The sequence below is a fragment of the Aulostomus chinensis genome, chromosome 3 (genome assembly GCF_037954235.1).
Source record: "Aulostomus chinensis isolate RoL2024-O1b breed Wild chromosome 3, RoL_Achi_v1.0, whole genome shotgun sequence".
NCBI classification, from domain to species: domain Eukaryota; kingdom Metazoa; phylum Chordata; class Actinopteri; order Syngnathiformes; family Aulostomidae; genus Aulostomus; species Aulostomus chinensis.
In genome coordinates, this window is record NC_141322.1 from 9,698,319 (window position 1) to 9,764,590 (window position 66,272).

General features: G+C 42.4%; 4 protein-coding genes and 3 pseudogenes across 6 annotated transcripts in view; 3 read left to right on the plus strand and 4 right to left on the minus strand.

Annotated features, from left to right (window-relative positions):
- The window catches only part of sack1d (scaffolding CK1 anchoring protein D), a 3,842-nt gene extending 1,817 nt beyond the window's left edge, over positions 1-2,025 (minus strand). The window contains exon 1 of the mRNA XM_086200611.1: positions 1,281-2,025. Coding sequence (XP_086056737.1) covers positions 1,281-1,760 — 480 coding nt within the window. The 5' untranslated portion in view covers positions 1,761-2,025. The remainder of the gene's footprint in view (positions 1-1,280) is intronic.
- A 3,830-nt stretch (positions 2,026-5,855) lies between these two features.
- On the plus strand, positions 5,856-18,860 carry zhx3a (zinc fingers and homeoboxes 3a). Of its 3 annotated transcripts, none has more exons than XM_086198532.1 (3): positions 5,856-6,187; positions 15,049-17,915; positions 18,353-18,860. In XM_086198532.1, exons 2-3 carry the CDS (start codon positions 15,244-15,246, stop codon positions 18,384-18,386), a joined length of 2,706 nt encoding a protein of 901 aa, XP_086054658.1. In that variant the 5' UTR covers positions 5,856-6,187; positions 15,049-15,243; the 3' UTR covers positions 18,387-18,860. The 3 variants fall into 3 exon arrangements, with proteins under 3 accessions (XP_086054658.1, XP_086054660.1, XP_086054659.1); XM_086198534.1 differs by having other exon boundaries at positions 5,857-5,998; XM_086198533.1 differs by lacking the exon at positions 5,856-6,187 and adding an exon at positions 6,563-6,721.
- Positions 18,861-25,084: 6,224 nt separating this feature from the next.
- Positions 25,085-28,837, plus strand: LOC147267603 (cleavage and polyadenylation specificity factor subunit 4-like). The gene is made up of 6 exons (XM_086196654.1): positions 25,085-25,154; positions 27,683-27,787; positions 27,882-27,932; positions 28,332-28,484; positions 28,570-28,664; positions 28,790-28,837. The coding sequence occupies exons 1-6, from the start codon at positions 25,085-25,087 to the stop codon at positions 28,817-28,819; spliced, it is 504 nt and encodes a 167-aa protein (XP_086052780.1). The 3' UTR covers positions 28,820-28,837.
- Positions 28,838-40,477: 11,640 nt separating this feature from the next.
- chchd4a (coiled-coil-helix-coiled-coil-helix domain containing 4a) lies at positions 40,478-45,930 on the plus strand. Its single transcript, XM_086198537.1, has 3 exons — positions 40,478-40,651; positions 41,044-41,142; positions 44,093-45,930. The coding sequence occupies exons 1-3, from the start codon at positions 40,630-40,632 to the stop codon at positions 44,407-44,409; spliced, it is 438 nt and encodes a 145-aa protein (XP_086054663.1). The 5' UTR covers positions 40,478-40,629; the 3' UTR covers positions 44,410-45,930.
- Positions 44,953-47,830, minus strand: LOC147267605 (netrin-4-like; annotated as a pseudogene).
- Positions 47,831-48,037: 207 nt separating this feature from the next.
- LOC147267606 (netrin-4-like) lies at positions 48,038-49,916 on the minus strand (annotated as a pseudogene).
- Positions 49,917-49,994: 78 nt separating this feature from the next.
- LOC147267607 (netrin-4-like) lies at positions 49,995-50,591 on the minus strand (annotated as a pseudogene).
- Between the last annotated feature and the right edge of the window lie 15,681 nt (positions 50,592-66,272).

The window sequence follows — 66,272 nt, forward strand, 5'->3', positions numbered from 1 at the left end:
CTTATTCAAACAGAATCTCTGTCAGACTCTCGCTGTAATGTGTGTGCTGATGAGCTCGCCATTGACTGCGGCCTGTTGCCATGACAATCTGCAGTAATGCTTGGTCAGCAAACAAATGACTTCTATAAAGGAGACAAGTAGGTGCACTGTAGGGCTTGTCTGGATATTTGGAGCATTTTGTTTCACCAGGAGGAAAGGAATTTCACATGCTGTTGCAGTTGTGTCGAGGATTCGATGAGGATGTTGAACACATGCAACTTCATCAGACTTATTTAGATGAAAGTTTACAGCTAGTTATTTCAAGGGGTGGATATATAAAAATAAAGATCTGTGTGTGTGTGTGTGTGTGATTATCGTCTGTGACCTCTTTGCACAATGAAAGCAGTGTGTGTTAACCATAACAAAAGATGGCAATTGAGAATACTTGGCTGGGTAGTGTTGAATAGAACACCACTTTTTAGTTTTGAATAGGGAATCCAGTGTTTATAGCACTCTTATGAAAGAGAGCATGCAAACTTTAATGGTGGGGAGCAAAGCAAGTTGAGGCACATCTGGTATGCAGGCCCTACACTGCTGCTGCAGACTCCCATCACGCTGGAATGTTTCTTGTCAAAACCATGGGCTGAACTGACAGCTCACATCAGGAATATCAATAGAACCATTTGTGGCCTTTGTTTTATCCTGGAAGTCATTTAGGATTCTTTTTTTCAGTTAATAAAGAGCTAAAAATAATGAGCTTCTAAAATTTGTGACTGATCTAATTAAGAATTTGGGGAGATATAATCCCACCCCAAAAAACAACAACAAAACTAACCAACTGGATATACACAATTTAACTTATTTTTAATTGACAATCTGATTGATTATATCTCAGTATGTTGAAAGTTTTATGCTTTGTTACAAACTGCTGACAGCCTGTTATATGGTAAAATATGCACGTTGTCCCAAATAACCTGAACCTGATAAAACAGAAAGCTTTATTTTTATACGTATTACTTCCTGCTGATCCAGAATTACGAGGAGAAATAAAAATGCATACCAAGCAATAGCTGTTGAGGGCTGATGAGACACAAAGAAGGTAGGCCCGGTAAAACAATAAAGACTAAAATATTACATTATATAGAATACTGGGGTTAGAAAATATAAAATTCGACCATGTATACACGTGCATTCATTCAAAGCTGGTTGATATAGGATAAGATACCAAAATACAAAGATTATAAAAAGGTAATAAACTAATTTTTACTGTACTTAAAAGTTGAACTTTTCCTTGTAGCTACCTCTCTGGAAGTCTTGATCATGCGCCTCGCCGCTTCCTTGCAGCTGTAGATGCACTCTCCGTAGCTAGGCTGGAAGTACGCCACGGCCCTTGTGACTCCACGGTAGGAGCCAGCGGTGAAGGCGGGCCAACCGATCTCCAGCAGCGGCGGCTCCACATCAGACACATCAGGGAAGTATGTGACGGAGGAGCAATCCAGTGAGCAGCCGAGAGTCTGCTCGGGCGCGGGGTCTTCACCGTGGACGGACACACACCGCGGGTGCACGGTGGAGCTCCGGATCTGCTGGATCTCATCGTCAGACAAAAAGTTGGGGATCTTCTCCTTCCTAAGGAATTCAAGAAATTTGTCAACCCCTCCGGATAGCAGCTCCTCCAGGGCCAGCCGGTGCCTCTCGTTGTAAACCTCCTGCAGGTTCAGACCAGAGGTGTGTTTGGAGTTTGGCCTCATAGGTGAGTCGTCCAGGCACTGAGACATGGCCATTGCCTCGTCTTACACTTTTGAACACCTTCGTCCGGCAGGTAGCAGGTACAGTTTTGACCTACCGGAAGACAAATTCGTATTTTCTACTTTCCCTCCGCTTGTCTCCGTCGTGGACTCGCATTGGTTGTTAAGAGTCACTGATCCCAAAATGTGTCTCCGGGTTCGTCGGGTCGAACTGTCAGTCTAATGGAAGCCGGGTGTCATTGGCTCGTTTGGATACAAACAGGCCTCCGGTTCGTCCCTCTACATTGTGCAGATCGCCCAACGTCGAGAGAGCAACATAGGAGGAGGAAGAGCCCTCTTTCTGACGCTACAATTAAACGGCCCTACCTCCATCGTCCTCCGACTCCGTCAAACTCTCGCGTGATTGTGCTGTTTACAAACAATCACAACTTCTGTTTCCTGGCAGGAGTTTCATCTTCATACCAGAATGAAAAACACGTTCTGTTTTTTGTTTTTTTTAAACAACATCTGACTCAGCAGACATATAGTATCGCTACCTCTTGCACGATGACACTGCACTTCTCCATCAGTGATTTTCTGTAAAATCAAACTGCTGACTCACTGGTCGAGACATTGATTCATTTTTAATTGTGAAACTCTTCCAGCCAAGAAATATTTCACAAATATATCACAAACATGCCACAAAACAGGCTCCAGTTTCAAAGTAATTTCTTGTGACTGCACTTGGACTTAGGCCGCGTGACTCTAAAGATGACAAGGACTAAGATAACAATGAAGGACTGATGTCCAAGGAGCAAAATGCTTGTTCAAAGGACAAAGGATGAATTTAATACAATAATAAATGGGTCATTACAGAGTTGGAAGACATTTCATCTCCCAAGGAGGAAATTTCAAATAATCTACGTACAAAATGCTAAAACATGTACTTGTTACATAAGTTATACATGCCCTTAGTCAAAATATAAATGTAGTTATAGCAAAGATATTCCAAAATATTAAATACAATGTCACATATCGCTTTCTTGGTGAGAAATTTGCATGTCAAATATAACAGTTAAAGATATATTTTACATATTATTTTGGGTTTGATTTTTTTTATATATGTTTCTTGTGATGGTTTTCAAAAATTTAAATCATCAAAATATCTCAATTAACATTAATTATGAACTGGAGTTGTGCACCCTGTTACCCTGTGCTTAAAGCGTTTCACAGCTAGATTTGTTTTGTCACCTGATTTACATTGCACCTGTGCAAATGGGGACGCTATCTCGGACAGCTAGCTACAGCAACTCTGATTGATCAAACAGGAAAAGAAAAGAAAGAGAAGCACAGCAACAATATATACAAAGGAGGTCACGCAAACTTTAATATCCACTCTACAAATGTATTTACTTATGTTTTGTTTTTTGTTTTTTTTAATCACGGAGAGCCGAGATGTTGTGTGTTCCATACAGCCTTCATTTCTGGACTGACTCAGTAATAAATATGTTGGTCTTAGAATATTGAATGATATTAAATTTCTAGGACTCAAAACCCAAATTTTAAGACTTGTAACTTGCCTGCCTTGACTCAAGACCTAATTGTACATAATTACTCCTGACTTGCAGAACAATTAATTTGTCCTACACCTGCAAATCTGTAAGATTTCTTCATTTTGTTTATTTGCTTGTTTTTATTTTGATTTGCTTGTAAATATCCAACAACCTGCCCTGAATATATTGTGCATATTCACTGTAATGCCATGACACTCATAATGTGTAAAGTAAAATCATAAACCAGAATATCTCCAGACACAGTCTTCTGGCATCATACTTTTTTTCTGCTGAAATAAAGCAAATAGGTCAAATTTGGAGTTAAACTCCAGAAAGACAAACTTTTCAAAAGGGGATTGTGTTTGGGGTGATTCATCTGTCAGCTGTCTGGTGAAAAAAAACAAAATATTAGAGGCTCTCTCAACTTTGACAGGACGTTGTATGTGGTTTTGATGCCATTTTTTATACCCTTTGGTAACAGAAGGGCATGTCAGGTTTTTGGCTTGAAGTTTCAGCTGAAAGATTATAATTATGTTGGAACATTAAAAGGGTTCAGACAGAAACCCTTACTTTACATATTCATAACATGTTGGTACACAGACTTACTGGGCCAGCTATCACAAAGATGTGCCCACACCAGAAGAAACTGAAGATGGCTCCAACCACACCCTCCTCTAACAGATAACACACAACATAAACACTTTATAGCCAAGCCTAACTGACACAACAAAAAATACCATGATTCCTGATTGCTTGTATCTTACCCATTATTTTATTAACATGCAAAGCAAACTAATTAAAAGTAAAAAAAAAAAAGTCCTGCCACAGAAAATCCACTCAAACACAAAAATAAGTTAGCATCAGTATTTGGATTGTGGGAAGAAGACGGAGTACCCAGAGAGAACCCACGCAGGTACAGGGAGAACATGCAAACTCCACACAGAAAGATCCTGAGCTTGAGCCGGGGCTCTTTCTTGCTGTGAGGTGACAGTGCTAACCACTGCATCCCGCGCCTCCCCTACCGTAACATAATTAAAAGTTTTCTTCTAAAGCATAAAATAAGCCAGTAAACACCACACTTGTAAATTCTGAAGCCCGTATGTGGTTGCTGACAAATGGCTAATTAGATCAAACAAAATTTTTGGTGGACATTAAACATCATCAACTGTCAACAACAGAAGAAGAAAGATTGAAGCTAGTTGTGGTCATATGTAACTTAATGTTTTTTGTTTTGTTTGTTTTCTTTTTATCCATATAGGTTGAAATAACAAAACAAAGCAAAAAATGAAATATATATGTATATATATGTATCTATATAATTTATTATTTCTATTATTTATTCCCTGATAGAATATATAGACAGGAAAGAAAGTGAAAAATGGAATCTATTAAAGCATAAAGAAATGCTGCCTATTCTAAAGGGTTGATGAAATAAAGAAACCAGTCCTGCCCCTCATGTTAGATTTGTACTTCTACTGATTGCATTTATAATTCAAAAATTATGAAATGTTTTTTTTAATTTGTGAAGTTTAACTTTCTATTTTTTGCAGCAGAGTATATTTTAAGCAATAACTCAAATCTATTGCAAAAATCCCATTGTTTTTTGATTGAGGGAACGCATGACAATGCTCATTGGCAAGTCAGCCTACAAAATGATATAATCCCTGACTCTGTTCAAGACAGTTAGCTTGTGCTGGTGTAATTTTACTGTTTAATTTGAGGGTAAACCCCTTGAGATGCAATTTTGTTTCCGATGGGGTCCAATCAAAAACATACAAAGAAAACAGTAAAGAAGAACAATACAATAATATGACATTCACTCACCCCTGACTTCCAAAGCCATGCCACTACCTCTCACTGGTTCCCCTAAGGTATATGCAGTAGATATACATTCAGTGAATTTAACCACATCCATATAGATCTGTCTACATGCATTATATGTGATGTACATAAGCAGGTTACTTCCATATTTCAATATAAAATCAGAAGCAAGATATGTTGTAAAGGCATTAATGGGGTAGCTTGTAGTTGTAACTAATCACATTAATTAATTTGTCTTTAGTGATAGTGAATTAGTAGACACATCCTCTACCAATTTCAGTGCTTATAAAGGAAACCCTGCTTGCATACACATCCCTAGATCATACATATGTAATTTTCTTTATGGTCATTCTAAAGAGACTGTTCAAAACATTAAATACAGAGTTTTGTAGGGGAGGGCGCTGCATAGACCCTGGCAGCCTGTAGCACCCCAGTCGACCCCTTGTAATGGCCCGGATCCATAATCGTGACTCCTCTTCTGTTCTTAGAAAAGCCATGTGATCCTCCTGGAGTACTGAAACGATTTCATCTATCTTTATTGCAGTTGGTGTACTTAGAGCACACCAGCTCCGAGCATCTGTGCTGTGGGGTTGATTAGAGAAGCTGCCTAGAAGCGCGCGCCGTTGTGATGACGCTGCACAGGAACCCGTCTATACGTATACCCCCCCCCCCCATTACACACACACACACACACACACACACACACACACACACACACACACACACACACACACATAAATCTCATCCCCGCCCCTTTCCAAAAATTTCAGATGAAAGGGCTTTTGGATTTTGGATGACGCTGGAGTCACGTGTTCATAGGAAATACACTGGCTATAATTTTTTGGAGCTGCCTGATCCTGCGCCGCCGACCACAGTTTAGACGTCTGCATACGGTGTGGCGGCGGGTGGAGGGGTGGAAAGGTACTGTCATGTAATGTACGTCGCCGTGGTCACTGACGGGTTCACACCAGTTCACCGGGTTCACTTGAGGAGAGCTCCCACCCCCAGCTCGCCTCCTCTTCTTCTCCAAGCTCAGCGATCGGGGCTAATCCAATATAATTCATTTATATATTAATGTCGGATTCCATTTTTCTACGCCGAGTGTTTGAGGTAAGGACACATTTACTGTTCGGGAATAACGTTCGGGGAACATGCGAGGCGCGATCTCCAAAGTTGTTTACCAAAAAATCATGTCTCGCATTTTAAAATCGGATCTGGTGCTGTAGTCAAAGCAGTTTATATGAAGTCGCCAATGTATAAAATGGCGACAGTAGGTGGAGGAGGGGGTGGAGGATTTTTGGGGGAATATCCATAAGGTTATAAAGATCGCTGTTGGCAAGTGAGGCGGTGTGTCGCCCCTCAGCCCAGTTGTGAATGGACTGTAACGGCTTTACTAGTCAGTTTTCTACAGTTACAACCTTCTCGCGCTATACCCTTCAATGTGGCGTATCTGATTATTTTATTGCACAACCCACTGAGCTGCGAGAGAGAGACAGATAGGTTTTAGTTGTGAGAGACTTGTGAACACAGCAGAGCAGGCTCATGGAGGGATATGATCGAGAAACTGTATCCATTTTCATATTGATCTCTGACTCTCTCTCTCTCACTCTCACACACATTTCTTCCTCTTGCCAGAGCAGAAAGGTAGGCCTGGATGCACTTTTTCTTTCATTTCCTCCTACCAACATGTGCTGTTGCCCTACACACACACACACACCCACACACTTACACACATGCACACTCTCTCCTTCTCTCTCTCTCTCTCTCTCTCTCTCTCTCTCACACACACACACACACACACACACACACACACACACACACATATGCAGTAAGTAGGACAGGCTGCCCATTTCTACATGTTTTGCAAACTGTGGATTAGCAGTGAGGCATGGTATTGAAAATAATTGTAAATAAACATCACCACCCAGCTTTGACTGCCATGTGTCTCCCTCTGCCTGAGGGGAGGGACCTCTGCTGACTAATGTTGCCTCTGTGGGTCATATTTGGGATCAGCGTCCATTCGCAAGAGCGTAGTCAAAATGAATCAGCCAGGACAACCAGAAAAGCGTGATTCATCGGCAATTTTTGGAATGCACTTTAATTATTTTACCATGTAAGCTTGTTAGATGTAATGTAGGTCATATTGATGATTGTGCAATGCTTCCACCTCTAAGATTTGGACTCTGGAGTCCCGTCTTCAGTTGACATTTATGATTCCACTGTACGCACACATACAATGGAATAATAAATGCTTCCACCTCTAAGATTTGGACTCTGGAGTCCCGTCTTGTGTTGAAATTTATTATTCCACTGTATGTGTGTGTACTGAGCATGAAAACAAAGGTAAAACGAGCTCTTGCTGAGCAGCTCAGGCATACTGGGTCCAGCTTGGTGTGGCAAGATTTTCGCTCCAGCAGGACGTTTACTCCAGGGGAATGTCACTTCCCTTTGTGGACCCTGGGAACGGTCTTCCATCTCCCTTCTCGGAACTTCTTTAATGAGGCCAGGCGTACTGGCTTTCATCCCTGACTCTCTGCAATTAGGCACAGCTCGCAGTTTTCATTATGGTTACAGCAAAGTGTCTGTATACACATGCAAAGAGGAGTTGGCTGAGCATGCTCCCACACACACACACCAGCCTTATTTACCTGGTGTACTGTACTGCTCTAGATTTGGCATTCTGTGTTGTAACAGTAGGTTGTGTGTGTGTGTGTGTGTGTGTGTGTGTGTGTGTGTGTGTGTGTGTGTGTGTGTGTGTGTGTATGTGTGTGTGTTCCTCACAGCTCCAAATGAATCCCCTGCCAGTGAATACAGAGGAAGGTCATATGGTCATGATTTGCAGATTTAGCTGTATAACATTCCCTGAGTTCAAAGAAGAAAATCAAGTATCTAATGCCAACCAGATCTAATTTCCTGCCGTTTTTATACAAACAAGCATTCATGATGGCAGCGTACCTCATGATCCTCACAGTAAATTCTCTGGAACACAATGCTGAGTCCTCTTTATTCCCACCGGAGAGGACGGCATCCTATGCAGGTTTATTTGGGTCTTTCATCCTTTTTGGTATTGCTTTTGTTGTCGGACCAATGCCACTGCAATATCGAAGATTAGACCACTCAAAAGACCCTCTGAAACAGCATGTTTGCACAGTCCCAACCAAAAGAACGGCTTGTGCGCTGGCGGCAGGGGAAACCTTTGGATGGGTGGGGAGTGAGCCCCTGCCACTTTCTCTGTCCCATGCAAGAAAGGTTTGGTCAGCAGGAGCCGGCGTTTGCCAGATTTTTGGCAGTTAGAAGAAGCTGTGATGTCAGCCATTTTAGGACGGACAGTACAATGTGTGGTGCGCCGCCATCTTTCTTCCTTTTCTTCTTAAGTCTCCAAATGAATGCCTGTAGTCTTGGCTACAGAACTGAAGAAGTTATTCATCCAAAGTGTTGTAAAAGGATGCATGACTCAGAATTCTTCTCTCTGTGCACCATGGTTTATTTGTCTGTCATTCATCTGGGCCGCAGATAGAAGGTTTCGGAGAACAATGTACAGTTTCAACAGAGAGCACTCGCCGTAATGCAAAACAGGAGTGTACAGCAGAGATGCACAGACGGTATGTGACTGTCGGCTGCGGGCCTCTGCATGCGTTTAGCCAGACACAAACACTGAGGTCATGTCCAGAGTTGATCAGGATGTGGGGTAAACACACGACCAGAGAGAGTGTGAGGTTTGTGTTGCGATGACCTGACTGAGACAAAGTTGTGGCGACAGACCTTATTCTGAGTCTCTTTCAGGTGACTCGGGGAGCTTCCAGGTCTTTAGATTAAGTTTGTCCTGTGCCGGATACTGTCCAAGGAATTCACCGTGTTTGTGTGTGTCTCGAGTTTGGTGGGTGTGGGAGAGTGAGTTCGCTGTGTGTGTGGCATGGTGGGCAAAGGGAAGAGAGGGGTTGCCATGGTGATGTTAACACATGAGTGGCACCACCGACTGGTCTCCCAGTGGACGAGTCTGCAGTTATGGAGGTAAGGGGGGTTATACGCGTATGAGGAGGAGGAGGAGGAGGAGGAGGAGGAGAAGATGGCTGGCAACACCTGCGTCTCAGATATTCAGACACTAATATGCACTTAAACACCCATGTTGGAGAAAAGGGAGGCTGCAGAGGAGACGTCTTAAGCTGGACGGACGGTGAGGACGTCATGGACCTGTCTGCGCTAATGACCCTGATAAGTCTGAATTGTTTTTCAGCACACGTAACACTACAGCCTGGCACTTCTTCATTCTTATTAGTCCAAGCTGGCAGTGTGATGGACACAGGAGACAAGCAGGAAAAAGAACAATTGGACAGTCAGCCATCTAAAAGCTCCCAGTGCTGGATTACGCTTCTTTTATAAATGAGCCGCCATTGTTCCCAATCTCTCTTCTGTGCAAGACAATAATTGCTCCCTGTCTCTGACTTATATTGAGGGGTCCAGCCCCACAAGATGTTAATCTATTTAATGGACATTTGGCAGAAAATCTAAAAAAGATTTTTTGATCATTCATACGTATCTGTCAGGGGATCCCCCCTCTCTGCCCCAACCTCCTGGTCATTTTTTTTGTGTGGCTTTTTTTTTAAGCAGACTGAAGCGAGTCGTGAAACACCATCAGAGCAAATTACACGTCAAACAAACATTGTCATAAGTGAGAAAATTTATTCCTAGCTTGTTTGCATCTGTCGCATCAAGAGACTTGTCACCACTTTTTCAGTACAAAGAAAAATATTTCAGAGCGATGCAGGTGCTAAATGTTGTGGAGGTGAGGAGGGAGTGTGTGAGGAGTGTGTGTAGATGCCTGCCTACAAAGTGTCAGCAGGGAGGAATATTGAAACAGCGCAGCCTGTCATCATTACCATCAGTCATCCTCACTTTATTCCCTGAATGTCTGAGGTTCATCTTCTTTTGTCCTTCTTCCTCCTCCTCCTCCTCTAGCCTTCATTCATGTGACAGGCACCGCAGCAAAACACCAGCCTGGGATTGTTAATGTCAACTGTAGGTGACCCAACAATCAGGGAGTGTCTGAATGCGTTGACTGTTTTGAATTAAATTTTAATGTCTCGTAACCACTTTGCAGCAGTGCCTCTCTTTCCGCTTGTAGCAGCTCGCCGTAGATCGACTATGTTTCTCGTGTTCTAATAATGTAATTACTGCTGCAGTTTATGAGGTGATGAAAGCGAGAACATGCTGCTTTCTTCAGCTGGTTAGCTGAGGTGGTAGCAGCGCTCAGCAACAAAAAAGTATTGAGAGTATGATTACATATTAATGAGATGTAAATATAATATTGTTATGGAAATCGCAGCGTAAGAGTGCACAAGGGAGGCCCTCCTTTAAATCATAAAGCTGCTATTAAATCAGGCGGAACATATAAACCCCATCAGAATTTAAACCTGCTTTAATCCCATTTGTTTTGAAACGCTTGTTTTTGAATGGTTCAAGCAGGGTTTAGCTCAGCCAACACGGTCCTGTGCTTGTGCCAAGTGTGGGTGTTCAGAGAGAAGCGCACCTAAGGCGTTTGCCACTCTCCCCTGACTTCATATCGCCCTGGCCTTCTGAGATGAGTGTCCACCTCCTGTGCCATAGAACCAGTGCGAGGACATATGACACACTGGGGACAGGGTTCATCTGAGTGTTGTCTACCTCGCTGCTGCAATACAAGGCTCAGCTTTTCAGAAGGAACAGCCTCCCTGTCTGGGAAGCCCTTGTTGTGTGTCTGATCGCACGTCCCACTTGCCAGATAAAGCAGCCCATTCTTTTGATAGGTGACCTGATTCTTTATGTAACCTTCCCTAACTTTTGGCTTTTCTTGAGTTTTCTCAAGGAGGAAGTGGAGTGTTTTTTTCCGGGGAGGGGCACTTCTTGTGCTCGGCCGGCATCTGTCTCGTCTCCACCTGGCGTCCTGTCTGGGGGCTGCAATACCAAATCACCTTCTCCATCACTTTGTTTCTATTAAAGCAAATGAATCCCTTCAGCTCAGCCAAACATAGTTCTATAGCTTCATACAGATGTGCATGACTTCATCTGTCTGTGGTGTGAGCACTGACTTCTAAATGACCTCAGCGGAACAAATTCGGTGAACACGGTGTCCTCACCAGGGGTTAATCGAGTGGGCCGTCAGAGGATATCATGACCTGTCTGGCGACACAACATACAGCACATGCTCGCGCCTGAATGCAGTGAACCAGGATTACTGCATAAGATGCTGGTGACCCACTTTTTGTTGTTTTGTTTTCTGTTAGTGAGCAGAAACCATCAGCAACAAGGAGCACACTGCTGTCTGGGATCAGTGAATGCTGCTGGGCGGTCATTTGAGGGTTTTCATTCTGGAACAGGTTCATCTTTTATTTACCTTCCAGCCGGCCATGCTGAACACACACACACAAACACACACGAACACACACACACACACACACACACACACACACACACACACACAGATGTAGTCTGTAAAAGAGCTGCTCAAAGTGTACAAAAGTCCTGTGAAAACCAAAATGTCTGTTAAAAATTTGTGAAAAATAATCTGTGTAACCAGCCCAATGCTGTACGCGATGAGGTGTGCATGAAGAGAAGCAAAGTTGATGTTCGCTTCCTGGATGAGAAGACCGAGTGATGTGGTTGGATGATGATATAAGGTTTTCAGGAGTGTGTCAAACAAATGCTACTCCAGTCTCAGAGAGGAAGAATAGATATGAAAAGAGTGTGTGTGCGTGTGTGTGTACGTGCCTCACAAGTTCACACAGAGCAGAAGGTGAAAAATGGTATCTTAGTGTTACACTGACTATGAAAACTGTCTCTACAAACCAGGCAGGGTATCCATCCTCTCATCGTACAAATGTTAAGATTTGTGGCTTTGTGACACAGCCAGGGCAATCTGTTTTTATAACTGGACTGTTTTGGGAAAGAAATGCTTGTGTGGTAAGAGTTTTGCTAATGGATTAGTGTATTCAGGTGGCATGCAGTGGAGTGGAGTGCAGTGGTCAGCACTGTCGCCTCACAGCAAGAAGGTTCCAGGTTCGAGTCACGGCTCGGGCATGGGATCTTTCTGTGTGGAGTCTCCATGTTCTCCCTGTGCGTGTGTGGGTTCTCTCTGGTACTCCAGCTTCTTTCCACCATCCAAAGACATCAAGAGGGGACGAGGCTGATTGATACTCTAAATTGACCGACGGTATGACAGTGAGTGTGAATGGTTGTCTGTCTATATGTGTTGGCCCTGTGATGGACTGGTGACCTGTCCAGGGTGAACCCTGCCTCTCGCCTGTAGCCGCTGGGATAGGCTCCAGCCCCCCTGCGACCCTTAACAGGAATAAGTGGAAGAAAATGGATGGATTAGTGTATTCATTGATACCTCTAGTATGTTTTTAAGCATTGCATATGACCCCACACTGTTGATTGAGCATAAACATGGTGATTTGAGCCTACAGCTCCTAAGTCATTTGAAAAAAATTCTTTGTTTTTTATTTTAAAGGGATATTGCACACAAGTATTTAAAAAATGCAAGATGTCAGCAAACCGGAGTCAGCAATTTACATACGAAGTCCCACAATTTTACAAAAAATATGTAATTGTCATCATTACTGATGTTTCCTTTGCAATATGATTTGTTATATTAGAGAGAATGCTGTTTTATTGCCCCATTCACTGGCAGGCAACAAGAAAGAATAAAAAAAATATACAATAAAAGTAGCTAATAAAAATCTATACATAATATGTGGCTTTTACAGATATACTAATCACAAGTGTAGTTAACCATGGCCACATGTCTGGTTTGCCATGAATTATTCTTGGACACGGATAAATGGCAAAATTGGACATATAATGATGCTTGAGAAACTGAGCCAAAGATGGATCGTCCTTCCAAAATAAAACAATACAGAAAATTGTACCTGTGTGCATAATTTTGTATATGCAGACAGTGTAAAAAGGGCTGGAAAGGTGACACATGCAGTACCATCAATATGGAGAGGTAAAGTACACCCCAATCAGTAGGTTCACAGTCTCTGAGGTAGTTTTATGATAATATTTATTCACCAATAATAAGTCTTTCCTTGAGAGAGGCAGGTGGCATCAGGCAGCAATGAGATTCCAAATCATGTGTCCATGGTACCCACATTAGCTTTAGTCTGAGCGCCAACCTACACTTTCATTACACTTCTTTCTTTATTCAATATGAAGCTTTACTAAAAATAATTCTGTGGACACAAGCCATCAGTAATTAGCAGAGCCAAACCTATGGCAGTATTGGAGGAAAACGAGAAATATCACCAAGATCAGACTGTCACTTCTGGCTGCGTTGATTGTTGTCTTCATTGTCTCTTTTTTGAGTTTATAATAAATTGACAACTAGACAGAAGTCTGAAAATCCAAATAAATAATCAGAACAGTGACAGGCTGCCCAGATTATTGTGTGTGTGTGTGTGTGTGTGTGTGTGTGTGTGTGTGTGTGTGTGTGTGTGTGTGTGTGTGTGCGCGCGCGCACGCGCTGGGGGCATTGAAATACCATCTGCTTTCAAGATTGCCTTGATATATTTAAGGGAAAAAAAATCATACTATAACATTTTTAGAATTTAGTCTTGTGAACAACATCTACTCTATCTACTCTACTCTTGAATCATATAATTAATTGGATTTGAATAGCATTATTTGAAATTGAATTAATTATCTGGAACTGCGTTGCAATAAACTTGAAAATTGATTTAATATTATGAAACTGAATTCATTTGCTTTGAAATTGCATTCTGCCTTAACAGTCCGTTTTCTGTATACTTACACATTCTATTCTCACAATTCAATTTCAGTTCCTACAATTCAATTTCAGTTTACTGAGTTAGATTTCCGGTCTGTGAGAACAAGTAATCAAGCACATATTGACAAAGCTTGTATTCACATCTGTGACGGTTCCTTTACATCAGTGGGGTGGATATATATCATCCTGAGATGAGCTGGCACCAAAAATACATTTTTCAGGATGTCCAAGGACCAGCGGCTTAACTCCCAGGTTTATATTAATATGATACCATTAAAAAGACACAATGTAAACTGAAAAAGCTACAAGAAGTGCAAGTCCAAGTCTACAATTGTCCCGGGTTACCGTAACTACTATTCCTGATGAAAAGGGGGGGGAAAGATGGAAAAAACATTGCTTTTATAAAAGAGGGCTTTTGAGAAATAATGTAAATTCATGAATATTGCACACATTTCATATATATTTCAGAATTTTTTGGATTATGGATTATGTCATGGAAAAACCAAAAGCTCACAAACAGAATGTGCAATTTGATGTGGAACTGGAAACAATTTTAGATTTCTGCAACTAAAATGAGTTAATGGGGTCATTTTTTCCTCTGCAAAGGAGATCATGTGATCACTGGCACTGGTTTGTCTGTTTGCAGGATAACTGAAAGTTGTGGGTGAGTTTTGAAGAAATTTGGTTGGACTAGAGAATCCAGGTTGAGAAATAATCCATTTGTTTTGGAGTTTTAGTTGAAAATGATTTGGATCTGATGATGTCATATCACCTTGGCAGAGGTACATGCTCTCTGAGTACCCTTTAGCTTTAGATAACTTTTGTTATGATTTGGCGTTATACAAATAAAATTGACTTGACTTGACTAGCTTCAAATTTTTTTTTATTACAAGCATAAAACAAGCTTTTGCATCAGTGTTGTAATTGCTTAGAAACACTCTCACCCTGATATTTCCATGTACACCTTTTACATTGCTTGTGGCTAATAGCTCTTCTGTACAATGCTACTGTAGTATGCTATGTATAAATACCTTTCTGCAAACATAAATAATGAACCCACCCATATGGTCAAGTTGGACACTTTCTTTTCTTGCGTTGTCCCCTCATGTTTATCTTTTGTACCAAAATGTTTTAAGTTTTCTTTTAATAAAATTAAGTATGGGCTGATCAAGTCACACATCTCTTTTTGTGCTCTTTTTTGTCACAGGTTTGCTGGGAGCATATATTTATTCATGTGACGAGTGTCCAACAGTGGCAGAAGGTATGAAGCAACACTGTGATAGTATAGTGACTGGTTCATGACACAAAACTCCATTCAACCCTCTCTGCTATCCACCGGCCCTCTGTTGTCATCTCACCGGACAAGTAATCAACCACTCTCCCATCTACGCAAAGCTACACCATGGCTAGCAAGAGGAAATCCACAGTACCCTGCATGATACCATCCAAATCTAAACATGTGAGAGAGGAAATCATACTTGGCTCGTTACCAGAGCTCCTACCAACAATCCCAGAAGACAGTATACTCAGCATCTCTGGAGTACAGTCTGGCTATTCTTCTCACAGCTACTCCGAATCAAAAAGTGGCAGTGAAATGCAGAAAGGAGGTACATACAGCTGTCCAACGTGCTCGTTTGAGTCCAGAGATCTAAATTACTTTTTGGATCATATGCATAACTGCCACTTAGACTTCAGGGCCCAGCCCACCTTCTACTGCCTGAACTGTGGGGTGTCAGTTGTTCGCTTTGAAGCTCTGGCTCTGCATAATGCTAATGCCCACCCAAAGATAATGGAGGGCTTGATCATTGCCTCTCTAACTGTCAATAAGAGGGATGGAGTAACAACTGTGGAGCAAAGCCTCTTTACAGACAGTGGAGAAGACTACAAGGAATCTGGAATCTCCCTCACCAAAACACCCATTGCCAAGATGATGAAGGCCAAGGGAGAGCACAAAAAGATTGTGGTATCTCACACTGTGGAGGTACGGAAGATAGACACTGGAAAGGATGTAGACCCCAACATGCTGACAAATGTGCCTGAACTCCAAAACGGAGCTTTCAGTGTTTCTGGCGCCCAAGCTATGCCGAGGACCACTGTCACTCATGTGATTACTACAGCAGCGTCCAACCAAGTCTTTCACCAGCACACTCCCTCCCTTTATTCTCACTCCTCCTCTGATTCCAGTAAAGACCTTCCAAAAGTGATGATCCCTCTTAGCAGCATCCCCACCTATGATGCTGCCATGGACACCAGCAGCTTTCTTAAGACATCCTTTGGCAAGTTTCCCTACCCGACCAAAGCTGAACTTTGCTACCTAACAGTGGTCTCAGAGTTCCCAGAAGAACAGATAAAACTGTGGTTTACTGCCCAAAGACTCAAGCAGGGCATAAGCTGGTCTCCTGAAGAAATTGAAGAGGCAAGGAGGAAGATGTTCAACACCGTGTTTCAGGGTGGAGCACCTCAAAAGCAACCTGCTACACATCGGCATGTCAACCACATTGTAACCCACCACACTGTCACAGCCCATCCAGGCTCTAAAGGACCAAACTTTCAGATGGCTAAGGGTGGAATAAAAACACGGCCTGTTGGCGTTATAGCCACACAAGGCAGCATGTCAACTAACCCCCATGTCACAAGGGTCTCATACTCCACTCCCATTCTCCCCCAGAAGTTTCCATCTGTAGTCAGAACAACACAGGTACTGACCAAGAATATTCAACCGACTACGGAACTGGACAAGAGCATTGACCTCAGTCTGGATGTGGCCAGAGGCAGCGGTTGTGCCAGTAACACCAGCAGCAGTAGCAGCAGTAGTTGCAGTAGTAGCAGCAGCAGCACCAGCTATTCTAGTAGTAGTAACGGTGGTGAGACTGTCACCAGGAAACCCGTGAATAATAGCAGCCCTACCAACTGCATCAACAGCAATGCCACTTGCTCTACCGACTTAAGCAATAATGATCAGCACTGTGTTGCTGACATCGACGGCAAACTGCCAGATATCAACAGTTCACCAACAGGACTGGAAGGTTCGAACACTAGCAAGAGTCAAGTGATCATCAATAATACCAGCAACTCCAATACCACCTGTAACAATCATAGCAGTGGTGTCACCAGTCCAAAAGAGCAGGCCGATGACGAAGGCAATGCCTCCTTTCACAAGACCAACAACACAAGTATTGGCAGTGAACCCCCTGGTACTACCTGTAAAGACAGTGTCCTGAACCTGAACCATGCCAGCAAACCCATAACTGAAAGCACCAGCACCACTGTCATTACAAAAAGCAGCTCATCTGTGTTAGATGAAGGTAAATGCAACAAGGAGTTTCCCACAAAAGGCCTGTCAATCTTACATCAACTCATCAAGGAGGACGACCCCTTTACAGGGGACAGAAGGTGCCCAGAGCTGAAAATCGACCCCATCAAGATCAACTTCAAGAGACTGAAGATGAATGAAGCAGAGACATGTGAGAATGTACTTCAAGAACACAAGTCTGAGATAGCTGAAGTGTCTGCTTGTCAGCCATCATTCTCACCACCCTGGGGCAACAAGAACCCGCAGCAGCTGCACATCCTCCGACAGGTTTTCTCCGGCACACGCTGGCCCAGTAGTCAGCAGTATGAGGAATTAAGCATCCAGACAGGCCTGCCCAAGTCTGAGGTGGTGCGCTGGTTCAGTGATAGCCGGTACAGCCACAAGAACGGACAACTGAAGTGGCTGGAGACCTATCAGCGACCAGCCTTGGAGATGGAGGACACAAGGGGTCATGGCGAAGCTGAAGTAGAATCACAGAGGGACTCCCCAGCTGCCAAGAAGAAACTTGTTGAGCAAGACATGAACAAACACCTTGAAGGACAAGCAAGACTGAACTCAGGACAGCATGTCGTATGGCAGGATTCATACTCACCGCTGCTGAGTCTGATGGGGTCCGAGGGGAGCGGCGAGCAAAGCAAAGCTGAAGAATTGGCGCAAGAGGGAGGTTTGCAGGATCCCTGGTCTGCCAGAGCAGAGGATCACCAGCAGCCTGTGGCCAGCCAGTCCCTCATCGAACAACAGACGGATGCCAATCAAGCCAGGTATGTTAGTCATAAAGTAGTTACAAAACTTCTAAAATATGACACACTTCTTGTTCTGTGTCTTTCCAATCTCTCCACTGTGTGACAACCAAGAAAACAAAAACAACATAAGCCAGGTGGAATGATGAAAGCATGACAGCTTGTTTGTAGTGGATGCTGTGTGATGTACAGTAAAAGGGTGGCAGGAGAAGTGTGTACAGATACTCCTGCTGAGTAGCTGATTCAGGCGATCAAAGGTCTTTGTTTAAACAGCTATTTTTAGATAAGATGGAGTCTAGCCTGTTAAATTATAGATTTAGAGCGCATGCTAATATATGTGAATAAATCATCACATTGTCTTTGGTGATTTAACCCTGCGTATACTTTTCACTGTGCTCCAAAAGTACCCCACCTGCAGTTGAGCATCTTGTGACTGTGTATGTATGTGTTCATATTAGGGATCGCTTGCGAATGGAGCTGCTGGAGGTGTGATGAAGCAGCCAGCCCATCCTGCCAGAGGGCCGTGCTTACACTCTAATCACTCCCTGGCCATGGTCTTGAGAAGAGTGTTCATAATGACAGCAAATGTGATTGTAGCTGGACCGTTGGACTCTGACTGTAACTGTGAATACCCCCCCACCCCTCCTACTCCTTCATCTCTCATCACTTCCTGCCATCGTCAAAAGAAAGAACTTCTCACCTTTTGAGTCCTGTGATGTTAAAGCCTTTCATGCTTCTTTGTGGTTGTGTGGGGAGGGTGCACAATAAGGTCAGTATGAGGGATCAAAGGAAAGAATGAGAAAAGACGCACACTGTCTGGAAAAGTGACTTGAATGAGCAATGATAGGATAGGATAGGGCCGAGAGACATTGTTTTTGGGTGAGCGGGAGAAATAAATATATATGTGTATGTGTGTGTGTATGTGCGCATATATATATATATATATATATATATATATATATATATATATATATATATATATATATGTATATATATGTATGTATGTATATGTATATATGTGTATATATACACACACATACATATATACATACATATGTGTGTATATATACACACGTATATACACATATATACACACATATATGTATATATATACATATATATGTATGTATATATATACATATACACACACACACACACATATATATATATATATATATATATACATATACATATACATATATATATGATTGAAACTGCACTATAAAAAGGGTTTGTACTGACTGAAAAGTTGTGTAAAAGAAATGCTATTGTTGGCTTTGTGATATTTTTTACTTTTTTAGCAACCAGTACTTCAGCACTGCCTTGAATTTTACTTTTTCCGTTACTTGTTTTATCAATTCTATTTACTCTTCTATAGTCACTGTAAGTCCAGATGCAATCAGTTTTATTTAGATCTGTATAAATGTTGGTGATCACTTTGCAGTTCAGCTTCACACACGTCTATATTCAGTGCACTAATGAAGAGAGTGGAATCACACTGCCCCACAGTAACGGTATTGACAGCTCAGTCAAGATCAATACACTACACTGCCCTGCAAACTGAACAGAGACAAGCCTGTCACGCTAACGTTGCCTTACTCAGCTCTGTCCATGTGTTTATATGACCTGTCTGTCCATCACCTTGCTTTCAAGCTACTGTGCTGTTGTCAAGAAAAAAGAAAAGATTAAAAAAACATGCCAGTGCATTGATGGTCACTGTTGGTCTATATCTGTGAAAAAAAAATCTTGTGCTGCTTTCTGTACACTTGGAGATGTTTAACTTAAAGCTGTAATTGTATCAAATATTGTTACTGGCAAAAATGTTGTTGAAAGCAAAATTATAAATTCGACCCGTAGACACTGACAGAGTGAGATATTGTGCTAGCTAGAGAGCCAAATGAGGAGATCTTTGCGCTCCTCAGAATTTTCTTGTGTTTATATAAACATATTCATTACAAGAATCCTATTAAGCTGCATCTTTGTCAAGCTGCTAATAGCTAAGAACGGTGCTATACCATCCAAAGTGAAATTGGAGGTCGATCTCCTACCAGCAGTGTATGCACTTGTGTCGAATGTTACAAATTTATTTTGGTTTGAGATAAATGGAATCTGGACTTACGGTGTTATGATCACTTAAAAAAAAACTTTTATGAAATAGTCTGATCATGAAGCACTGTTGTATCATCCTTTCTACACTTCTAAATCTTTACAGAATAAACGGAATACTCACCAAGTACCAGCATCCCTTTATTTGCTCAGGACATTACACATCATGTACCAGGACATTATTACATGGACACAGGGAACATTATTCAGCTTGAAGAATGTGAAGGAAACATGTAGTGCAAATAGCCTCACCTCCTGGTGAGCAACTGACAATGCAGCCAAGACTGATCAGTGGAGATGCACGTTTTCCATCTGTTTTCACTGCAGAATTATTTGTCTTTAATCTACGATGAAAGTTATTTGGTCTCAGACATGTACACATATTGTGAGCAGAGCTGCTTTGCCAAGCTTGACCTGAAAATGACCACAGGCCTGCTAAATGACACCTTGAGGCTCCTCAATATAGTCAGTTTTCCTCACTGGAACAATCCAGAATCTATTCATGTGCAACACAGTTTCACATCACGCATGTAAATCACATACTGGACACAGATTGGCCTTCAAACTAGTTTTGATTTCTCAGATAATCTTGCCATATAATGACAGATAATTCAGGCACCTAAAACTTTCCCACTTTCAGCACATGAAGGTAAAAGTCAGCTGTCAGTTCCCTGCAGCTTCATACATCATGTTTGGTAACAAGTAAAACACATTTTTGAGTAGGAGGAGACCTCACAATCATTTAACTGTACAGATGATACTATAAAGACAACTAGAAATACATTGTTTACCACCATGATGTGAAACTGTCACAGTGACGCTGACCTTTCAACACCAACATTTTTTGGATGTTTGAGCCAAATTTGAAGAAATTCCCCAAGGATATTCTGCAAACAAAAGTGGGACGGATGGATTACCCAAACCAAAATGTCTCTTCCCTACAGCTTTTGCTGGTTTCAAAGCAAAACAATAAATCACACAAGTCAACCTTTTGTTCACTTTTTTAACTTTCTCCGTTAAAAAGTACCTTTCTTAAACTGACATTGACAGCTTCCTCGCCATGTGTTGTGCTGTAGTATTTCCGGGTCTATACAGTACTGCAGTGCCATCTGCTGGCCAAGATTTGAACTGGTGATCTCGAACCCAGCAGTGTCCCACTTTGCCTGTTCCTTAATCCTATCCATCCATCCATTTTCTTCCGCTTAGCTTATCCTGTAAGGGGTTGCGGGGGTTGGTCTGGAGTCTATACCAGCGGCTTTCGGGCGAGAGGCGGGGTTCACCCTGGACGGGTCGCCAGTCCATCGCAGGGCCAACAGATAGAGACGGACAACCATTCACACTCACAGTCACACCTATTCAATTCAAGTTTTTATTTGTCACATGCCTAAATGTACAGGTACAGTGGCAGTGAAAAACACAGTCAATTTAGAGTATCAATCAGCCTAGTCCCCATTTGCATGTCTTTGGACTGTGGGAGGAACCCCGAGTACCCGGAGAGAACCCACACAGGTATAGGGAAAACATGGAAACTCCACACAGAAAGTTCCCATGCCCGAGCTGGGACTCAAACCCGGAATCTTCTTGCTGTGAGGTGACAGTGCTAACCACTGCACCACCGTGCCGCCGACAAACATTTAATTCCTTTATATTCATTTTGTTACAAACCGTTCTGTGGAGTATTAGAGTCCACAAGTAACAGTAACAGGTCCACAAATACATGCTGCTTTTAGGAATTCAACAAAAATTGGAACATCTGGGTTTCTTTTCATCTATGTGTTTTTTTGACCAACCCAAGAATCAGAAGTTGGTCTAGAAATATGTCAGGGGCTTACTAACTGCTTGTCTAATTCAGCGTGTGTTGTTGAGTCAGGAGGGAGCAGCTTAAATTAAAGCAGCAAGCAGCGTTGTTAGGGCCTGAGACTCCACGCACCCGCGGCCAGGTAGCATATATTGTCCCAAATCGAACGGTGTATTTGGTAAATCAGAGGAACTTGTAGTTTAGGAGACAGAAGCATCAGTGTGATGCAAAGTGTGAGAGCAGAGCTGAGAGCTGTGCCTTTAAAGGTGTGTTCACACCAAACGTGCCGCGAATTTTTGCGTCACTTTATTTGCGTGAATTTGATCGCTGGATCATATGTTTTTATTTGCGTCATTCCTGCGAACTTTTACCTTGCGAGAAAAATTTATTTCCATTTCCATTTCTTTCCATCATCAACCATGGCTGACCTAACAACTGTTGCTTGGCTTGTATCTGTTGTCGAAGATACGGTGGAAAACCAAACATCGCCTTATCTGGATCCGTGACACAATCCGGAGGAGCACACAGCTGGGTGAATTTCTCCTCTTTCTCCGGGAACTGCGCCTGGACAACAGCCGTCTCCAGTGGTACCTCAGGCTCATGAGGGCTGATGACCTGTTGGCGAGAATTGGTGCCAGGATATCACGGTCGGACACCCAAGTACAGGCGCCAGCACCGTTGACATGACTTCACTGATGCCAGGGAAATCTCATTGCTGAGAGGCTCTCTCGAGACAACGTGATGCAAATTTGTTGCACAAGTTGAATATTCTCAACTTGGGCGTAGACGCAAATACGCAAAATTTGCGTTGCGTTATTTGTGTCACTCGGAGAGTATACTCGCATATTCGTGTCTAATCGCCTCTCCATAGGGAGCCGTTTGTGAAGCAGCCCATTGTATAAAAAAACAAAACAACAGTAAGATTTGGTCACATTTAGCTTAAAACAACATTTTAAAAAGTGATGTGAATTTTTGGAAGTCATTTTTTTCCACATTTACAACAACATTTGTAAACTTACAAAAATCTTACATTGATAAATCTAAATATTAAATGTTAAATGTTAAATGTTAAATCTAAATGTTAAAAGTTAAATCTAAATGTTAAATCTAAATGTTAAATCTAAATCTTCCAGCGGGAGCGCGAGCGATACGGTGGAGTGCATAGGTGCAGTGTACCACTCAGCCAAAGTGAGCCCCCTGATGGCTGGCTGGAGTCAGTACAGAATATACAGTATCCGCGCCACACAGAGAAGGGACATTGAAAACTCAGAATCCTTCAAATGAAGTTTCTGCCAACACTTTTTTTTTGAAATTTTAGGTAGTTTTTTTTTTATTTTAGGTAGTTATTGTCATTGATAATGTCACCCTAAGTCCCCCCCCAAAAAATTAGTTTTAATCCGTTTTTTTTGTATCCTAGCATAAACGATCCAACCTTCTCGAGCTTTTATTTTGCTACTTCCAGTTTCCAGCAGTGTGAATTTGCATGTTAGCTAAGTTTTTAGTTTCACACAGAAGATTGAGATTTAACATTTAACACTTAGATTAAGATTTAACATTTAGATTTAACATTTAACATTTAGATTTAACATTTAACATTTAGATTTATCAATATAAGATTTTTCTAAATTTAGAAATGTTGTTGTAAATGTGGAAAAAAAATGACTTCCAAAAATTCACATCACTTTTTAAAATGTTGTTTTAACCTAAATGTGAACAAATCCTACTGAGGTTTTTTACAATGGGCTGCTTTACAAACGGCACCCCATAACAAATGGCACCCCATACCTCTCTACATAGACTTTACATGTAAACTTGTCGCACGAAAAATTTGTGTCGCATGTGGCGTGAACACGCCTTAAGAGCCCCTCCCCCGCTGTTGTCTGACACCTGTGTGAGAGTGGAGAGCAGAGGAGGATTTTTTTGACAGTTTTAAGTGTGAATAAGTGTCCTAATTCCCCAGATTTTGTCCAAAAGTGGAATGTAATGTCATATTTTGTAGGGGTTTTTGTCAGGAATTCAGTGGTGTGTTTGTGAAGGTGTTAGAGTTGTAGTTTAGACGTGACAAGCCTGTGTTTGAGAATATGTACCAGAAAGGTAGACAGGGTCCCCATTGGTTTCCATTGTATGTGAAAAAAGTGTCCCCAAATTTGAGGGCTTCTAAAATCCAAACCATGAGAGTTATATAAAAACTTTTTTCTAACTTTTTATCCTTGAAGTGTCCTGAGTGATGTATGAAATTTTTGGAAGCGATACCATTAATGCCCTATTTTGTGGACTTCCTGTTGGTTTTAGGTTAGGGGTGTCAGTGATTGTGCGTCTTGATGAGATGAATAAATCGGTGTTGGTCCCATGTGTGTACAACATTCCTATGGGCATTTATGGGTAGAAATGTGTTTCCATCTCCCTAGGTAGCGCTCTTGAGTTTTTTTGAAATTTTTTGGTTGATTATCGATTTTTCTGCCAGACTGGATGTGTGTGAAAAATTGGGTGAGTTTTCGAGCGTGTTTAGGGGGTTAATTTTAGTGTTAGTGTTTTGAGTGAGTCAAGCAAACTCAATAAGGTCTTCAGCCGAAGTACCTTCAGGCTCAGGCCCTAATAAAGCTGAAGTACCTTCGGGCGAAGACCCTAAAAGTCAACAACAACAATGATGTACCTGGCAACCAGGTGCTCCGTCACAGCCCTGCCCATCCCGAAATGAGTTGATGTATATAAATCAAAGTTGTCGGAGAAGACAGTTTTTCTGGCTGCTGCTCACGGTGAGAATAGTGTAAGAGGGTAACGTCTGTGAGGGAGCCGAGACCCTCAGAGACAAATTTACCGCTAGTTAGCTTTGAACAGAGATGAGAGTTTGCACGTTCCTTTAAATTAAACCCCAGCCTGAGCGATAATCAAATAATGATTTGATAATAATTAATAATAAATAAATAAATAATTTAATAATAATCAAAGATTTAAAGCAAAGAATCACTTTTGAGGATTATAAACACAGGTTTATAAGATGCATGGAATTCCAAAGTTTTGCTTAAAATATTAAGATTGGGAGACAGCTACATGGATGGATAACCTTTATTTCTATTTATTGTCATTGGCGCATCTGGATAGGCTGGGGTATGTTGCCCCTTCCTAACATGTGTGTTAGGATGGGGTGTGTCAAGTGTTTTGAGAGGCTCATCCTGAAACATAGTGAGGAGAGTCTCTCCCCAGGAAAGCCACCAGTTTGCTAGTTGTAGTCCCCACCTGCCTCAAATCATCCACTGTGCCCAAAACGTCAGCTTTCACCTGCCCCATGGATTACCATCCAGATGCACTGACCCCGGTTATCATCAAGTGTTTTGAGAGGCTCATCCTGAAACATAGTGAGGAGAGTCTCTCCCCAGGAAAGCCACCAGTTTGCCATTCCACATAGGATGTGGCCCACACAGCCCTGTCTCATCAGGAGCATCCTTAGGATGCGTTTTGGGCATAGTGGATGATTTGAGGCAGGTGGGGACTACAACTAGCTGCAGGGACAGGTTGACGCTCTGCAGCTAGACAGGGTGTCACTCTTCCTCAGCGTGGATTTCATCTGATGACACTGTAGGAAGAGAGTCTGCTGCTGCACTTCACCCTGGGGCAGCGGGACACGCACAGGGGTGAAAGTGAGCCGGAACGCAGTTCGGGTAAAATATTCACGGCCGGAAAGGAGTTCCGTTAAAAAAAAGAGGTGTAGGGAGCTGTCAAAATCCCATATTGAGTAAAGAAAACGACGTCTGAAGGCGGTTTCACACTGAATGCGGCCGAAACAGCGCGCTGCGCGGGGTGGGGCGCAAGCACGCGCAGCGCTACCGAGTTGCTGGGCTTGGTTTGCGCTCATGTGACGTCACAGCGCGCCCACATACACAATGAATGGACTTCCCCCGCGCAGCCTGCGCCTTGCGGGTCTGTGTGAAAACGCCTTGACACGGAGTCGTGCCCATGAGCGCATCTTCGCGTGCGAAGCGTTTTTGGTTGGCTGACAGACGGACACGTGGGTCACGTTACCAGCATTGTTAGTTTTGAGAAAAACCACAGGCGTTCTCCTTTGACGGAATGAAAAAAAGAGAAAGAAAATAAAACAGGGCAAAATCAAAGAACTCGGCTGCTGGCTACCTCTTGTGGCACAATGCAACGTAAAATAAGTGACATGTTTAAGCGAAAATGTGACAGAGTTGAAGAAGCAGGAGAAAAAGTTAGCAAAATTAGACCCATGGAGGATTCAGACTCAGAGCAACTCATTGATGAGAGTGAGTTCCAGGGAGAGACTGTCTCTGTGCAGTCTGCCGGTGAGAGCCTACAAGAAGAATAAATCATTGAGAGATATTGATGATCTGTTTTTTTCATGTATGCATGTCTGTCTGTTCCCTGTTGTTGGCACTGTAGTGGGCAGTTACTGTAAAAAGAAGTTTTTAAAGCATTTCCAGGGGTAGCGCGGGAAGGGTGGGGCTATGGGGGCTTCAGTTATGTGGGGAATAGACACCCGAAAACTGTAATAAAAATCCCCCAAAACCGATTTAAAAACTGTAAAACTTTGTCGGCGGCGTGCGCCCTTTGGGCGTGCCTACAGTTCTGGCAAGACTTTTAAGCCACTTTCACCCCTGGACACACAACACACACAGTAAATGTGTCATGTGTTGTACAGGTTACCATCAATCAGCTCTCCATGGTAAAATCCACAGGCAAGAAACATTAAGCAGATTTATTCATTTATTGAAATCCACTGAATTATTAATTTACTCGAACACACTTCACATATTCATATATTATTGCTTTAATTATTCATTTCATGAATATAGCCAGATGACAATATTTATATAGACATATTTACATTATTTATTGATATTGAAATAAACAGCAGTTCAGAGAGGGGGAGATTTAAAAATCATCAACAATGACGCACCTAGCAACCAGGTTCTCCGTCACAGCCCCGCCCATCCCGAAATGAGCTGACGAATATATACTGAAGCAGCGCGTCATCAACGGTCATTTCACCTCGAGCTGCTCAGAAAAGCACAAACTGTAGAGAGACTCCTACACACTTCCAGAGAGCAAATTTGATTGATTTCCACTGAGTTTGGTCAGAGTTTCATCTTCCTATGAGCGGTAAGACCACATCCACCTGCTTCTTATCAGACTAGTTAAAACCATAGTCGGCTCGCACCTTCCTGCCCAGCGAGGGAAGTTGAGAATTAGTCCAGATTTTTATTTACAGAAATGTTCCTTAGTTTTCGCTGTCCCCGTAACTTTAAATCACATAAGTAAATTAATTTGCTAAACTCGTTGGCCAAGAATTAGCATTTTGAATTGACATCTAACGTTTGACAAAGGCTGTTTTTTTCCTAGATGATAAAGATGCATGCGTTTGCCATTTGTCAAATGCATTTACCAAAATTAAGGGGATTTACTGTCGAAGCTGAGTGACATAAATCTGTTTATTAATCGTAACTCTTAACTGACACTCCTGTGGCGTTGCTCTCTCCATACCTGAGTGGAGGAGGCTGCCTATGGCTCAGACCGTAAGCTCCTGCTGCTCCTCCACTCGCTCACTGCTGATGTGAGCTGCTTTTAACTCCCCAGAGCGGACATTGGTATGTGAATTAAAAGTCTCCTTAACCTCAGCCAAGCACCCGTGTTAGTATTGTGGATACTTGCTGTGATGGAGTTGTTAAGGAATGAGTCCTTGGAAGGATTCCTGGAAGGTTGAGGAGGCATTTATACTGTTGCTCATGTGTTTGTAGAGGTCAGGTTTCTCCAAGGTCAAGGTCGTCCATGTATTGTTGTTAGTGAAGCTCCAGGATGTTTATTTCCTGTCATGTTAGATAGATCTATTGTTGCTTTAACGCTGTATTAAAGTTTCCATCTTGACCAGTCATTCAGGATATTGTTGCTCCAGTGGACCACATCAAGTTCTACCTGGTGGTGGCTGTGGAGCAGCAGCTGGGGATCCGGCCTCTACCCTTCCCCAGCATGGACAGTAAGTAATGCTCAGATGCTAGCTGCTGCTTAGCCGCTGCAGGTAACAGCCCCTTAATGAGACTCTGGTTAATGCTGAGTGTGTTTCCCCACAGAATCTGCAGCTGCTGTGTGTGACCTCTTCCTGAGATCCACCTGTCAGAGAGGTAAAAACATGACAATATGTTGGCTGTCATGTCCCCTCACTGCTTCAGTATTGAAGGACGTTCTAATGTCTTCAGGGTTTTTTTTGGGTGTGGGGGTTGTTTTTGTAAATAAGTTGATAATGGTGAATTGGATCTTTGTATACAAACACAACCAATTGTTCATTCTCAGACTAACAGAATGAACAGTCATGAGTCTCCCTCACAGGCACAGTAAAATCCTGGAGTTATTGATCCGTGTGTGTGTCCTGCGTTTGGCTGATCTAACGATGGTGCTGCTTGCTATCAGCATCATCCTGAAGCTGTCTGGATTGTTCAGTTCTGGACTCACCAAGTGGGAGACATGACTGCTGTAAGGAAGTTCTGATGGATTGAATTGAATGTGTTGCCTTGTTGTGGCAGGTGAGATGTGTCTGTTCCGTCACATCATGGGAGAGAAGAAAGTGGTGTGCAAGCACTGGCTGAGCGGGCTTTGCAGGAAAGCAGACCAGTGCGAGTTCCTCCATGAGTACAACGCCACTAAAATGCCCGAATGCGCCTTCTACTCAAAGTTTGGTGAGTTGACTTGACAAAATCCCACAGTTGAGTTCGGGGACTGTTTTTGTTTAAACAAATGTTCATTTTCATGTTGTGTTTGCAGGTGAATGCAACAACAAAGAATGTCAGTTTCTGCACATTGACCCAAGTCAAAGATGGAGCAGCATCCCTGCAAAGACCAAAGCTTCGGCACACACAGTACGCACCACTCACTGTGGGACACACATCTCCATTGTGACACGAACACCTGCTAAATGTGCTTTTACACCAAAAATCTGCTGGTTTAAACTTCATGTGCGTTTGTTTGCATTTCTGCACCTCAGGTCCTGACCAGCAGCCACAGGACAACATAGCAACTTCTGGCCCTCAGCAAAACATGGCTTCCAACCAAAGGGTTCGACCTCTGGACCAGGTCACCTGCTTCAAGGTGATTCAGCTGCATGTTTGTCTGATAATCACTGAGTCAGTTTGTCACAACCCAAGTTTACATCCACTGCTGATATGTGAATATCAGGTGGATTTGCCACTGGCGTCCATCCATCCATTGTCTTCCGGTGATTCCTACATTAAGGGGGGCTGGAGCCTATCGCAGCGTCAACAGGCGAGAGGCAGGGTTCACTCTGGACAGGCTGCCAGTCCATGACAGGGCCAACATGCAAAGACAAACAACCATTCACACTCACATTCATACCTACGGTCCATTTTAGAGTATTCAGTTGTCTTAGTCCCCAATTGCATGTCTTTGGATGGTGGGAGGAAGCCGGAGTACCTGGAGAGAACCCACGCAGGCATGGGGAGAACATGCAAACTGCCACTGGTGTCCTCTCTCATAAATGTGAATATTTGACAGTTATTTCACACTCAGCTGTTGTAATTTTGAAGGAAAAACCCAAACCGGTTTGTGCTCCTGGTTCTCCAAATGAATCTCAAATATTCCAATGACAGCTGAGTGACAATGTTTAACTTTGACTATTGGGGCATTAATGTTGTGTTCTCTCATCTCCAGTGTTGGGAAACGGGCCACTATGCCAACAAATGCCCTCAAGGAAGGAAGCGGCTCCGCTAAGCTGCTCCCAGGACTGGAACGTGTGTGTGGGGTGGGGGGCTCATTCTCTTCTGTCCTTCAACAGGAAGACATGGATGTGGCTCACATCAGTGGACTGGTGATTGCAGTGGTGGTGTCACCCTTTGGGTACTGTGACTTTTCCATGACTACTATAAAGGTGCTGTGTGGTTGCTGGGCTGGACTGATCTTCTTCAGGAAAGGTAGGGCTGGACTTGGACCCTGGCCATGTCTCTCCTGTCTCAGAAGGATCAGTTTCACTTTGTCCCTCCTCCAGGTGTGTGGACATGAAGGGGGAGGAGACATGTACAACCAGGAGTCTCTGATCTGTCAGGCAATGTGTTGGGGCTGCCGCGTCCTCCACTCAACCATGCCATCACAGGTACGGCGCTCTTCTCTCCTTTGGAACTCCCAAACACAAACTATTACATTTAGAGTTTGGTGGGACTGTGACCAGCTAGGAGGAACATAAAATGCTATAATTGTTTGTTTGCTGAAATGAGGATTATTTTGGATTATTGAGCAGATGACAGGATTAATAAAATGTGGATTATACAGATGGACTTGATAGTTTGTAACTGTTTGTGGACAGGAGTTGGGGGGGGGGGCTGTGTTGGGGGTAGACTAGACAGTAGCAGGTGAGGGAGGAAGTTGGAAGGGGGTGGGTGTGTTGGGGGGGGGGGGTACAAGGTTTCTTTTTCCTGCATTTAGAAGTAGAAGATAAATTGGCTCCAATAATCAGACCTGCAGTCTTCAGCTGTATACCACAGGACCAGTATGACCAGTAGTACTGCTGGTGTTTCCAGTAAGAGTGGTATTACCTGAACTCTGGTCATTTGAATCATTGCTGAGTTTGTTTATAATCTGAAACATTTGGATAAATCTCACTCTCATGCTGGTGGAATGCAGGTTTTGCTTTTCCTTTCATGTAGCATCAAAAAGTAAAAGATGCTGGTAATGGTACTCCTGGTTTACTGGGACAGGGTTCGATTCCCTGCGGTGTCATGCTGATTTGACTTTTACATGAGAGGTCAGATTGGGGGGTAAGATGGGAGGTTGACATGGTGTTCAGCCCTCACAGGAATATTAACACTTTTGTGTTTTGAGAGATGTATCACTTATGTGCTTTACCCAACTGTTTCCTTTGCATTCAGCAACATTCATGTCTGGAATATAGTTTTTCATGGTAGCATGAAGGTCTAAAAGAACTGGCTCTGTTCCTGAGCTGGTACAAGTCCAGTACTCCTTCTCTTCCTTCACCACCACCACAGCTGTGCATCTGTTAGCAGAGGCAGCCCCGCCTCTCCTAAACCTCATGATTCTTGGACTGAATAACCTGAAGTTACAAGACGAAACATTTAGTTTTTTACCTGAAGTAGTTTACACAAGTACTAACAGCCTTTATTACCTTAACAAGCATATTAGCTCAACTAGGGGTGGATGAGACTCAAGGAGGCTTCACGCTGTAAAAAAACAAACTTGTTTTGTTCTGGTTCAATCTTAGATTCCTCAAATGAAACTGACGAACTAACCTCTTAAAGGGTTTTAGGAGTGTCTTCTCACTTTGTCAATCATCTTTAGAGGATAATTATTTGTGGAAATCCAATAAATCGGTTTCAGGTAACATATTCTGACATTACGATCAACCTAAAAACTATTAGTGTTCAGAAAAACCAAGGAGGGCAGCTCGACTGGGACTGAGCCAGATGTTTGACAACCTAGTAGTGGATGGGAAATGTTGGCATACCTCTGGTAAAAGTTCTCAAATACACTTTTGTTCTAAACAGTCTTTGCCTGCATCAACCCTCAGAGGTCTAAGACCCTTTTCCTGGGTTTTGTCTCAGCTGGTCTCCTTGTCTTAAGATGCTGGTCAAACTTCAACCCTGTAATGAACAGTCAAGTTGGATGCGTCTTTTTTTCAGGACGACCTGGGAAAACGGAGGATGTGAGCTAATGTGGTCACCAATTAATCATGAATATACCGGTAGTTGTTAAAGGAAAAACCAAGGTTCGCATTATTTGAGATTTTCATGTAACATTTTTATGTCAACGTATAAACTTATCATGTTATGTGAACTTTTACTGTAACATTCATATTATAAAAATGTGAACCATCACATGACAATGTGACTTATTATTCCAGTAAATGTGAAGTAAATGCATCATGTTAAAATGTGACACTCATGTCATAAAATGGTCATTTATATTGTGATAATGTGAAGCTCATGTTTGAACAGATAAGTGGTGTAGCGAAGGATTATCGGAAGATGGAGCCCTTCATGCTTGGGTTGAGACATGGAGAGTCTGCAGTTATTGAACAGTTGATGATATAAGTATGATACACTGAGATAAATTAAAAAAACACACACACACACACACACACACACACACACACACACACACACACACACACACACACACACACACACACACACACACACACACACACACACACACACACACACACACACAGGGGGCGGCATGGCTCAAGTTTAGAGTGGCCGTCTAGCAACCAAAGGGTCGTTGGTTCGATCCCCAACCCCGGTGACCATGTCAAAGTGTCCTTGAGCAAGATACTGAACCCATAATTGCTCCTGATGAGTAGGTTGGCGCCTTGCATGGCAGCCTCCACCATCAGTGTGTGAGTATGGGTGAATGAGATGACACTGTAAAGCGCTTTGAGTACCGCAAAGGTAGAAAAGCGCTATATAAAATTGAGTCCATTTACCATTCCATTTTACAGAAGGAAGAGTTGTTCTGACCCTCTGGAAGAGCCTCATTTTTCATTGATCAGCTGGAGGGTCACGGAAGGCTTCATGGATACAAGCTGCACCATCTGAACTGGGTATGTTGTGACCCAAGGGGAGAGAGACACACACACACACACACACACACAAATGTATGCCAGTTCACATGGCAACACACTCCGACATCACTAAAAACACTAAGACCATTTTGCTTGAAATAATTTTCATCTGGTCAGCAGCAGCATGTTGAGTCGATGACCCTCGGTACCAACCAGCCTCTCATTGAAACCAATGGGAAAATAGACAACTGCGCCATCTGGTGGATTTTTTTAACAACGTTTAACTTGTGTGATCATGGAAACCAGTTTAATCGGTGGCAAAAAAAATGTTTTTGTGATGATTGTCAAGGGGGTTAAAGGGTGTGGTTTTGATGGAAGTCTACGGGACAAAGTGGTCACAAGGGAAACATTTTTTCACACAGATAATAAAACACTTCTACAGAGGCTGAAGCTGAAATTCGGGGAGCTTCAGAGCGGTGAGATCAGACCCTCCTGCTTCTTCCCGTGCTAAGGTTCCACCATGCTAGACTATGCTGAATTAGGCTTCCTGCCCCTGTTGAAAATTAGCCAGGATTGCTAATTTACACAAGTGCACAGAAAATTCTGGTGGTTTAAAAGACTTTAAGCTCCATCAATAAATAATTTAATATTTTCATATATCTTTAATCTTACATAAGATATTATATATTTGTAATATATTTTTTCCAATATTAATATGATTCATTAGCTAGTTTATTTTATTTGGAAATAAATTATGAATGTGACAGATCAATAAGTGAGAAACCTGCCAAACAGCAAATTTATATTCAACAGTTTAGGACATTAGTAGGAATAGTGAAATAAACTCCAGCCAACCTCTCGTGTTAGTTTGGTGGAGACTTGGTGTGATGGATATGTTAAGGAATCGGTCCATGGTAGGATTCCTGGAAGGTTTAGGAGGAAGTTTGTACTGTTACTAATGTGTTTGTAGAGGTCAGGTTTGTCCAAGGTCAAGGTCGTCCATGTTTTGTTGTGTTAGTGAAGCTCCAGGATGTTTATTTCCTGTCATGTCAGATGACGATGTTCTTCTGATTAAAACTGAATTCATTAGAATGGTTTCAGATTTGTGCATGTGTGAAATTGTTCTAGAAGCATGATTCAGCAAAAAGAGAGAACCATTGCGAAAGTGTTGCGTGCTTTGTTAAAGTTTTGGGATTCCAAACCTAAATGATAAGCGATAATAATAAGATTTGATTGTTATCTAGGAGGGCGGCACCGTGGTGCAGTGGTCAGCACTGTCGCCTCACAGCAAGAAGGTTCGGGGTTTGAGCCCCGGCTCAGGCATGGGATCTTTCTGTGTGGAGTTTGCATGTTCTCCCTGTGCCTGCATGGTTTTCTCCAGGTACTCCGGCTTCCTCCCACAGTCCAAAGACATCAAGAGGGGACTGGGTTGATTGATACTCTAAATTGACCGTAGGTGTGACTGTGAGTGTGAATGGTTGTCTGTCTTTATGTGTTGGCCCTGTGATGGACTGGTGACCTGTCCAGGGTGAACCCCACCTCTTTCCTGACGGCTGCTGGGATAGGCTAGGATTAAAGAAAAAAACATATAAAGAGAAAAAAAAGAGTACGACATCTATCGGTGTATTTGGTCAACACAGGTTGACATTTTTTTCCGTATCACCCAGCCGTGCTCTGTATAGCAGACTTTATTTATGTCCAACCCCTGATCTTGGACTCATGTGTTTTTCAGGTGATTTGTTGGAATCAGTCCTGAAAGGGGGACCAAGACCGGCCATGGCACGACCACCACCAAGAGGACAGTTGAAGTTGTTCAAAAAAGGTTTGCCGCAGTGAATCCCTGGGTAGCCACTCTGCTCAAGACGCTGATGGGTTTAGATTGGAATTTCATTTAGGTGAGTACCAGCGGCCATCTTGTTCCTGATGAATACAATGTCACTTCTCATGAGTCTTTTCACATGAGGTAACTTGAATACAAACTGAATCCAAAAATCAAATTTCAGTGCCACAGACTGTGTTGTCAAACGTCAAAATATTTTCACTTGAAAATCTCCTTCACCTCTGTGTTTTCCTTGTGGCCTTCAGTGGTGACACGCTTCCCTCCACCTTTAGCTAAAAGATGCACAAGTTGTAAAACACAACTCCTGCTGGATTGCTGTTACCAGTCGTTCCAATTAATAAAGTTGGGTTTCTTCAATTATAATTCAGGGTGTAAGAGTTCATCTAATCCAAGGTTTGGTTCTAACTTCTGTTTTTGAATCACGGGTCGGTTCTAAACTCGCTTTTCAAAGCTACTAAAGAAATGTTTCCAATATTTCCAGAAAAAAATGTGTGGATTTTATTCACAAATTGTTGCATTTCAATAAAGAACAAGCTATACTTCTATACTATAACACTTTTCTAACCCATTCACAATAAAAAGAACTTCTGTTCATACAAACAATAGAGTTGTCAATCAATTAAAAAATTTTAACCTGATTAATCAGTTTTACTCTGATTAATCAGGTTAATCACATTTTAAAAATCCAACAAACTCATGAAAACAAGGTAATTCACTAAAAAGTTGTTGAATTACTGTATCCTGTACTTCACGTAAGTGATTATTACTTAAAAAAAAAAAACTTTTGCCTCACTTAAAGTATTTTCTTTAATTTTATAATTCATGGGCACATACACAGCTAGGCTGGATTATTTTGTAGCTACAATTTATTTTTCTAGAATTGCATATGAACACATCATGACAACATGGTGATTGACAAACACCTCTCAGGACCGTCATCTCAGTTATGATGCTTTGCAAATTATGCAGATTGCAGAACACGGAACAAGAGGCGTGATTGCGGTTTTCATAATGTTTCCTGAAAGCCTCAGCCTAGAGAGAAGTAATAGTTTTTTTTATTGGCACAGAGCATGGCATTCTGTCCTGAGTCATTTGTCCCTCAATACAGAGGCAGAGGTTCAACATAGTTAAAATGGTATTTGAACACTGACTTGCGACGCTGATCTGTATGCAAAATGTTGTAGCCTTTTTTTAATACGTCATTGTTGCGGCGATCTGCCTGGAGGTGTGGCTATGTGTGCGCTGCGTGCGACTGTGTCTGTGCTGCTGCATTCGCACACAGCAAGCGCTACTCTGCGGCGCACCTCAGCAGGTGAACGAAATCAGCCGAGCGCGCGATGAACAAACAAAAGGGAGCGACTTTGGGCTTTGGGCTGGCATGCAACAAACTGACAACAGCAGAAGCAGTTGCTGGAGAACTTCAGGAAGCGCTAAACGCATGGGAACAAGGGCGAAGAGCAACAAAGTCAACAAATGAGGACAGACACTTCTCAGGACTGTCTCATCAGTGATGATGACAGACACCTCTCAGGACTGTCATGTCAGTGATGATGACAGACACCTCTCAGGACCGTCATGTCAGTGATGATGACAGACACCTCTCAGGACCGTCATGTCAGTGATGATGACAGACACCTCTCAGGATTGTGATGTCAGTGATGATGACAGACACCTCTCAGGACCGTCATTTCAGTGATGATGACAGACACCTCTCAGGACCGTCATGTCAGTGATGATGACAGACACCTCTCAGGACCGTCATGTCACTGATGATGACAGACACCTCTCAGGACCGTCATGTCAGTGATGATGACAGACACCTCTCAGGATTGTGATGTCAGTGATGATGACAGACACCTCTCAGGACCGTCATTTCAGTGATGATGACAGACACCTCTCAGGACCGTCATGTCAGTGATGATGACAGACACCTCTCAGGACCGTCATGTCACTGATGATGACAGACACCTCTCAGGACCGTCATGTCAGTGATGATGACAGACACCTCTCAGGATTGTGATGTCAGTGATGATGACAGACACCTCTCAGGACCGTCATTTCAGTGATGATGACAGACACCTCTCAGGACCGTCATGTCAGTGATGATGACAGACACCTCTCAGGACCGTCATGTCAGTGATGATGACAGACACCTCTCAGGATTGTGATGTCAGTGATGATGACAGACACCTCTCAGGACCGTCATTTCAGTGATGATGACAGACACCTCTCAGGACCGTCATGTCAGCGATGATAACAGACACCTCTCAGGATTGTGATGTCAGTGATGATGACAGACACCTCTCAGGACCGGCATGTCAGTGATGATGACAGACACCTCTCAGGACCGTCATGTCAGTGATGATGACAGACACCTCTCAGGATTGTGATGTCAGTGATGATGACAGACACCTCTCAGGACCGGCATGTCAGTGATGATGACAGACACCTCTCAGGACCGTCATGTCAGTGATGATGACAGACACCTCTCAGGACCATCACATCGTGATGATGAGTGCCACCAGTCTGATACTGTCACTACACATCTATGGGATGCCAGTTGTTGATGCTTTAGAATCTGGCTGTTCACACTGCTTATCTCCTCTTTGTGGGCAGGGATTTGAATATTGCTCTGAATGCTTTTTTAGATCGACGGCCCCCAAATACTAACAATTCTTCTGCTTCTAATCCAACTACTTTCATACAGAAATGGAAGTTGGTAGACATATGGAGACAAAAATCCGAACTCTAAACTTTATACATGGAATAATAGGGCTCGCACTACAATGTCTAGCATATATTAGTGGTTACTTTCCAATTGCTTGGATGAGAACAATATTACTGCTAATAGAATAACAACCCCATCAACAGATCACGGGGCAGGCCACTAAATGTCTCCTTTGATTCTGACACCACTCACACGTTTAGATGCCCTTATTGAAAACTTAACAACTCTTTTCTGGAAAACAAATCATTCACGAAAAAAGTCCATATATTTATAAACGATTACTGGAACAGGGCTTTAATTGACAAATGTTTTTTCAGAAATTGGGAACTTTTAATATTTGAGGTAACAAAATAATTAAGAGAGTTTGGGGCCTCATTGTCTAAATCTGGGAAAATTGTAGAAACAACTGTCACCTGAAAATTTATCTGAACTGACTTATAAGATTTAATTGTACAGCAGAATGAATTAAATGACTTACATAGAATGAAAGCAGAGGGAGCTTTTGTGAGGTCAAGGAGTAAATGGTTGGAGGAAGGGGAACAAAACACCGCATATTTCTTTCAACTAGAAAAGGCTCGTGGTAAAACAAATTCTATTCAGAAACTCAGTATTAACCATGTTATTACTAATGATCCCTGCCAAAAAGCTAATTATTTCTCCTCATTTTGCAAAAATTTGTATGAATCACAATAAAATAAAACAGAAACTGATCATTTCTTTGCACCTCTCACTGATACAAAATCAATCACTGAAGGCCAGAAGATTATTTGTGATAAACCTTTAACTTCTAACAAAGTCCTGTTTGCTATTAAACACTTAAAACTCCATAAATCTCCTGGAATTGACGGCCTCACGTCTGAATTCTACATCGTTTTTGCAGAGCAGCTGGCCCCCTTCCTCCATGGTGTGTTTGTAGAGAGCACTGAAGAAACTCTTCCTCCCACTTTATGTCAAGGACTTTTAACTTTAATTCCAAAGCCAAAGAAAGACACGCTTTTGATTGATAATTGGCAGCCAATCCGCCTTCTTAACAATGACTACAAACAAACAAAATTAGCTTGAATTTTTGCCTTTAGAATGAAAGCTGTTCTAGAGCACATTATTGATGAAACACAAAGTGGTTTTACGAACCGTAGACATTTGGTTAATAACGTCAGGCTTTTGCTAGACCTTACTGATTATGCTGATCTTTGCGATGATAACAGCTTAATTTTTGTTCTTAGATTTTCACAAGGCCTTTGACACCATTGAACATAACCTGATGTTTCAAGCCTTGGGAAAATTTGGTTTTGGCCCTTACTTTTGTGCAGCCATCAAGACCAGTGTCTAAAAATGCGAACTGTTCAGTTAAACTGACCTGAGAAAACTTCCCTCCAGACCTGAACTGGAAGAAAGTCTGGTGACTTCCCTCTAAATATCTGATTATAAGTAAGACTAAAGAAGTGTCTCTTAAAATGATTCAGTGGTTTTATCCCTGCAGGTTATTTCTACAAAGACACAAAAAGGACACTGATGTGGACTGCTCATTCTGCAACCATCTGAGGAAGATTGATATCATTTATTCTGGTCCTGCCCTGTTTCTTGTGTGTTTTGGTAAGATGTCTGTTCATTCATTTCCCAAAACATTCTCTGGTTTTTCTCTGAAACTGATTGACAAACTAACCTTTTCAAGGGTTTGAGGAGTCTCTAGTCACTTTCCCCCAAATCAGCCCCAAAAGTAGGGATGATTGTGAATGAGATGCTTGTGAACCTTATAAAAAGATGTATCTTTCTAGCTGTGCTATATGCTCTGAGGAAGGCCTTTTGGCCAAAACACGTCAGCATCTTAAATCTCATGAAGACCTGCTTTCTTCAGGACACTCTGCAACATCTCTCTTCCCCAACATTCCCTCCTGATATATCTTAAAGTCCTGTACTTGACTGTTATTGGTTATTTATTGAAAATCCTCCTTCCTCCATCATCTTCTGAGGGTCGGGAATTTGCCTCCAACTACCAGGCAACACCTGAGCTGCAAAGCTCTTCCTCTCCCTCATCTGCTGCAGCATGTGCCTCTCATTTCCAGGTGACTGTACTTGGTCCGTTACTTGAGCACGTTGCGAAAATTTGTTACAGTTATTATTGTTTATTTATGGTAGTAAAAAACAGTCATGTTTTTTTATACTTACCTATATTTAGAATGTTTTTACACAACATTTCTCAATTTCTACTTAGCTGAGAAGAATATAAAAAGAGAAATAATACTTTTATAGCAAAAATAGCAATTTAGGAAGTGAGGTCTTAAGGAGCATATTTGAACGCTTTTTAAATCCTGACCAAGATATAGCATGAGGCAGCATGGCTTGGAGGTAGAGTGGCTGTCTCATGACAGAAAGGTCACTGGGTCGATCCTCACTTCCCCCAGTGGCCATGTTGAAGTATCCTTGTGCAAGATCTTAAACCCCTAATTTCTCCTGATGGCCCTGCGATGGACAAGCGGCCGCCCATCCAGGGTGTATCCTGCCTCTGGCTCAGTGTCAGCTGGGATAGGCTCCAGCCCCCGTGACCCTTAATGGATAAGCCATATAGAAAATGGATGGATGGATGTCTCGTTGCAGTTGTTTGCATTTATAATATCTGCCTGTCACACTGACCTTGACCCCCCATGACTGTGACCCTAAAAAGATAAGCCATATAGAAAATGGCTGGATGGATATAGCATGGGTGACACGGTGGTGCAGTGGTTAGCACTGTCGCCTCGCAGCAAGAAGGTTCTAGGTTTGAGTCCTGGCTCGGGCACGAGATCTTTCTGTGTGGAGTTTGCATGTTCTCCCCGTGCCTGCGTGGGTTCCCTTCAGGTACTCCAGCTTCTTTCCACCGTCCAAAGACATCAAGAGAGGACGAGGCTGATTGAATACTTTAAATTGACCGTAGGTATGAATGTGAGTGTGAATGGTTGTTTGTCTTGTTGGCCCTGCAATGGACTGGCGACCTGTCCAGGGTGAACCCCGCCTCCCGCCCGTAGCCGCTGGGATAGATCACCAGCCCCCCCACGACCCTTAAAAGGAATAAGTGGAAGAAAATGGATGGATGGATTTAGCATGAAACAGTTATTAAAAAGGGTGATCTATCAGAAATGAACACTTGTCATAAGGGCTAATTGCATGAACACAAACAAATTAAAAAAAAGGCAATTACCCATGTAATGTGGAGAGTTACTTCATGATGTTTCTTTATTGCCAAATACAAGCAGGCTTTAGGCAGGTAAGTGTGAGATGTAAATATCAATAATAATGATGTGATAAATGACCAAATCATATGCAGTCAGGTGATATTGTAGTTGGCCAGTTTTCTAATTTATTTTATAAACCAATAAAGCAAGCTGGAAAAATTGGAATCGCAATTGACATGACTGTACAATGTGCTCTAACAATCACAGCTCTGGTTTGTTTACCTGAGATGAAAGGTTGAAGATCATAAAGATTTTTATTCTCTAATTTGTTTAGTTTGTCTCACGGGCTGAGTACATTTAGCCGGACATCGTCCTTTCTCTGATTGAGAGAAGCAAAATCCTCTATCGTAGTTTAAATTGAGTGACGTCATCATCACGCGTCCACATGAGGACAGGTCAGGGGGTGTAATGGGGCTGCTTGTCTAATGAAACCGCAGCAGTTGTTGGGTATTTTCTCTCACGGTGGCCATCTGTCACCACAGGGGACGAGGTGCGACGGACAGACACACCGGCAGACATGTCGTACTGCAGGCAGGAGGGTAAAATTGCTCGTCTTTCATTCATTTCCAGTTCATGTCTGGTCAATGTCATCGCGCAAGGCACCGCCATGCTAAGCTAACTTTCTAGAAACAGCGTCAACTCGTTGGTTATCTAACTGGCTAACCAATTAGCCGAGCTCAGTCTCCGGCAGTAGTAAGCTAGGTTTAAAATTTGTTTGGTACAGTTGTGATTGAATGTGCTTGTAGATTCGTTAATTTGACATTTAAGTTCCAAATCGCTAAAGCTACTAGGCAGCTGAGTTATCGTTATCTCTGACTCAGTGCGATGGTTACAGTTGGGTGGAATTATGGTCGGACATAATTTAGGAAAATGGAATCATTTTTACCTCAGAGTAATGTAATTTCCCTGTTTGTGTCGTGTGCTATTCTAGGTAAAGATCGCATCATCTTCGTGACCAAAGAAGACCACGAGACCCCTAGCAATGCTGAGCTGATAGCAGATGACCCCAATGATCCTTATGAAGAGCAAGGTTTGTTATTTAGTTCATGCAGAAATGCTGCACCTCATCTCCAAACATAATGACTTAAAAGACCACTCCTGAAATGTAGTGTTAACTAATGAGACAAATTTACCTACATGTACAACTACAAAGAAAAGAAAAAAACAAAACAGTGAATACCTTAAAACAATTATTGTTGTACAGGATGATGGATTGTTTGTTTTCATCATTATCAGTGAAAGTTTCTAATGATGGACTGTCGTTTCTCTTAACTCAACTGATTGGTTCTTATCATAATATGAATTCTAACAGTTGTCTAATAGGGCTGTCAGCTGTGTACCAACCTGATTTTCTTAACCACAGCAGATACGAAGTATGATACTCACTAGCTGAGTATTGCACATGATACGTAAGCTGATATATATTTCTAAATTTATAGATTGTTGACAAATATAGGAAAAATGCCCCATGTATTGTGCACAAGGGGTTACTGAATGGTTTTATAAACATCGTAATGACCAGTTACCCATAGAAGCTGTATGTAACATAAGTTAGGTGTTAATTCTCATTGAAGACTAAGCTGAATCGCATTAGTTTGATGGTAAATTTTTGTGGGTGTTTGGTTGCACGTCAACAATGACAAAGCTTTCAGTGTTTAGGCGGTGGAGTGAAGTGTTGCTTGTTTAAAAAAGCACTCACCCTGAATATATTTTGTAAATATCTGCTTACTTGTTTCATCTCCAATTTATTCTCATATGTCAATTACCTGTCCAGGCAGTAAGTGATGAAAATGTTGGACAGATGACTTTATGTGGTTGAGAAATGACAGAAAACTAATGTTAACACTGAATAAATAACCTAAACACCACTCAAATGCCTCCTCATACCTCAGTATTGCTCGTATGTCGTCAGTTTTTCACACTGCATCAGTTTGAGATAGCTTGCTTGCTGTATGGTGAATATTAGGTGATAATTATAACCACAGTGAAAATGTATAACCCATATGGCCATTGTGTAACAAACCCCTCCACCTTTTAAAATACTACAAGGAGGCCTTTACACCGACTTAGAGTTGGGTGTAAGATTTAACTGGCAACTTAAGTATACATTGTAACTTCAGCTGGTGCATCATTAGAAGCTCAGAAATGTGTGAACTCCATCCTAAGGTAGAAGTTACAGTCAAGCCTGAAATTATTCATACCTGTGGGAAATATTGACTTAAAGTTATTTTTATTCAACCAGCAAGTTTTTTCTTGATTGGAAATGACACAGGTGTCTCCCAGTAGATAATAAGACAATGTACAAGAGGCATCATTGTGGAAAAAGTTATTTCTCAGCTTTTATTTACGTTTGAAAAAAAGTGACAAGTCCAGAATTATTAATACCCTTTGCAAACTGTCATAGTCTATGGGAAAATCCAAAGTTTTATACCATTCGAAATTGTCCAAGCTGTTCAAATTACCCTGATTCATTGGGAAAGGCTGTTTTAATCAACTCAACAGGTGAAAAACAGCAGCTATCTGCAGTTGGTTTGTTGACAGTCACGGCTAAGACAAAGGAATTTACTGAGGTCCTGTGGCTGCTCACAAGTCAGGAAAGGGCAATGAGGCCCTATCTAAATGTTTTCAAGTTCCAGTGGCTACAGTGCAAAGTATTATTAAAAGTACTAGACGTTCCACACTGTGGAACATAAGAGAGGATGTGGTTGGAAGCCAAAAGTGACACCTGTGCTGGCCAGGAGGATAGCAAGAGAGGTGAAAAAGAATCCATAAAGGGTCACCACCAAGACCATTCTGGTGAATCTGGGCTCTGCTGGTGTCAACATCACCAGAGTCCAACAGACACTGCACACTGCTGGGTTCCAGGGACGCAGATCAAGGAGGGTGACACTTCTCCCGAAAAGGCACACAAAAGCCTGCTTGGCCTTTGCAAAAGCTCATCTGGACAAAGAAGACTTCTGAGCCTGAACCTGACTTGTTTGGCCACAATGATGTATCCTTCTTTTGCCATGGAAAAGGAGAAGCCTTCAACCCTAAGAACACCATCCCCACTGTCATACATGGTGGTGGGATCCTAATACTTTGGGGTTGTTTTTCAGCCACTGGACCAGGGAACCTAATCACAGTAAAAAGCACCATGAAAAAAGAGCAATACATCGAAGATGCTCAACAACAACATCAAGCAGTCGGCAGAGAAACTTGGCCTTGGGCACCAGTGGACATTTCAGCACAGCAATGAAGCAGAAGTGGTGAAGAAAGGGTTAGCGGACAAAAACATTAATGTTTTGCTGCGGCCCAGCCAGAGTCCTGACTTGAATTCAATTGAGAATCTTTGGAGGAAGCTAAAGATCAGGGTGATAGCAAGGAGACCCTCCAACCTGACAGAGTTGGAGCTCACCGCTAAAGATGAATGGGCAAAAGTACCATTCATTGGAGACATGCAAAAAGCTGGTCAGCAATTATACAAAGTATTTGATTGCTGTAATATCCAATGAAGGCTTGTGTATTGATTATTCTGAAAGGTATGAATAATTCAAAGACACATATAAATAAAAGCTTAGAAATATTTTTTCCACAATGATGCCTCTTGTACATCATCTAATTATCTTCTGGGAGATGCCTGTGCCATTTCCAGTCAAGAAAAATACTTGCTGGTTGAATAAAAGTAACTCTAAGTCGAAATTTGTGAGAGGTATGAATGACTTTGGGCTTGACTGTCAGTCCAAACTAGGCTATTTTGGAAATTACATACGCTGGTACAACACACTAAACCCACAGAAATAAATTAATTGATAAGGTTATTTTTGTGTATTAAAAATTTACAGTCCCTCCACTGAAGTTCTAGGGCCTAATAGAATCTTTTCCCAGATCCATCAAAGATGTTGTGGTGCCTTGCGGTAGCGCAGCATTTTACTTTGATTCCTTGTTGTTTTGTGCATTTGTCAGTCAAGCTGCGACTGTCTGGTTTCATGTGTTTGTAGGTTTGATCCTGCCAAATGGAAATATTAACTGGAACTGCCCATGCCTTGGTGGCATGGCCAGCGGACCATGTGGCTCTCAGTTCAAGGAGGCATTCTCCTGCTTCCACTACAGTAAAGAGGAGGTGAAGGGCTCCGAGTGTATTGACCACTTCCGTAACATGCAAGAATGCATGCAGAAGTACCCCGAGCTGTATCCCCAAGAGGAAGATAAAGAAATCTCCACCCAAGCTGACTCTGGCCCTGACTCCACCACTGTCCTCCCTGAAAGAGACTCTACTGCCATCGTTTCACCTGCAGACAGCCAGACTGCCAGCTAAGCCCACCCAGTTCACACTGTTGTTCTCTGTGTGCGAGCATTGCCCAGCATCAATAACTCTCAATGAGTAGCACTGCTTGACCCAATGTCTTCGTGTTGAAGCCCACAGAGGGGGCTTGACAGATGTGACACTCACAGGTGGGATGTCCAGGCACTGAGAGAAGAACTATGAATGCAGAGCAACATAGTGTAGCCTACTGAGAGAAGGCCTTGCTTTCTTTTCTGCACAGAAATTATCTGAAAGATCCATTTTCAGCGCTACAGGAAATGATTTGCAGCATGTTGTCATGAATCGAATCAGAAGAGTTGGTCTCCACATGTAGTGTTCCTATAGATGTGACAGATCAGGGTTTACCCATCACTGAATTATTGATCACTTTTGGTTGACTCAGTTTACACAAACACGGCAAGCTTTGATGTTAGCAATGCTATCACTCATTTTGTGGGAGTATATCCTGCCTGGTTTCACTCTTTGCAGTTGAACCCCTGTTTTTTCTATCACTTGAGACCAAAACATGCAACCAGAGAGATTCATGTAGCACTGTTACAGCCTGCAGTAATGGACATTTGATAACAAATACTTGAGACAGGTTTTACATCCTAAGGGTCTCAATGTATATATGCTACTGTTTGAACAAAGGTCTGTATTTCTTTGACACTAGCTTGCTGAGACCAAAGTGGATTATCAGGTTTCACTGGCTATATTAACATGGATAGCAGTAATCCCACTATTGATTCTACACAAGACCATATTTCAATTCAGCGCCATGAAGCTGTTCGACTTCCTAAATAGTCACATTAATGCTGCATACACTCTAGCAGGACTTCATGGTGGAATTAAGGTGTATACATGTGTACAATGCACCTCAAAAATTATTGCAGCTATTACCTTATTCAGATTAAGGAAGACAGAAAGTGGAGTTGCAGAGTAGTTTCTTAATCAGGCTAATATGGGAATTTGCCATCCATGTAAATGCAACCAGTGCTTCTACGTGAGTGTGTGTCATCACCTCCACACTGTCCCAGGGTCTCCTATTGGATGTCATAAAGACCTTGAAAGACTTGACAGTTAGAATAAAATAATCACAAAACAATTTTAACTTTAGTTTTCATTGTGTCCTTCTCAAAGCCAAGCTTTACACTCTTCTCTGCCTCTACAGGTGCATTACCACAAGGAGATCAGTAAGACAGTATGTAACATGATTGGCGGGATCAATGGCCGCACCATATTGGAGTTTTTTTTGAAGATACCCAATCTAGCAATATTTTAATACTGATTTAATCATACAATACATCATATATTTACCAAATTGTTCATCAGATGACGAGCATAGGCTGGAGCAAAACGACAGATATATTGACAATGACCAATATCTGGTCATACCAGTGACTTGCCAATATTATGCATCAGGGTTTTCCCATTTTATTCAACATAAGCTTTTACTGAATCTGACAAATTCAGGTTTAGATTTCAGAAGTTATATTGTACTAGAGAAAAAGTTATTAGTTCTGCCAGTATACACGGGAGCAATATAGTTATGTTACCTTTGGTGTATTTGTATGTTGGTCCATGAATAACTCGTGAATTGAACCAAACATTCATACCAGTCTTTAGTTTTCGTACAGCCACGCTTTTCTGTAGTTTTGGGACCTACAGTCAAAGTTGTTGGATTGTTGTCCCTTTTGATGAGCCCACATGGAGACCTGAGACATGTCTGAATTGTCAATGAGTTTCCTTTCAAAATCCTCTTTAATTTTGTCCTGTCCTTTTTAGACCATTCTGATAATGGGCTTTCATTTCTTAGGCTTTGTGATATCAGTAGACCCACTCAGGGTGTCCAGGGGACCACGATGCTCTGCATGGTGACCAGTAAACGGCCTGTTCCAGCTCCTTCTGGGCCTGCTAGCGGGTAGTCCATACCTGTTGGGAAAAAGTAATTGTGTCAGTATGGCTGAAAGTAGCTCATAAATTGTTGACATGGGAGAAACACTTAAACATAAAGGGTGTTTCAGTCCTAATTTTAGAATTTCTAATTTCACAAAGCATTTTATTACTAGTATGAACACCAGCTCTTAACACTGTTTCCACATATGAATATTTGCAGCTCGAAAAGATGTTAATAGACCTAGAAACCCATTTATTCCTTATAGAAACCTCCATGATCTCTGATGGGATTTTTTACAGAATTGAGTATCGAAAAAACCCAAAATGAGCCTCTCACACTGAGCTGATCAGCACTTGCCACTTGTCGCCTGATGTATTGCAATTATTTCCACACACCTGACATCATCATGTGAAAGGAAGGCATAAATATGTGAAAAGTCAAGGGTGGCAAAAATGACTCTAAAGTTGTTAAGTAAAGTTGCTTTGTAAACTTTGCTCTTAGCAGCTTTGTGAATATCTTGGCTTGAAAGATTTTTTTCTTTTTACGGAGCTCTTAATCAAATGTTCAAATTTGATCAAATGTTTTGTGTATATTGGCCCTGATAATGGTGTTTACTAATGTTTGAAATGAATCGGTCTTTCTCACCATGACTCCTTATATGCATAATAGCAACTCTTTCTCCCTGGATTTAGGATTGGACAAGCGCAGCCACAGCTGATACAGGAAATTAAATGCTCATTGTCCCCAAGGAGAAGGCCACTAGGCCTGATCATAGGACTTTGTGCACTTTGACTTTGACTTCTGCGTGACTGCCTTTGTCATGAGCTGACACAATACTTGCCTTGATCAATGTCATGGGCCACACAGATACAGATCAGGTTAGAAGTCAATATGTATGATGTTAAACTCGTAGAATATGCACAATTTTATCCTACCATATTCATGCTTGGTCTTGCAGAGGCCAGATGCGCTCCTCACCCTCTTCTTACAGCTGTATTGTCCTGTGAGAATGCTTATACTATATAAGACTTACAGTATTTGTCTCAATACTAAAAATATTAAATCAGTGCAATTAACATCACAGTAGATTACTTTTTGTTTTTAAACAAACTAGCCTGTATGATGCTGAGCAGACAGTGGAAGTGGTTTTGGCCTCTGCACCTGTTCTTCAGTCGTATAAAAAATGAAGATTGGGAGTATGGATTTTTCTAACAATTGGCACATGAAACACTTGATTATTTGTGTAGCTGCAAAAGTGAATTTAAAACCATTAAGGGAAGATTCATTGCATTCAACCCCATCATTTACAATTTCCACCCCTTTGTGTCAAAGTGCTACCCTTTGTGTTTTGTTTTGTTTTTCTTTTGCTTTCAAGTACTTACAAATAGGTGTCTTAAACTCATAAACACATTTTTCACTGTTGCATTACTTCTTTGACTCCAGAATGCAGCAGACAGCCACATATATTTAGCTTGAAGCTCATGGTGACTGTTTACAGCAGCTTGGGCTAAAGACAAACAGTATACCCCTTCCCATTTTGTGTAACTGTAAATGAACGAGGACAACTGTGAGCTAATTGGCACCACTTGGTTGTGCTCTCAGCTGTTGTGAATGACTGCCAAACTGAATGGGTTGTAGTTTGTCTTAAACTCAAAATGTTTAGCCGTACTGAGCATATGGCTGGATGGGAACATATACATTATAACAGACAATGAGTTTGCAAACAGATGTTTTTTTTATTTATCAGGTTTGCAGTTGTTTTAATGATTGCTGTTGATAACTGTCAGGAGTTGTGGGGAGCTGAGGGGCAGAGATGTAGCCATGGCGATAGTGCTGGCACCTGTGACCAGTAGTGTTACGGTGGCAGTCATTGCATTCACCCCCATTGGTACTACCAGAAAAAAGCCACGCTCGCTGGGAAAAGTGTCAGCTGTCTGCATGACTGTGGCATTCACACTCTGATGTCACAGAACAGTGTGATGTCATTGCAGTCATGGCAGTTGGGAACATGGACAGAAGGAAAATCAGAAATTTGTGTTTAAGTCTTTTGACCTTACTGTGGTTTTACTACAGTCCAAATTATGTGTAATGCATGTGGAAATTGAAAATAAACTAAAACTCTTCCTCATTGGAGGAATGGCCATCTAGCAACTGTCGGGTCACTGGTTCGATCCTCGCATCCCCTGGTGACCATGTTGAAGTATCCTTGAGCAAGATACCCTAAGCTATAAGAACCCCTAATTGTTCCTGATGGCCCTGTGACGGACTGGCTACCTGTCCAGGGTGTATCCTGCCTCTCGCCCAATGCCAGCTGGGAAAGGCTCCAGCCCCCGTGACCGTCAACAGGATAAGCAGTAGAAGATGGATGGATGAATGGAAAATGGATGGATGGATATCTCATTGCAGTTGTTTGCATTTATAATATCTGCCTGTCACAGTGACCTTGACCTGGTGGTCGTTTGTGCCAAATTTGAAGAAATCCCTCTTGGCATTCTGGTGATATGGCAGTAATGGGATGTACAGAGGGACAACTGCTGTAGCTGGCATGGAGGCATAGAAACACACAAATAAACTACACAAAATTCAAATTATTTTCTTACCTTAACCCCTAAACCGTTGTTTCTCAGGTTATATGGTAAAACTTATTCAAGTCAAAACACTACACGACCAGCTCAGATGCTCCCTCTACACTTTTAGAAAACCCACTTCACTCACTCTGGCAGTGATTTGCCGCTCCACTGCTGCCATTGGCTGGCCTCCAGGGATGATCATTGTAAAGGGGGGCACACTTCTCACAGTGAAAGACTGCTGTGAGGTGAGTCCGCAAACATCTATCAGACACCTGGAAGACACTGAACTCTATTCATCTAAATGAGCAGACGTCACATCGCACGCCGCACTCTATGAACGGCTGTAAAGTAGATCCAGCAAACTGGTATGACAGTGTAAATCAAGTGAGCCCATTAATTTTTTAGTGTATTAAAGTTAAGCACATTTTACATTGGACCTAACATACCGACGTGTTCTACAAGAATGCAATGCCAAATGCCAGTGCAGACACCGACTTTCTGTCTCAGTCTTTGTTTTTTGTTTTTTCCATACATTTTCATTCTCTCTCTCTCTCTCTCACACACACACCATGTTAGTGTACTGGCTGTTGAGTGTTACACAATACTCTGCGTGTCCATGGCAAAGGCAGGTGCCTCGGGCCAGGAAAGTATAAATAGCATAAAGTGGTGATGGTGAGGTTTCTGGTGCAGTCGTGTCGGTCAGAACAGAGAAGGTTGAGCTTGTTTTGTCCCAGGTAGGGTACAGAGGGGGAGGACAGGTTTGAGCTTTCAGCAGCCTGATGCAGAATTTAGTGAGGGTCAAGCGGGCCAGTGCCTCTGGACTATAGGGGTCCAGTCTTTTACTCCTATAAGATCTAGTGTCTGTAATATCCCTGAGAGGAGAAAAAAACCCCACTGATAATCAAAAACTATGAGCAGACCTGTACAAATATAAAACATAAACATAGATATAAACAAAGATACTGTGGATCTTGTCTCACCTACTGCTCCTCCGTGTTGAGAGGAGTCAGTTGAGGTGGTTCAGGCAACTGGTGTGGAGGTTTTCCAGGCATATCTGACCAGGAGGAGGCCTTGGGGCCGACCCAGGACACGCTGGTGGGATTATATCTCTTGGCTGGCCTGGGAACACCTCAGGATTCCCCTGGAAATGCTAGGGGAAGTGGCTGGGGAGAGGACAGTGTGGGCTTCCTTGCTGAGGCTGCTGCCCCCGCGATCCGGACCAACCAGATAAGCACAAGAAGACAAAGATGAAGACAAAGTCTCACCTCCCCACCACTGAAGGGTATCACACTGCTATAACAGGATGTACATAGGAGCCTGGCTGATTTACATCCTCAGGCAAACAAAATTCCATGCTGCAGTTGTATGCAAAGGTCTTGAGAACTTTCCAAAGTCTGTTGATTGATTGATCACCATAGCAGCAGGCTGGGATGACCAGAACTCCAAAACTACATGGGACGGACAAAACTATGTGTCCAGTTCCAAATGGATCTCATCCTTCCTGTCCTGCTTTGAGGTACCTTCACTTGATGCCCACTAGGTATCTGGATGCAAGGCGGGGTCATCAGTCATGTACTGTAGGCAGGTGGATGGCTGTTCTCAGGGCAGGGAAAATGGGTGCAAGGGATGTGGTGGAGGGAATTGTTTCCACAGCAGCCTGAGAGGGTGATGAGAGTCCTGCCATTAGCCAGGTTCCTAATGGATGGACTGCAAGCATGGTCTGCACATCAGGAAACTGAGAGTGGAGGTTTTGTAGTCAGCAGTAGAGAGACATTCAAAACTTACATACTGTATTACAACATATTTGGAGACAGAAGAATCATTTTCTGGTACAGATGGACAAAAAATGTCCTCCTCATTGATTACATGAATATGCACTGCTCAAAAAAATCAAGAGAACACTAAAATAACACATCCTAGATCTGAATGATTGAAATATTCTCATTGAATACTTTTCAAAAATTATCAATGGAAATCAAATTTATTCACTAATGGAGGTCTGGATTTGGAATTACACTCAAAATCAAAGTGGAAAACACACTACAGGCTGATCCAACTTTGATGTAATGTCCTTAAAACAAGTCAAAATGAGGCTCAGTAGTGTGTGTGGCCTCCATGTGCCTGTATGACCTCCCTACAACTCCTGGGCATGCTCCTGATGAGGTGGTGGATGGTTTCCTAAGGGATCTCCTCCCAGACCTGGACTAAAGCATCCACCAACTCCTGGACAGTCTGTGGTGCAACGTGGCGTTGGTGGATGGAGTGAGACATGATGTCCCAGATGTCCTCAATTGGATTCAGGTCTGGGGAATGGGCGGGCCAGTCCATAGCATCAATGCCTTTGTCTTGAAGGATCTGCTGACACACTCCAGCCACATGAGGTCTAGCGTTGTCTTGCATTTAGAGGAACCCAGGGCCAACAGCACCAGCATATGGTCTCACAATGGGTCTGAGGATCTCATCTCGATCTCGGTACCTAATGGCAGTCAGGCTACCTCTGGCGAGCACATAGAGGGCTGTGCAGCCCCCCAAAGAAATGCCATCCAGGCAGCAGAACATTCTCCACGGCGTCTCTAGACTCTGTCACATCTGTCACATTTGCTCAGTGTGAACCTGCTTTCATCTGTGAAGAGCACAGGGCACCAGTGGTGAATCTGCCAATCTTGTTGTTCTCTGGCAAATGCCCAAATTCCTGCATGGTATTGGGCAATAAGCACAATCTCTACCTGTGGATGTCGGGCCCTCATACCACCCTCATGGAGTCTCTTTCTGACCGTTTGAGCAGACACATGCACGTTTGTGGCCTGCTAGAGGTGCTTCTTTAATGTTATTCTGGAAAGGACTGTGCATGTATTACTCTGTCGTGCCAGTTGTTATTGTTAGCATGCTACGCTAGTATTAGCTGCAGTTATCACTAGCATAAAAATTAGTGGCATCATGCTAGTGCGCAGATTCCTCTTTGCTGTGCTGTCTTGCAGACCACTGTTATCTATCCATCCCATCCATTTACTTCCGCTTATTCCTGTTAAGGGTCGTGGGGGGGGGGGGGGGGGGGGGCTGGAGCCTATCCCAGCGGCTACGGGCGAGAGGCAGGGTTCACCCTGGACAGGTCGCCAGTCCATCGCAGGGCCAACACATAGAGACAAACAACCATTCACACATTCACACCCACGTTCATACAAATGTACAATTTAGAGTATTCAATCAGCCTCGTCCCCAATTGCATGTCTTTGGACGGTGGGAAGAAGCCTAAGTACCCGGAGAGAACCCACGCAGGCACGGGGAGAACATGCAAACTCCACACAGAAAGATCCTGTGCCCGAGCCGGGACTCAAACCCAGAACCTTCTTGCTGTGAGGCGACAGCGCTAACCACTGCACCACTGTTATCTATGTTTTGTATATCGCATGCCAACTGGGGACCATTGATGGTTTGCTGATTTTATTTGTTTGCTATTGGTGTGATGATGCTGTGTTTGCAAGTAAGTTGTCATGTTCAATTTGATAGGCATATACATATTATTTTGTAGCTATGTGATCATTATTTTCCCTTTCCTTTGTTTCCAAACCATACACACATATATATATATATATATATATATATATATATATATATATATATATATATATCCATAATAAACCCAGTAAAGATCCTAGTACCCATTCTCACTGTTTATTGATCCCTGAGATCTATACATTTGGTCACATCCAGTTGTTGCCTCATCCCTGCATCAGATCCCACATGCTTCCTTCCTGCCCTAAACATTCTGGCCTAAAAGTAGTGTCCTGGTATACTCTCGACAGGGTGTAGTGGCAACTGCCAACAGCCCTCCTACCCTCTCCCTTAGTTCCACCTGTCCACCAACCCTCACCCACATCAAGTAACAACCTCATCAGTGAAAGACTGTGCAGAAACTGTGCTTTCTTTTCGGCTAGATCTGATCAAGACATATAATTTAAATTAATGTGTTGAGGCATGTTCTTTAATGACCGGCAGAATGGTCTCATAACAATCCTTCAACTCCTTCCAGATGAGGGATGGGAATCGAAAAACGATTCTTGTTGAGAACCATTTCCCAGTGTTGCAATTCCTTAGAATCATTTCACAGTTTTGCAAACGATTCCCTTATCAATTCCAGTGGGCACGAATGACGTCAATGCAACATGCGTGGTGACATCAATCACCAGCGCAACCAACAGGAAACATGGCGCCCAAGCGGCACAAATGCTTGAAAGTTTGGTTATATTTCACAAGAAAGGATTACAACAGGGGGGCTGCACGGTGGTGCAGTGGTTAGCACAGTGGCCTCACAGCAAGAAGGTTCCGGGTTCGAGTCCCGGCTCGGGCGTGGGATCTTTCTGTGTGGAGTTTGCATGTTCTCCCCGTGTCTGCGTGGGTTCTCTCCGGGTACTCCGGCTTCCTCCCACAGTCCAAAAACATGCAATTGGGGACTAGGCTGATTGAATACTCTAAATTGACCATAGGTATGAATGTGAGTGTGAATGGTTGTTAGTCTCTCTATGTTGGCCCTGCGATGGACTGGCGACCTGTCCAGGGTGAACCCCGCCTCTCGCCCGTTGACGCTGGGATGGGCTCCAGCCCCCCCGCGACCCTTAATATGTAGGAATAAGCGGAAGATGACAATGGATGGATGGATTACAACAGGGCGATTTGCAATACTTGCAACGTGAATATTTCATCAAAGGGGGGAAATACTACCAATATGCAGAAACATTTACACACACAGCCTGAATGAATGTCACGTTTTCGATCTGCTCTGGAGTGAATCTCAACCCAGCAGCAGTGGCAATGTTAGCACGTCCTCTGCTGTTAATACTGCAGGTAATTAACCAACTAACACTGTCTATCATGTTAGCGCCACCTCACTATGGGGTTTGCAAGGTCATACTACTTTAACTAAACAAAGTTTATGCAAATCAACCTGTTTGTTCTCTTTTTCCCAAATTAGAATTGATAAGAGAATCAATAAAGAAGAGAATCGTTCAGCAGAATCGAAAATGGAATCAGAATCGTAAAAATCTTATCAATTTCCATCCTTATTCCTAAGAGATAGTTATTCTGAGTGCCAAGATTCACACATACTGCTCCATGAGCCTAAGTGTGATGGAGTAACCTCCAATTGCCCCATAGACTTAAATGTTAGGGGATTTTTAGAGGACAATCTAAAATTGAGATGCTATATTTCCAGTATTTAAAACATCCATCCATCCATCCATTTTCTGCACCGAATATCTGTTAAGAGTTGTGTGTGTGTGTGTGTGGGGGGGGGGGGGGGGGGCTGGAGCCTAACCCAGCTGACTTCAGGTGAGAGGTGGGGTTCACCCTGGACAGATTGCCAGTCCGTCACAGGGCCAACACATATAGACAAACAACCATTCACAGTCACAGCCACACCTACGATCAATTCAGAATCGCTAAAACATTTGACCAAACATGCACATCACGTCTTTGGACTGTGGGAGGAAGCCAGAGTACCTGGAGAGGACCCATGCAGGCCTAGGGAGAACATGCAAACTCCACACCGAAAGATCTCGTACCCGAGCCGGGGTTTGGAACCCAGAACCTTAGATGACAGTGCTAACAAGTGCACCACCATGCCACCCTAACATGAAAGATGCACAATGCATACCAAAAAAATTTAAACAAACAAGAAATTAAATATCGAATATGGCATTGAACCAGAAATTGGCTCTAACAAACACATTGCTATTGCTCTCATTTAAAACATACTAAAACAGAGATACAGTATCTCATATGATGTTGATGGTTTGGCAATTTGTCAAAAGGAATCAAACTTGACTAACTCAACTTCAAATGTAAATCAAAGGCCAGTTTGTACCATTGGCTTGTGTATAACAAGTTAAGATAAGATAAGACAAACCTTTATTCATCCCTCAGTGGGGAAATTGGCACTGTTACAGCAGCAGAAACAGAGATAGTGCAGCATAAAAAGTACAGAGCAAAAAACAGCAGAAACTATAACAAACTACAGTAAAACTTATAATACTCTATAACTCACTATCATAAATTGATGCAGGCAGAACAATTTCCATGTCCATTCAGAATGGAAATTGAGAGGTTTTCATGATTTATTTTACTACAAAGCAAGCAGGCAAAAATAACAGATTCTGCCTCTCCTATTTTGGTTAAAAAACAACAAAAAACCCATAGGCCCCAGGTGTACTCTGGTCCGAAACCTACCCTGCTAACCTTTGAAATCTGCAGTGTCCATAGTCAGAAACAAACAAACAAACAAACAAAAAAGAAAAATAGTAGCAAGAAAAATTTCAACACGAATCTAGGGAACAGTAAAGAATTCAAATCTGCAAGAAACAATCATCTACGGTAATCAAACAAATTATTACTTCTAATTGCAAACATAAAATGAAAGATCAACAGACTAATAGCTCCTATGTGTACTGACTCTGGTCTATGGACGTTTCCTTCATTTTCAAGGAAATATCACGTGGACCTATATTATTTTGTCAGTGTCCTAGTTCCTGTCAAGGTGGACATGTCTTCACTTCTGATGTGTGCTACATCTCAAACCAACAAGGAAGGTTCAATTAGCACTGAGAGAGTGACAGTTTAAAGATACCATAGTTCATATATGTGCATGTACACTTTGTTTGGGTTGTATGTGTCTCTTTGATGTGAGAAAACACAAACACACATTCATAATTCAGGACAGAAACTGATTTAGACTAGATGAGGCAGGATGATGAATTGAGGCCTCTATTACGCACTGAGGTTGAATGTCAAACCAGCGCTGTGTGCGTCTGTGAGCTTATGTGTGGTTGTTTGTTCGTGGACGACTTATGGATATAACCTCTTTTATAAGGGAAGTCTTATACTTATTGTCATTGAGGAAGGGTGTAAGGAATGTTAAGAAGTGGCACATTCCTGGAGGCTTAAACTGACTGGTGATAATTTCTTTAAAATTGAAACTATGACAAATTAACCTTCCAGCAAACACACAATCCTACAACCTCTAAAAAACTTGTGTCCCTGTCTGACAAGCTCAAGATTAAATCATTCTCAGTGATGTGCAGAGACAAGAAGTGACACAGTTCTACTGTTGTGACTTTTCTTAGCCCATCCACATGAACAAACCTGAATGACAGCATTGGTTTTGTACCACGAAACATATACTGATATGGAACAGATTCAGCCCATTGTTCCTTAATTCTTCCAGTTCATATTTTAGCACAGCCTTGATCAAGCATTCTGACACAGTTTACTGTCCCCAAACAAAAGAGTCAAAGAGATTATATTAGAATGATAAACAACATTCAGCTTGCCTCCCGTCTTTCTTAACTCATTAAATGCATTTTTATTGGCATGAAGAGTCCTCCTGCGAATTCTCATACCCATGACAACAACTTTAATGCAGAGCACATGACACACAGGTCACAGATAAGATCTCACCTATCTCCCATGACTGGCTGAAGTCAAGATTTGAATATGTATGTTGGCAGCCTCATACAAAACACTATTGCTGCCTTCATTGTGGATCTGGTTCATCTATGAACTGACACCTCAGACATTGATTGACCATATCTTCCTTATCCAGCCTTATGCTCTGTGCAGCTGGATATTTTGAGCTTTTTTCTTGCTTTTTCTTCTTTCTTTTTTCTTACTTATTTAAGATTGCAGAATTTAGAAAGCACAAGCCACATATACTGTATATGAAAAAAAAAGTCCTTCTCACCCTTGACGGGTTCATCCTCTTGCTTGGGTCTCAGAGGCCTGGAAGCTTGAGGTTTCTACTCAGTATCTTAGCTGTTCCTAGGACTGCACTCTTCTGGACTGAGGTTTCAGGTGTTGTCCCTGGAATCTGATGGAGCCACTCTCCCAGTTAAGGGTTTATTACCCTGAGTGCCCCTACTACCAAGGGAACAACGGCAGCCTTAACTTTCCATATCTGTTCTAGCTGTTCTTTTAACCCATGCTAATTCTCAACCTTATCGTGCTTCTTCTTCTTGCCTGGACCTTGTCCTTCTGTGGCTGGATCATACCCCGGCCGAGGACATGGCCCAGGTACCTCACATCCTCCTTGGCTATGGCACCACTTGCATGGGTGGATGGTCAAACCCGCCTGCTGGATAATCTGCAGCACATCACCTAGGTGATGTAGGTGATCTTCTCAGGTGATGCTATACACCACAACGATGTCCAAGTATGCTGTAGTGAAGGAGTCTGTGCCAGCCAACACAATGTCCATCAGCCTTTGAAAGGTGACTGGCACCCCCTGAAGGCCAAAGGGCATTATAAGAAGAAGCAGAACTCTCTGCTCTTGCTGTAGATTCTGCTGCCGCATGTCGTACAGGGCCTTCTGGTGGGTTTGGGCCTGCTCAAGGTTAACCTGCACTCAGTCCATCATCTCTTCCATCTTGTCCCTCATCTGAAGGACATGGACCAGGATGCTGCGGGTCTGAGATATGCCAGGTCCCTCCCAGGCCTCCCTCAAAACGTCCAGAGGGCCCCGAGTGTGAAATCACTAAAACCTCTTTGAGGCTCTTCATATGATATTTCTTTTCTTTAAATGCTGACATAGCTGTTTAAAAAGGGCCGATCCCCCTTCTTCGGAAGCAAATACATCAACCAAAAAAAACCACAGAAACCCTGTCTCCCATACAGAAGTTCAAAATTAGAGAAGTCAGTTGAGGCCGGGGAACCTCGTGGTAGACAAAAAGCAAGTAGGACAGCCAGTGATCCCAGTCTTTAACACTGGCTGCCACAAAATTCCTCAGCACGCCCTTGAGTGTCTGATTGTAGCGCTCTACAAGCCCGTCGGTCTGAGGGTGGTAAGGAGTGGTCTGTATGCCCTTAACGCCTAACAGGCTATAGACCTGCCTAAAGGTGTTTGATAGGAATGCTGTTCCCTGATCAGTGAGGATTTCCTGAGGGATGCCTACACAGGAGAAAAGCTACAACGGCCTGCACTATTGGGTGAGCAGAGACCTTGCACAGAGGGAATGCCTCAGGATAGGGGGTGGCATAGTCACATATGTCTAGGATGCAGTGGGGGATTTAAGAAATTTGGGGCAAAAGGCAAAGGCAGGCATGGGGCCCTCTGACATGAAAAAAACAACAACACACAAAACAACAGGTCAATTATACAGATACATACATTTTAACAGAATACACGTTTTTTTTATCAGCAGGGTCTCTGATAGAATTCTTAGGATGGATCATAGAATTGATTTCACTATTTTATAAGATGTTATTTTATGACTGTATATGCGACACAGATGATTTACCTTCACACAGCTCAAATTTGGGCAGCAGCAGCAGCAAGCCAGTCAAGGCTGCCCTCTGTGTTGTGGTGCTGAAATGAGAACACAACACACAAAACAGGTCAATTATACAGATACATACATTTTAACAGACTACACATGTATTATTTTTTCTACCTTTGTCCCTCTCTTCTTGTCCCTTTTTCACACTGTCTCTCTCTTTTTCTTCTTCTTTTCCTATTACTGTCTTTTTCTTTCAATTTCTCTCCCTTTTGTCCTTGACTTTTTTCTTCTTCTGTCCCTTTCACTCATATTCCCTCCCTTTTTCCTCCTCCTGTCTTTTTCTCATAGTCTTTGTATTTCTCTCCCATTTGTCCTTGTCTTTTTTCTTCTTCTGTCCCTTTTACTTATATTCCTCCCCTTTGTCCTTGATTTTTTCATCTTCTGTCCCTTTTACACATCTTCCTGTCCCTTTTTCTTGTTGTCTTCCCCTCCATATTTTATTTTGTTCCCTTTTCCCATCGTCTTTGCATTTTCTCCTTTTTGTCCCTAAAATCTTATTTTGCAAGCCTTGGCTTCAGGAAATCTTGCAATGAGGAGATCCATATCCACTGAGTTCCTAACTTCTTGCTTGATGGAGAGAAAAGCAAGTGCAGGAGCCTCTCCTGTGACATTGTTGACCTCAGTCTGTTTTTATTAGCTTCAGTTTCGAGAAACTTCTCTCATCTGAAGCTACAGTCACAGAGAGAGTGAGTAGAAGTCTTGGAACAATCCTCATATTTGGATATAGGTCGAGGATATTCTGCTTATAGATATAATCAAGCATCTCAGATGGTGATGAGATATGTGTGGGGAAGGATCTTACTGCACCCTTCACCTCAACTTTCAGGTCCTCTGCATCAATAGCATCCATTCTCTGCTCCAGTCTGTGACAGCATTACAGGATATTCAACCTCACATAAAAGACTTTGGACAGCTGGGACTGAGCAATAATGCACTGACTAAACAACAACTCCAGTGTGTTTAAGAGATGTATTTGTTTTTATTATAGTATTACTTTCCTACCTTCATGTGTCATTGTACAGATCATAAGAAAGTAAGTTATGATGAAAAAAGATGGCTACCACCGTCCATCCCTATATTTTTTTTAAATTATAAATTAAAACAAAACTTTTCTGGAAACAATCAGTTTCTGCAATGCATAAATCAGGGTGTGCCTGCTATTATGAGTTTCTTGATGAGAAAAGATGTTTGTTACCACTAATCCTTCCTGGCTTGCCCAACTATGAGACAGGAAATGGGGAACAGTCAGTGTTTGATCTCATCAGCCACGGTCAGGCCCTCGGAGGGAGCTAAAGTTGGCACAACATGCTGATGTCACATTTATACTCTCAAAGGCATGACCACCACAACATCCAATACTGTAATAGAAAAAGAGTGGTGAATGAATAGTACAAAGATTTTAGGATTAATAGAGGATGCATTATATGAGGCGAGTGATGCTGACCTTCCTAAGTTGTTGATGTTCAGCCAGCATTTATCTGCTCCTGGGCTGTTAGAGTGAATAGTAATTAGGGGGTTGATCAAATATTGAACAAAGGTAGTTGGGATTCAATCAGTTCCATGTAACCCAGAGCTATGAACCACATCTTTTTAATCAAGTCCCATCACTGTGGTGGGCACCTGGCTCAGAGGAAGGCTGAAGCACTGCCAACCGAGCACTGGTGTGTTTAGAGGACCACCACCTCTTTACATATCTTATCTCGTCATTAATGCTCCTGAAATGCGCAATCATCTTGACACATCTAGAACAGTATTTCTAGAGTGTGGTTGCACTGTTTAGTGATGTACACTTTGAACAAATCAAGAGGAATCCAAAAGACAGGAAGCATTTGAGCAAGAAACTTAAAGAGTTCCAGAAGATGGCTCATACCTACAAAAACAGGGAAATTATTTTGGTGTTCCTCTCTGGAAGTGAAAGTGAAAGACAGCTGGCTATATAACCCACTGTCTAACATATACCCTGAGCAACTCAAACAAAATGACACAGATGCCCACAAGACCATGCACAGTATATCAAGAATTTCAAACTTTTCCTGTCGGGTAACACCCATCCATCCATCCATTTTCTACCGCTTATCCTGTTAAGTGTTATGGGGGGGGGGCTGGAGCCGAACCCAACAGCTTTTGGGTGTGAGGCAGGGTTCACCCTGGACAGGTGACCAGTCCATCGACTGGGGGAGGAAGCCGGAGTGAGAACCCACACAGGCACAGGGAGAACATGCAGACTCCACACAGAAAGATCCTGCACTCGAGTGGTGGGTAACCTGACTTCAAACACAATAGTTAACAATTCTATAAAAATATGGGTTCAATTTAGAAAACATTTTGGAATAAAAGTCCTTCTACCCTCTCCCCTTTTAAGATGAATCACATGTTTACCCCATCCTGTACAGTCCTACATTTACCCAGTGGTTTGACAAAGGCATTAAATCAATCTGTTACTTGTACATAGAAAATACATTTGCATCTTTCTCCCAACTCTCTCAAGTAAACAGTTTACCCAAGAACCATTTCTTTTGTTATCTTCAGATCAGGAGCTTTGTACAAAAGCAATTTCACTCTTTCCCAGATAAACCCAGTAAATCACAAGTAGACTGTATCCTAGAACTGAAATCAGACAACAGAGGACTGATTGCTCAGATCTATGACCTCATTCAGCAGCTTAACCCACACTCCACTGAAACCTTAAGAAAAGCCTGGGACTCTGATCTTGGAATAGTTCTCAAAGATGAGCAGTGGGACTCTATTTTAAACTTGATACATACTTCATCTGGGTCCGCTAAACATAGCCTAATTCAATTGAAAATCATACATAGAGCTCACCTTACCAAGGCTAGGTTGGCAAAGATCTATCTGAACCTTGATCCATCATGCCCTCGATGTAGAAACCAGCCTGGAGATTTAATTCACATGTTTTGGCTGTGTCCGAATCTTTCTACCTTTTGGACAAGTATTTTTAAAGCCCTTAGTGAGATGTTTGGAACTCGTTTAGACCCCAACCCAACCTGCACCCTTTGTGGTCTAACACCTGAGGAATCTTGAGCTGTTTTACCTGCTAAAGCCCATGTTGTCATAGCTCTTATTACACTCCTTGCGTGATGCTTGATCCTCTTTGCATGGAAGCAACACACTCCTCCATCTTTTTCTCATTGGATCAAAGATGTCATGTACTTCTTGAAACTAGAAAAGATCAAATACATACTCAAAGGGTCCTCCCAAACCTTCCTCAAGGTGTGGAGACCTTTCCTTGATTATTATGACTCTATATAAGAACCCCTTGATAATGAGTTGCATTGAACTCTCGCATAACATTTACTGTGAAGATGTTTGTGCATGTGTTACAGGTACGTGTGAGTATTCACGCATGCATATGGATATATAACCCATTTTTCTTTTTCCCTCTTTTTTCTTTCTCTTTTCTCTTCTTCTCTCTCTCTCTCCGTCTTTCTCTCTTTCTTTTAAAATTCTCCTCTTTTTTATCCTATTTACATATATGTATTTGATTATTTTTATTGTCTATTTTATTTTTATTTTTATTTATTGTTACATTGATTTATGTAGTTATTTATCTTTGACCTGTAACCTTGTGGGTGGGTGAGTGGTTGGGGGGCTGGGAGCCCGGCTTGGAGCTGGGAGGGTGTGGAGAGTGGAATGGGAAGGGGGGTGAATCCTGATGTACATGAGGAACAATGCACCCTATGTTTTGGAGGTGACTTTGTTGTGTAAATGACATGTGTGTACTGTATCTCTGTGGGGTAAAATTTCCTGAAAAACAATTAAAAAAAATTTTTTTTAAATCTACGTCACAGGGAAGAAACTGAATGCAATAAAACAGAATAAGGGAACACATTCAAACAAGATAACATGAAGCATAATTGTTAATATGTCTGTTCTTTTTGTGTTTCTTACTCGACACTCAAAACCATAAGACAGTGGAAACTGACAACTGCTTTTAAATCAATTTCAGAAAAGTTAACCTCACCTTCCCCCACAACCTGGACCCTGGCTCACAGAACGTCATACTCATACCAGGTTGTAGGATGTTTAAGCTGTGTTTAGTTAAAACACACTAATAATGAAATAGACAAACTGACAAGTTGTTTTTGTTCAAAGCGTGATAAGTATAAGAAAGATGCTGCTCTTCTTTTACATCTCCTCATTCAGGGTCTGGAAAAAATGAAACAGGAGTGGTCAGCAGTTGTGCTGTATGTGCTGCCATACAAGAAAACAGGAACCTAAATCTTGAAGACCCCAGATGAAGTGTCCCAGTAGCTTGATAACCACATTGTCATTTCACAAGGAATGTCCTCCTCTCCCCTTGAGATGACCTTTGAGAGCCACATCACAAAATGGGAGCGCAAACTTAGAATAACTCAGGTGCAAACATTTATTTACAGAGTCAAGTCTTTCATCACAATCATCCTGGTACTGTGTCTTTATGATGTACCGCTGTCCTCTTCTGGTACTGGATGTACAGGAAGAGTGGCTGACAAGCCGATGCAAATGGCTCCACCTAGAGCCCTCCTTCAGCACTGATGATATCAGACACCATCTGCTTGTGGAAGGGCAGAGATACAAGCAAATGAACCTTACATGGGGGAATACAGTAGATGCTCCTTACCCAGGTAAGCCTGTGTCAGTGAGTTTTTAAACACCAGCACACCAGCACCAGCACATGCTTTCTCATTGCACCAATACTTACACTTATTACTACAGAAGGTGTGTGCATAGATACTTTTTGCCTGATTCCACTCTCACACATATTTCAATTTGCCAACAAAGTTTTTTCATTCTTGAAAACAGACATATCTGCAGGGTAAAAGTAGAGGCTTCAAGAATGAGAAAAAATGTTGCATACAATGAGAGGAAACCATTTCCACGTAATGTGATGTTCAAGAAATATTTTGTTTGCAGGTTCTACTTCCTACTAGATGAAAAGCTGCTTGATGATCCTACTGATGTTGGGAGCATTTACACAAGTTTGGATGCAAATCGCACAGGTTTGTTTGTACAATTGCTTTATTCATAAACAACTGATAATGTAACATTCCCACCACATGACTGGGACGTCTGTTGCTTTTCAGCTTAAATTCCAGTTGCATCTAGTGGTCACAGATATGCACCCTTGAGGGGGTGGAGAGGTAAAGCTATTCCTGGTGCTGAAGCTTTGTGAGTCAGTCATTTCCCAACCATGAGAATCCTCAAGATGTACATCATCATCAAACCCGCACTCTCCAGAGATTTCCATTACAGTAATGCTCATTAGCTCCACACTGTCATCCAGATGAATCTCTTATTAAGTTCTTTAACCTTGATCTTGTGTTTACATGACGTTCTTGAGTCACCTTTACAGTCTACTTTTGCATAAATGTGTATTTTATGTGGTTTGGAGGAACAGTTGATGGGCAAAGTGGTACCTGGAGGAGACTAAAAACCAACTCATCAGGAACACCAAAATTAAGAGAGGAAGACCCAGTGGAAAAGAAGAGCTTATCCAAGTGTTGGAAGCTTCCTGGTAAGCCAAAGTTATGGCGGCAGTCAAAATGGAGTAGGACACTAACACAACCTGTCTGGAGTATTTGCCTATGTCAGTCCACATAACATGGTCTCGCTCCTATTTGATAAAGACCGACGTTTGGTCAACTCCACCTGATGTTCACAGCCAACGTTGAAGGTACCCCCTATGCGTCACCAGCTGACGTTGAGGGTTCCCCTCTGTGTCGCATGGTTGTCTCTAACGTTCTCATCCATTTCAACTAGCAACGCAAGACTCTGTCCTACAATTTTTTATTCTGTCTGCTCCAATTTGCTAACTTATCTAATATTCTTTATGTAGTTAGGTTTAGGGTTAGGGTTACAGTTAGGTAATAGAAGTGACACCGTGTTAGCAAGCGACACAGAGGGGATACCCTCAATGTCGCCTGTGGACGTCAGGGGGAGTTCCTACGGCATCAAATTTACGCCAAAAGTCCACCACGAGTGTGTATTACGCTCTATGAACATGTATTACACTCCACGCGTGCATTGATCCTCCCATGCGTGCACAATTCAGTGACGAGTGCTACTCTTTACTGCAGGCACAAAAGTCAACAAATGCACGCATGAGTTGCAGTTGTCTGTGCTCTCGGTGTATCAATCTCCTTGCTCGTTGGTCTGCTCCTGCACGCTTGTGTGAAACATTGGAAAAACCAAGTGTAGAAAAAAAGCACAGAAACAATCATTTGTTCATTTGGAGGTTCCATGCGCGTGTGGAGTGTAATACACGCTTGTAGAGCGTAATACACATGCGTGGTGAATTAAAATAGATGCCTCCAATGCACGCATGGAGTGTAAAACACGCTCGTTATGGACTTTTGGCATAAATTTGACGCCATAAGTTCACCAAATGTTGGTCTTTGACGAACGGGGGTGAGACCGCCCTGGTCAACGTACAGATTCTAATCTTCTGTACATCAGGCTTGTCTATTGTTCATTACACATGTCAGTACTATTGAGTGGTTCCCGGGCATCTTCAAAGCTGGTATTTCCAGATCTGAGAGAGTGAAATGAAATTCCATCATTCTCTATGATTGTGAAATTGAATTGCTTATATTGCAGATGTATTGTTGAACAACGATCAATACTGATAAGAATTTGTTAATTTTTATCTTGTTCATAGATACAGTGGAGTTGAGGATCACCAACATCAATGAGTTTTTAAAATTCAGCCTGTTCAGCAATGTGTGCTGCAGGTTGTGTCAGAGACATAATCTCATGTCGGCCTTTCTCCTGTGCACTGTTATCACTATAAATAAGAACAAAATGAATTGTTTGGGGCAGTCTTATGCACCCTCATCTCTTATTTGTTCTAGGCACATCCAACATTAAGTTGGTTGTCTCTCAGGTTGAGTGACACAACCTGTTATGTGGAGGGATACCCAGCTTAAGAGCTTTCCAAGCTTTCCATTCCAGTTGAATAGGTGTCTGTGCATGCCTGGAAGGTCAATCCTGGGCCTCGGTGCTCTGGACAATTTTGGCCATCTAGTCAACCCCTGCAACCCTCTCAAGTTTTCTGACATTATTTAGTTCTCTAAGAAAATCACTGCCATCTCTTAGGGCTAAAGCCAGGTCAGCGCTAACCAGATCTCTCTCTCTCTCTCTCTCTCTCTCTCTCTCTCTCTCTCTCTCTCTCACTCACACACACACACACACACACACATAAACACACACTTACTTGCTTATTGTTGTCCATCGATTTGATGATGACCATCTTCTTTTATTTGTGAGTCTGCTGGTGTCTGAATAGTCCGATCCAGGATCCACAGATGCGGTTACACACCACCAACATGAAGGAGATGCTGGGGGAGCAGGGGTGGCTTTGCGAGCATGCCTCTTCACATGCTTGGCTGCACGGTGTTGTGTGTGCTGTTTCTCCATACAATCCAGCTAGGATGCTGTCAGGTCCAGGGGATTTATTATTTTTCAAGGTTTTGACTGCATGCAGGATTTCTTTGAAGGTTTGGGGGGTGGAGATCTAGTAAGGTAGGATGTTCAGGGAGCTCTGTAAGGAGAGTTAGGTCCACTGGGGTAGACAGGTTGAGCAGGGTGTTAAAATGCTCAGCCCACCACTCCACTATCAGAGCCTGGTCCTTGATTAGAGAGGTTCCATCAGCAGATCTAACAGGTACCAGGGAGCACTGTCTGGGGCCGTAGGTGGTTTTCACTGCATCATAAAAACTGTGCACATCGTTTCTATCAGCATGAGACTGGATTTCACTAGCCTCTGCAATCCACCACTCATCTTGCAGTTTTCTGAGAGTTGTTTGGGCCTCAGAACCAAGGGCTTGCTATTGCTTCTTATGGAGTTGGGATTGTAGGTTGTTCAGGGTGGCTCTGTGTGCCTTGTGCATTCTGTCCAGGAGAGGGAGATCTATCCAGCATTCTGGTCAAACCAGTCCTGGTGTTTCCTGGTTTTGAAACCAATGGCTTGGGCTGCAGTGTCAAAGAAGATGGTGGATAGAGAGGTCCATTTCTCATCCATCCCAGACTCTGAGGTGATCAGCTGCTAAATGTCTGCCAGCTTCTTAGCTGATGGAAGTTGTCATG

Coding starts and splice junctions, on each gene's coding strand:
- LOC147267603 (XM_086196654.1), top strand. CDS start 25,085: ATGGATTACCATCCAGATGCACTGACCCCGGTTATCATCAAGTGTTTT. Junction 27,933..28,331: donor GAGATCCACCTGTCAGAGAG/GTAAAAACATGA, acceptor TTGTTGTGGCAG/GTGAGATGTGTCTGTTCCGT. Junction 28,665..28,789: donor CCAAAGCTTCGGCACACACA/GTACGCACCACT, acceptor TCTGCACCTCAG/GTCCTGACCAGCAGCCACAG.
- chchd4a (XM_086198537.1), top strand. CDS start 40,630: ATGTCGTACTGCAGGCAGGAGG. Junction 40,652..41,043: donor GTCGTACTGCAGGCAGGAGG/GTAAAATTGCTC, acceptor GTGCTATTCTAG/GTAAAGATCGCATCATCTTC. Junction 41,143..44,092: donor TGATCCTTATGAAGAGCAAG/GTTTGTTATTTA, acceptor ATGTGTTTGTAG/GTTTGATCCTGCCAAATGGA.
- zhx3a (XM_086198532.1), top strand. CDS start 15,244: ATGGCTAGCAAGAGGAAATCCACAGTACCCTGCATGATACCATCCAAA. Junction 17,916..18,352: donor ACGGATGCCAATCAAGCCAG/GTATGTTAGTCA, acceptor TGTTCATATTAG/GGATCGCTTGCGAATGGAGC.